Source organism: Alnus glutinosa, chromosome 14 (assembly GCF_958979055.1).
Source record: "Alnus glutinosa chromosome 14, dhAlnGlut1.1, whole genome shotgun sequence".
Lineage (NCBI taxonomy): Eukaryota > Viridiplantae > Streptophyta > Magnoliopsida > Fagales > Betulaceae > Alnus > Alnus glutinosa.
Window position 1 is genome coordinate 19,387,904 of NC_084899.1, and position 72,089 is coordinate 19,459,992.

Sequence of the window (72,089 nt, forward strand, 5' to 3'; positions counted from 1 at the left end):
CGATATTTTTCGCCCTTATTTGCGGAAATTTATCTTGGTATTTTTTGACGATATACTGGTGTATAGCAAGAATAAACAGGAGCATCTGTGGCACTTGGAGCTTACTTTGGATATTCTACGGAAGCACCAATTGTTTGCTAAGAGAAGTAAATGTCGGTTTGGTTGTCCTGAAATTGATTATTTAGGACATATCATTTCTGCTGAAGGGGTAAAAGCCGACTGTGCTAAACTTCGGGCTATGGTTGAGTGGCCTATTCCTAAAACTCTGAAAGCTCTACGGGGTTTTTTGGGTTTAACCGGTTACTATCGCAAGTTTATCAGAGGATATGGAGCTATTGCTGCGGTTTTAACGAATTTACTTAAGAAGAATGCCTTTAAGTGGACAGAGGAGCATACAAGGGCTTTTGAGGAGCTGAAACAAGCAGTCACTCATCCACCTGTATTGGCCTTACCGGATTTTAATTTGCCCTTTGACATAGAATGTGATGCTTCGGGTAAAGGCATTGGTGCAGTCCTTATGCAATGTCAAAGACCAATTGCTTTTTTCAGCCAAGGACTGAAGGGTCGATTTCTTTCTATGTCGACTTATGAGAAAGAATTGGTGGCACTAGTTTCAGCTGTGAAAAAATGGCGGCCTTATCTTTTGGGTCATCCATTTAAAATAAAGACAGATCATCAAAGTCTTAAGTTCATTCTAGAACAGAAAATTGGAACTCCAATGCAGCAGAGATGGGTATCTAAACTTCTGGGCTATGATTTTATTGTGGAGTATAAGAAGGGTCAGGACAACAAAGTGGCTGATGCACTTTCTCGCAGAGATGAGGATGAATTTTTGGAGGTATCTCTCTCTGTCATTTCTTATCCTACTCTAGATTGGCTATCAGATTTGAAGAATAGCTATACCCTAGACTCCCAGTTATTGACATTGCTTCAACAGGTTCAGAATGGTACTTCAACAGATAATAGATATTCTATCAAGAATGATTTACTGTTGTATAAACAGAGATTGTATGTCAGTCAACCATTTCGAAAATCTATTATGCAGTATGTACATGCTAGTCCTATTGCTGGTCATGCTGGTTATGATAAGACAATTCATAGAGCTAGAAGAGATTTCTTTTGGCCGGGTATGAAAGCTGATTTAAGGGCTTTTGTGAGGGAGTGTGATGTATGTCAGAGGGTAAAAGCAGAGAGTGTTTCTCCTGCTGGGTTGTTACAGCCTTTACCAGTACCAGAGAGACCATGGTACAGTATTTCTATGGATTTTATTGAAGGTCTTCCTCTTTCAAAAGGGCATTCAGTGATCTGGGTTATTGTTGATAGACTCACTAAATATGCTCATTTTTTGTCACTAGCTCATCCTTATACAGCTACATCTTTAGCTCAGCTATTTGTTCAGCAAGTTTTTAAGTTGCATGGACTCCCTAACTCTATTATTTCTGATAGAGATACAGCTTTTACTAGTAAGTTTTGGACAGAGTTGTTCAGAATACAAGGGGTTTTTTTAGCTTTCAGTACTGCTTACCATCCACAGTCAGATGGCCAGTCTGAAGCCGTGAATAAATGTGTGGAGAATTATTTACGGTGTATGGTGCATGATAAACCCAGTGAATGGACTCAGTGGTTACCTCTAGCTGAGTATTGCTATAATACTTCATTTCATCATTCAAGCAAAGTCACTCCTTTTCAAGCAATGTACGGTTACTTACCTCCTCGCCTGCTTTCTTATATTCCGGGTACCACTAAGCTAGCTGTTCTGGAGGATCAGCTCAAACCCCGTGATGAGCTTCTGCGAATATTGAAACAAAATTTGCAGTTAAGCCAGAATCGTATGAAAAAATATGCTGACTTGAAGAGAACAGATAGGAATTTTGAAGTGGGTACATGGGTTTACCTGCGGTTGCAGCCATATCGACAGATGTCGGTTGCTTTTCGTCGTTCTTTGAAGATCTCGCCACGGTTTTACGGCCCTTTTCGGATTTTGCAGAAAGTCGGGAAAGTAGCCTACCGTTTAGATCTTCCAACGGGTTCCTTGGTTCACCCGGTTTTTCATGTATCCCAGTTGAAGGAGAAGTTGGGTGTGTCAGCTGTTCCGATTCCTACCCTGCCTCCGGTTGATCGTTTTGGAGTGTTTCGGCCTGAGCCGAAAGAGGTTCTGGATCGGCGTTCTCGGAAGTACCATAATCGGGCAGTGGTTGACCTGTTGATCCGTTGGCACGGTCAGACAGCTACTGAAGCTACGTGGGAGCCCTTCCATCGTTTAAAGGCCGATTTTCCACACCTTGTGGGCAAGGTGTTTTGAATCGGGGGGAGTATTGTCACCAATCAAGGAGGCTGCTAAGGATAGAAGGGGAAAGGATTCAAACCTAGTAGAACGTTGGGAAAGCAGCGTTGGGAAAGAAGTTCTGGAAGTTGTGAAGCCACGTGTTTCTGGAGTGGAAGGCTGAGAGTTGGTGCGGGCCAGTTGGAAGGATAAGGGGAGTACGTGTCAAGTATAAGCAGTTGAGTTGGTTTTGCTTAATAAGAGTTAGACAGTTGGACTTTCAGTTGTAATAACAGTAGTCTGTTGGGCTTATTGTAGTATAAAAGGCCCGTTTCAATTGTAATAAGGCATTGAAGAAGAATTTGATAGTTTGTAGCTAATCATAGAAGGAGGCCCGATCTACCTCGAAACAGATCAGCTTTGTATCTTTCATTCCATATTCAATACAATTCCATATTATCCACAAAATTCACTCTATCTTTCATTACAAAATTACTACAATATCCTTGAGACGTACAGGTGTGTAACATATACACCATCAGTACGGCAATACAGTCATAGGCATAGGTTAGAAGATCTGTCAAATAGTATTTTTGTTTTCTTTAGATCTTCGTGGAAGTGTTTGAGCAAAGATGGCTAGAGGTAAGCCTAAATCCTGTTTTATTTCTTTCCGTTGCGCATGTTAGTTTAAGCATAATATGTTTATATGTTCTAACATGTGGTGTCAGAGCCACCTCTATGCTATTTTGCTTAGCAATAAGTTTTTGTTGAATCCATAATTTCTGCGAACATAGTCTGTTTTTTATTGTTCACGTTCGGTTGTTAAATCATAGTTTTGTGAACATATTTTTGTTCAATCCAGTAGATGTTTTGTGAATACAATTAAATTTGTTGTTCACATACGTTTGAAAACCCATAAATTTGATATGGCTATTTTATTTTTATTTTTTTAATTATCATTATTCTGTGTATTGTGATATACTGCCTATTTTTGTGTTGTCGTAATCTTGATATGGGTATTTTCATAAGGGGTGGCGGCAAGGGTTCCATTTTTTAGGGTTTTCAACCCATCTGGAACATTACGGGTCGGGTTGCTTAGTGACCGGGTAGGGTTTCGACCCATTAAGGTTTCTAGGTTGGGTATGTTTTCGATTTGGGTATTAATTTTAAAGTGCGGATCGAGTTGCTAAGTGGGCCAACTCATTCGGGTCAGCCCAATCCAGAGACCTAAAAGGCCCTATTCAATTTTTTTTTTTAAAAAAATAATAATAATTTGGACTGACCCGATTTGGGCCAGCACTATACAGAAACCCAGAAGCCCAACTCGATCTGGTTTTTACTTTTCGGACCCGATCCAATTAAGTGGGTTGACCCAATTGGACCAACCCAATACAGCAACCAATTTCAGATTGAAATTTACTGTTTAAATTGGCATTGTCGAATTTAAAATAAAGTTACTTCATAACATTAAAGTATTTATTTTATTTTCTTGGTTATTGCAGCTATTTATATTACTCTACTTTTTGTAGTTTTATATTCCAATACTTTAAGGTAATATTTTTTCTAACTGAAAAAAAAAAAATATTAATATGTTTTTTCACTTGGGGTGTTAAAAATTTGGTGCTCGGTGTGGACAAACCACCTACTCTCGTGGAATTAAGTTCGCCACGTGAGATTATTAAGCATGAACGGTGGGAGTGATTTAATCACCTAAGTTAGATGTTCATGAAATCTCATGTTACTAAAGTCATCAGGGATTTATTCTTGAATGTTTTAGGGCCAAAGTTTTATAAAGGTTGTTTATAAACATTTAGTAAGTTCAAATAAAAAACTTGGCCAACACCCTAATAGAAAAAGCTTTAAAGATAAACCTTTTACAGTTTCTAAAGTGTTTCTAATCTCATTATGGGAATGAAGGATATCATAACTTAGCTTAAGTACCTAAAGATTGAGATTTGAGTTATTATTGGTCTATTTCATTTTTGAATTTTCTCTTCTAAATATGTAATTTTATCTTGGGGCATACATAAGAATAAATGATTAGTAAAGTAACTTCTGACCATGTATGTTCAAGAATATGAGAAAATCCATAAAGTGTTCACATGGTTACTCATGTTAAAGGAAGATCAATAAATGCAATCATGTCCAACAGTTAAATTATGAGAATAAGATGCCAATAAAGTATTATGGTAATCAAGACACCTATTTTTCTTGCAATAAGGAAAATTAATGGCATATAAAGAAAGATTGCATAAATATAATCTCATGTATCTAGTATGTCGTGAATATCTTTTAGTGACTCATTCAAATATGTTGTGGATTGATTATGGTTTAACAATCCACATTGTCAACAAATGCAGAACACGTGTTTTTTTTTTTATAATTGGAGGTTGCTGGGATCTATAAGTTATTTTTAAAATTCAGTTATATTTTTTTACCTCAAAAATGATTTATATTCCATAATCTTTTAGAAATTTATTTTCTAGTTTGGTTTATTAAAAATTTCAATTTTATTTTAAACTTGAAATTTTTCTTATTTTGGGTGGAATATTGGTTGAGGGTCTATTTAAAGTCTATTTAAAATTGACCTACATCCAAACTTTTGAAAAAAAATTATTTATGCATATTGATGTTGACATAAAGTGGAGTCTTTATGAATTTAAAAATGCTATTGTTATGACATTAGAGATTGGAATATATCTCCATACAGAAAAATAAAAGTCAGTAAATAATAATTTACTGACTTTAGTACTTGTATGGACTAGATAAGGGAAATCATACCAACAAGACCACTAAAGGTGCCCAAGAGAGCCTTTTGAGATTCTTGAGATCATTTACATTGAAAGGTATTGACATTTTCATACTCATTGCCTAAATAGTCAGAGATATTTTTATATGTTTCAGTGATGACCATATAAAGTTTATATATCTCTAAGTTCTAAAGCTGAGGTATTGAATGCTTTCAATACCTATAAGGAAGAAGAAACATTCAATACCTATACGGAAGAAGAAGAGAAAGAACATGAAGATCATAAGATCTGATATAGGCAAAGAGTATTATGGTAGGTACACACAAAAAGTGAAATGATTAGTAATACTAATCTGCTATTACCCTTACAGAGTAAAGCTTTGAAGACCGTTGTGTATATGTTAAACAAGATTCCATTTAAGGTTGTCCTTAAGATACCTTTTTATGAAATTGATGGAAGCCAAGTTTAAATTATTTACACATATGGGGTTGCCTTGCTAAAGAGGAGATTTATAATCCTCGCCTAAGAAAATTAGATTCAAGGACAACCAACAGATTTTTTATAGGCTATTCAGTAAACTCGAAGGGTTTTAGGTTTTATTATCCTTCATATAATCTTAAAGTTGTTGATTATAAAAAATTTTAAAGGATGTTGAACCTAGTGGGAGTGTTTATCCTCAAAGATTTTACTTAGAGGAAACACGAGAGTTGACTGAAGCTCATTCATATGAAGGCTGTTTGATTGTACTTATGGAAAATCAAATTGATTACCCTGAGCTACAATCAATTTTAGAGTTGTCAACTCATGAATAATAGGTTCAATTTGAATCTGCTTAGACTTTGCAAAATGCAGAGGAAGTAGAATTAAAAAAATCCTATAAAATAAAGAGATTAACAATTCTTAGCGATCATGTTGTATACCTCCTAGAGTCTGATGTTGACATTGGACATAAAGATGATCCAAAATTATTTTCACATGCTATGAGTGGAGGAAACTCCACATTGTGGTTCAATGCCATGAAGTAAGAGATAAATTCATGGCTCAAAAGTCAAGCTAGACTCCTAGCCAATGGCTTTACTCATAAGGAAGACATTGATTATCATGAAACATTCTCTCCAGTGTCTAAGAATGGTTTATCAAGATAATCATAGCATTAGTAGCTCATTTTGACCTAAAGCTACATCAAATGGATGTGAGAACAACTTTCCTGAATGACAGTCAGAAAGCTTGCAAATTAAAGAATTCTATTTATAGGCTGTGACATATCTCTCATCGGTGATATACTTTTTACAAGGTTATTACTTCATTGTTTATTGAAAACCTTGTTAATTAGTATATATACCTTAAGGTTAGTGGGAGTAAAGTAATCTTTCTAGTTCTATATGTAGATATTATTTTTTGCAAGTAGTGATTTAGGTTTGCTGCATGAAGTTCATTTCACAAAACTTTGAAATTAAAGATTTGGGTGAAACCTCTTATGTCTTTTGACATAGAGATTCATAGAGACATAAATAACATTAACATTTTCTCAAAAGGCCTCCATTGAAAAAGTTTTGGGAAGATTTAGAATGAAGGATTTTGCACTTTCAGTAGCAATTAAGAGGGACCAATTCAATAAAGATTAATGTCCCAAAATGTATTGGAATAAGGGCGAATGAAAAGTTTTTTTTTGTAAGCATCTGCATTATGCAATCTAATGCAAGCATATGCATTTGACCATATGATATAAATACTCTTAAACAGGAAAGATATAATTGAGCATAAATTCCCGAAACTACTTAATTAATTACCACATTAATTAACCACCACGCGATGGAACATTACTTCCAGGGTAGAATCACCAAACGAAGTGTAATCTCACTTCCTATATACCTAATTCCTAACCTTGAAAAACTATCCGTTTTAAAATCATTAGCAGCATATATCTATTTTTTTTAAAAGAAATTAAAAAAAATAAAATTACTTTTACTTTCCTATTTAATAACATTTCACAAAAACTTTACTTAATTTTTCCTTAAACCATTAAAAATATTATTTTTTTTTTTACATTTTACCTTTTTTTTTTTTTTTTTTTTTTTTTTTTTTTTTTTTCATTTTAAGAGAGGTGAGAGAAATGCTTAAATGCTTAATATAGCCCATCTACTAAACGAGGTAAATTATAAAATTTATTGAACTTTACTCTTCTATAAAAACCATTAGTTACCACATATGAGCGGGCGTGTTAAAGTATCTCATATCGCTAAAATTTCTTTCACTTAGACATTTTATAAGTCATTGTGTCTCATTCTATCAAGACGTCTTTTAAAAATATCAATTGGTCATATACTTTTCAAATATACCATTAGAAATGCATAACTTTTAAGGGCTATTGGGTGAGTGTTGATCAATGCCCCTCGCTTTTATTTCATCGAAAGGATCAAGTGCTTGCTATGGCTATGCGACAGGAACACCGTCGGAACTACTCCAGCCCTCCCAAGATTTCGCAATCCTGATGGGTCCTATGGAAAAACAGCCAGCACAAGTCATTCCCAAATGTGTCTGTATTAGAAATATTAATAGTTCAAACATTGGTATAACTGGAATTCATAACTAATTGGCTGAGTAAATTTGGCTTATTTTATTTGGTTGAAATGCCCCAAAAGCATTTTCAACGATAGGTGTTAAGCAATCAATCTTTCTGTACTGCTTTTGAGATAAAATGATATTCTCCCATCTGGTTATTCTTTGTAAGAATGGTTTTTTTGGGTGCTGATTTCATTGTTTACAAAAGCTTATTTGTGACTCTGATTTTGCATAAATTAATTGTATTGCATGTGCCATTGGCTTCTAATACTATTTTTTTTAGACATGTTTACATATGTACATCTATCGGTATGAACAGTAGCATGTAAGAGTTGCTCTTTCCATTTCTTGAGGTGCTCAAGTGCATAATTATGTGGCATCATGGTGACATGGACACATGAGAAATGCGTCATTCAACCTGTGTGAATATTCTTGTGCTGCTAGAACCATGTCCCCATATATTTGATTCTAAAAGTTAGATTTTTGCAGATGACTGCACAAACAATAGTGGTATAATATGAAATCAACTCAATACATCTTGTTAGCTAGATCATTCTAGTTAAGTTTTGGCCAGTCTTTCATTCTGTTCTTGAACTGTTTGGAATTCTCCGTATGTTCTCTTATGGAATAAGATTCATTGTTGATTGGATCTTTGTTTTTCTTTTTTTCTTTTTTTTTTTTTTTGTGTTTTGGGGGGAGGGGTTGTATACTTGTGTGTGTGTGTGTGTTGGGTTCCTTCTTCCTCCCTCACCATCCTCTCCCCCATTTATTGATGCATAGGGATATGCTTATTTCTCCTAACACTATCTTAACATCTAAATCTACATAAAAGAATTTTCATTTGAGTTATTCAGGTACGTTCAAGTTGACTCTGCAGTTCACGGAGGATTACCCAAACAAACCACCGACAGTGCGATTTGTTTCTCGAATGTTTCATCCAAATAGTAAGTTGGATGAGGCACTTACACATTGAATCTTAACCAACTATGTCTCCTGACTTGAATTTTCTTTTGTGTTTGGTCAGTTTATGCCGATGGAAGTATTTGTCTGGATATTTTACAAAATCAGTGGAGTCCTATATATGATGTGGCAGCTATACTCACGTCTATCCAGGTACAATATAATATTTTATTATTTTATTTGTAGTGTTGCTGACTGTTTTGTATGAATAAGCAAAGCAGATGCATATATTGCATACATTGTGATATTTAATTTGATTTAGAAGATGTGTTTTGGTAGTCAGCTTCTACAGCTTAGTTGAGCAAGACAGACTTGTTGGTTTTACGCTTTTCAACATGTGTACAGACACAGACATGTATATGGACATACATAAGTGCATTGATTTAGTTTTGAAGTTTAGAACCGTGTTCAAACAACCCCTCCTAGGATTCTCCTTGGGCAGGACCAGCGCCAGGTACTTTACCTTGCTGCACAGAATTGCTTGCTTCCGTCCTTGATTGATATCAGTTTAAATGTACTGGCAAAGTGAATAGCATATCGTTGTGTCCAAGTAACTGAATAAGAAGGAATATGAAGATGATTTTAGTGAAATAGAGTTATATTATTCCTTCGTCTGCACCTCCAGTAAATTTTCCAGCTGTAGGCATTGCAAATAAGTATATCATCCCATTTCCATGCCATATACTTTGCACAATTTTTAAGTACCCAGCTGTGCATTGAACTATTATTCCAACATTTTAACCCGATCAGCCATTAATTTTCATCCTTTCACCGTGGGACTCTATTGTAAATTGAAGGGGCATTTTTTTTGGTTCCCGACCAAAACAGCAGTTTTTATTGTTAACCCTTTTTTTTAATAAGTTGTTTTTCATGATCTTTTGGCAATTATCATCTTTTTCTACAGATACTCTGCTTTTTGTTGACATAGTACAGCTTTCATTGAATCTATCTTAGTGATTTATATTCGTCTCTCACCTCACCTATTTTGGTTCTGGGAAATTTGAATCTGCCCCATTGATATTATCTGTAAATGCTGCTGATTATCCTAATATGTAATGATGCCAATTCTGAGGCTAGGAAATACAAGATATACCAATGCCATAATCTAACTAATTGCCATGGATATACTGGAATTAGGCCCTTAGGATCTTTAGAAATGTAATTATTGTTAGAAATAATCAACATATTATTTAATCTAACATGCGCAGCGGAAAACGAATAAACAGGATTCAGACTTACCTCTAGCCATGTTTGCTCAAGCGTCTCCACGATCCATCTGAAGAACAAGAAAGATTATTTGAGGGATCTTCTAACCTATGCCTATTGCTTGATGGCTGTACTGATAGTGTACACAGGCACTCTATTTATAGGCTAGGTTAGGGACCCTCAAAATGGTAAACACCGTATTTGTTTCCTTCCATCAAGGAAACAATATCGTTAATTGATTTTAAAATCAATTAACCGATTCCATATTTACGGTAATCTAAATTAATAGAAATAACCATAATACCGATTCCATATTTACGGTAATCTAAATTAATGGAAATATCCATAATGCCGTATATGTTTATTGAAAAAATAATAAACATAGTAAATACCGTAAATGTGATATAAATGCCACAACAAAAAAGGAATAATATATTACATTCTCCCACTTGGACTTTATAACACATGACCATATGGTATTAGGTTCTTTAGTTTTGGCCAATCTTTTATGGAATCCTCCAACTCAGTTAAGAAATGTTTCACACGAATCATGGCGGTAAAACCATTATAAAATTAGGTCGTCCCTTCCATGTATCACGATGTAAAACACTCCTTACATGAGTACCTTATGGATAATCAAGCTTTATGAATGAACTTCCTATAAGTCATTCGGGTCCAACTTTATTTATCCTCATGGATAAAATAACAAATGTGCACAAAAAATCTTTATTACAATAACTTTATGTCTATAGACCAAAAAGAGACAAACCAAGTGAAAATGAATTAATGAGTCTCATATATTCCGCATGACTTTATTCTTTCTTTACCGGTAAACTTTAAGTCATGGGATCCGCAATCATTAATTCAGTACTTATATGCTCAATAGACCCTTTATGTCTCTTAATGTTATCTCTCGTACTGAGATACTTAATGTCGATTTATTTCTGCTTCTACTCTTTATTCTTATAAAAGAAGATTATAGTAGAATTACCGCAGAGTATCTTTATGGTCTAACTGTAAAATCGACAAGATTGAGACTTTCAACAAATGTCTCAACCATCATGCCTGTATACCAAATTTATAGCACGCTAGACTTTTAGCTTTCTTGGTAGACGTAGCAACTATAGTCTGCAAACTGCATCTCTAGGATATTTCCTTCAATAAAAAGATATATACCTTAGAGTAGACTTTCTACTATCTACACAATCAGCAAACTCAAATCTGAACAACTAACCACCTTCAAATGGAAAGTGTATCCTTAGGTTAAGTTGTTCTTCTTGGTTCCTTGCATATACTGCAAGGCTTTATTTGCAGCACTTTATTGACTCAATATACTTATTGTCAGTCATATGGTTATGTATAATGGAGACGCTTAAAACTTTTCATCTGCCCTTATTCCAATACCTTTTGGGACATTAATCTGTATTTAATTAGTCCCTCTTAATTGCTACTGAAGGTACATAATCCTTCATTTTAAATCTTCCCAAAACTTTTTCAATGTAGGCCTTCCGAGACAATGTTAATATTCTTTATGTCTCTGTGAATCTCTATGCCAAAAGACATAAGAGGTTTCACCCAAATCCTTCATTTCAAAGTTTTGTGAAATGAACCTTATGTAGCAAACCTAAATCACCACTTGCAAAAACAATATCTACATATAGGATTAGAAAGATTACTGTACTCCCACTGACCTTAAGGTATACATACTAATTAACAAGGTTTTCAGTAAACAATAAAACAAATACCTTGTAAAAAGTATATCACCGGTGAGAGATCTATCACAGCCCATAAATAGAATTCTTTAATTTGCAAGTATTCTGACTGTTATTTTATAAAACGTTTGGGTTGTGTCATGTAAACCTCATCTTTAAGATCCTCATTCATAAATGTTGTTTTCGCATCAATTTGATGCAGCTCTAGATCAAAATGAGCTACTAATGCTATGATTATCTTGATGAACCATTCTTAGACACTGGAGAGAATGTTTCACGATAATCAATGCCTTCCTTATGAGTAAAACCATTGGCTACGAGTCTAGCTCGACCCTTCAGCCATGGACTTAACTCTCACTTCATGGCACTGAATCTCAATGTGGAGTTTTCTACACTCATAGCATGTGAAAACAAATTTGGATCATCTTTATGTCCAATGTTAATATCAGACTCTGGGAGATATACAACATGATCACTAAGAATTGTTGATCTCCTTATTCTATAGGATTTTCTTAATTCTACTTCCTCTACATTTTTGCAATGGGAGAATAGACTTTTGAACCTGTTCTGTATGAGTTGGTTGTTCTAGAAATGATTGTGGCTCAGGATAATCAATCTGATTTTCCCTGAATACAATCAATCATCCTCTATGAGAAGGAGATTTGGCCAACTCTAGTGCTTCCTCAAATTCCAATTTGTGTGAATGAGCACTCCCACTAGGTTCTGCATCCTCTAGAAATTTTACAATCAACAACTCTATGATCATATGAAGGATAATTAAACATTATAACCCCTTAAAGTTTACTAGATAGCTTATAAAGATCCGCTGGTTGTCCTTGAATCTAATTTTCTAAGGTGAGGATTATAAATCCTCTCTTTAGCAAGGCAACCCCATATGTGTAAATAATGTAAACAAGCTTCCATCTATTTCAAATTTTAAAAGGTGTCATAAAGACAACCTTAGATGAAATCCTGTTTAACATATACACAACGGTCTTCAAAGCTTTACTCTATAAGGGTAATAGCAGATTAGTATTACTAATCATTTCCCCTTGGTGTGTACCTACCTTAATACTCTATGCCTATATTAGATCTAATGATCTTCACATTGTTTCTCTTCTTCTTCCTTATAGATATTGAAAGCATTCAATACCCCAGCTTTAATATTTAGAAGATAGAGATACATAAACTTTATATGGTCATCACTAAAAGAGATCAAAATATCTCTGACCATTTAGGCAATGAGTATGAAAAGGTCAACACATTTCAATGTACATGATCTCAAGAATCTCAAAATGCTCTCTTTGGCACCTCTAGTGGTCTTGTTGGTATGCTTTCCCTTATGCAGCCCACACAAGAACCAAAGTCAGTAAATTACCGACTTTTATTTACTGTATGCAGATATATTTCAATCTCCAAAGCCATAACCAGAGCATTTTAAATTCTCAAAGACTCTACTTTACGTCAACATCACTATGCAGAAATAAACAAATAATTTTGTTTAAAAAATTGGGACGTAGGTCAATTTTAAATAGACTTTAAATAAACCCCAACCAATATTCCACCAAAGATAAGAAAAACTTTAAGTTTAAAATAAAATTGAAATTTTTAACAAGCCAAACTAAAAAATAAATTTCTAAAAATTATGGAATATAAATCATTTTTGAGGTCAAAATTATAACTGAATTTTAAAATTAACCTATAGATCCCAACAAGCTCAAATTATAAACACGTGTTATCCATTTTAAAAAGGACTCTGCATTTGTGTTGACAATGTGGATTGTTAAACCATAATCAATCCACAATATATTTGATTGAGTCACTAAAAGAGATTCACGACATACTAGATATGGAGATTATCTTTATTTTAAGTCATTTCTTATACTTCATGCAATCTTTCTTTATATGCCCTTAATTTTCCTTATTTCATGAGAAATATGTATCTTGATTGCCATAATACTTTATTGGCACCTTATTCTCATGCTTTAAGTGTTGGACATGATTGCATTTATTGGTCCTTCCTTTGACATGAATAATCATGTGAACACTTTATAAATTCTCTCATATCCTTGAACACACATGGTTAGAAGTTTATTTACTAACCATTTATCCTTACGTGTGTTAAAAGATAAAATTCTACACTTAGAAGAGAGAATAAAATTGAAATAGACCAACAATGACCCAAAAATCTCAATCTTTAGGGACTTAAGCTAATCTATAATATCCTTCATTCCCATAATGGGATTATAAACACTTCAGAAACTGTAAAAGGTTTGTCTTTAAAGCTTTTTCTATTAGGGTGCTGGCCAAGTTTTGTTTGAACTTACTAAATGTTCATAAACAACCTTTATAAAACTTTGGCTCTAAAACATTCAGGAATAAATCTCTAATGACTTTAGTGACATGAGATTTCATGAACATCTAATTTAAGTGATTAAATCACTCCCACCGTTCATGCTTAATAATCTCACGTGGCGTACTTAATTCCGCGGGATTAGGTGGTTTGTCCACACGGAGTACCAAAATTTTTAACACCCCAAATGAAAAAGCATATCAATCATTTTTCCAGTCAGAAAAATATTATCATAATGTATTGGAATATAAAACCACCAAAAGGTAGAGTAACAGGAATAGCTGCAATAACCCAAAATTAAAATAAATACTTTAATGCTATGAAGTAACTTTATTTTAAATTAGCCAATGCCAATTTAAATAGTAAATTTCAACCTACCTTTGAGCAAAGGTTGCATCACGCATGAAATTTACTCTTTATTGATAAGACTAATAAATTTAAATATTAATAAATAAAATTCTTCGTACCTTTGGGCAACCGAAAGAAATTTTACTTTTAATACTAAATTTGTTATCTCATTCTAATTAAGTCATAAAAATAAAAACTTCCCTTTGGGGATAGGTAATTAAATTTATGAGTTAATTACAATACGATGTTAATTTTTCTATATGAAGTTCATGTGTACGATCCTTATGCAATTATTACAAAATTAGGATGCTTTGGCTCTCCCAAAATCATAATAATCACGCTGTAATTCATGAACATCTAATAAATCTTTATGAGGTTCATGCGTGTGATCCTGATGTAATTATCATACAAAAATGGGATGCTTTGGCTCTCCCATAATTATTATGATAATTACGTGTGTGTAATCTTGATGCAATTGTCATTCAAAATTGGGATGCTGTGGCTCTCCCAAAATTATCATGATAATTGCTACTTCATTAACATCTAACAACTTTATAGATGCCCCCTTAATGGCCTTAGGAATATAACAAACCAATACTTAAATGGGGTAAACAGCATTTTCCAAGGTGCAAGCAGATGAGCTCCCAGGAAAGTGAGGGGGGTCACACCGGACACACTTAAATCCCAAGACTTTCCTTGCCAGAACTTTCCCCGACATTGCATTCTTAGATATTACTGTAAACACACCAGTATATATGGTATTGTTAATTATTCTTAGGTCTAGGCATCAAACAATTTATATTTAAACAATATAAATTTAAAATATATATTCCTCAATACATGTATTAAATAAACAATAATTTTAATACACAGTACTGTAAATAATAAAGGGAATAAAACTTTAATATGAGGACATAATAAAACACATGGCCTAATGGTTTAGTAAGTGGCCAAGGCTCTTTACACCTGGTGAACCCAGGTTCTAAACACCATAAGGCCTAAATTCCCCTTTTAAAAAGAACTTCATGGGTTACTGAAAAGGGTTGTTGTATTGGGCTGACCCAATTGGGTTAACCCACTTAATTTGGGTTGGGTATCTGTATTGGGCTACTATATTGGGTTGGGCTTTTGGGTCACAAGACTCCAAATGGGCTACTGTATTTGGCAATTAGGTCAACCCACTTAATCAAGTCAGGCCTCTGGGTCTATGTATAGTGCTGGCCCAAACTAGGTCAGCCCACTTAAATGGCCCAAAACTGCATGGGTTTTTTAAAAAAACCCTACCCGAAAATATATCAAACCCAAAAACTTTAATGGGTCGAAACCCTACCCAGTCACCAACCAACCCGACCCGTAATGTTCCAGATGGGTTGAAAACCCTAAAAATGGAACCCTAGCCGCCACCCCTTTATGAAAATACCCATATCAAGATTACAACAACTCAAAATTAGGCAGTATATCACAATACACAGAATAGTGATAAAACAAAAAATAGTTATATCAAATTTATGGGTTTTCACAAACAGTACGTGAACAACAAATATTCACAAAATAATCGCTAATGCGTTTCTATCATGTCACAAAAGACGAAATATTGCTCAAACAATATTGACAACAGAAGTGAACAATACCAAATAGAATATACTTGATTCAATATTGATAACCAATAAAAAAAAAAAATTACTTGATTCAATATTGATAACGCATAGTAAAATTATACGCTAAGCAAAATAGCACAGAGGCTGGCTCTGATACCACATGTTAGAAATAATCAACATATTATTTAATCTAACATGCGCAGCGGAAAACGAATAAACAGGATTCAGACTTACCTCTAGCCATGTTTGCTCAAGCGTCTCCACGATCCATCTGAAGAACAAGAAAGATTATTTGAGGGATCTTCTAACCTATGCCTATTGCTTGATGGCTGTACTGATGGTGTACACAGGCACTCTATTTATAGGCTAGGTTAGGGACCCTCAAAATGGTAAACACCGTATTTGTTTCCTTCCATCAAGGAAACAATATCGTTAATTGATTTTAAAATCAATTAACCGATTCCATATTTACGGTAATCTAAATTAATAGAAATAACCATAATACCGATTCCATATTTACGGTAATCTAAATTAATGGAAATATCCATAATGCCGTATATGTTTATTGAAAAAATAATAAACATAGTAAATACCGTAAATGTGATATAAATGCCACAACCAAAAATGAATAATATATTACAATTATTTCTTTTTAAGAAACCACTATCTTCACAAAAATGAACGAATATGTTCTGGTTAAGAGTAAACAAGGACTTTGGTTAAACTCTGGCAAGAAGTAAAAATTAAAGCATTTTGAAGTCTTAAATTAAACTAGTTTTTTGGCGGAGCCGCGGAGACAAGATTAGAGAGCACATTGTGCAGTACTATAGTAGTTTGTATACTGAACAACTTAATTGGCGGCCTAAGTTGGATGTCCTTTCTTTCAACTCCATTGGTGAGGTAGAGGCTAATTGGTTAGAAAGAGCATTTAAGGAAGGTGAGGTTTTTGAGGTGGTGAAAGCTTTGAACAGTGATAAGGCCCTAGGCTCTGACAGTTTTTCTATGGCGTTCTTCCAAGCATGCTAGGATGTTCTAAAAGATCGAACTCTTAGAATGCATTCATTGGGGGTAAGCAAATTCTAGATTCAGTTCTAATTAGGGTCAAATCTTGGGAGCCGGATGTGATTTGTAATCAGATATTGAAAAGGCTTATGATCACGTGAATTGGAGCTTTTTGTTGTATTTGTTGAGGTGTGGTTTTGGGGAGAAATTGTGTTAGTGGATAGCTCATTGAATTTCTTTGGTACATTTCTTTGTCTTGGTGACCATGGTTAAAAGATTCAGTTTCAGGATTAGAGCTACATAAAGGAAAGGACCTCTATGATGGACTTGTTCCACCAGTTGTGACCATGGTTGCAATTATGCGATCCAATTCCATTCTTACACTAGGCAAACCGAAAATGGAACCCCTCACGTTAATCCTTTGTTGCATAGACACTTGCATGAACGTAGGCCTAAATTTTATATATGGCAAAGCATGATGTCCTTTTAGAGGTCCAAGATATTGTTGGCCCATTAGTAGTTGTTCATAATGTCATTGCTTGTTCTTTCTTTTATTCTTCAGTAATGAATGCTTTGGCTAGTTTCATGTTACAGATTGGTGAACACATCATTCAGGGTCTCAATTTGAAACCTGAATTAATATTTAAGTAATGTGAGACTTAGCACCCATGAGCATATCTTATAAACCACCCACACTCTTTATAGACTACTCATCTTTTCAATATGGGACCAGGGTGTTAGAGTTTTTATGTTGTCCCCTTTTCCTTGGAACTGTTTTGCACTAGTATTAGTTTAAGAAAATATGTAAAATTGTGGAATAGTTAGAAATATAGCATTGCTTGTACCTATATCTTGTGCTGCAAGCACATCAATGATAGATATAGACATAATCGAGTTTTAGATGCCAGTCACTGCTGCATTTCATCTTTTTTTGCATGACCACTTTACTACATATGGAAATGATTTCATATTTCTTGTTGAAATATTAAACTGATCATTAGAAAGTCATTTAATGAAGCTGCTGCCAACTACATGAGATAGGGAACTGTTTAGGTATTGAGCACCAACTATATGATAGAATTCTAAAAGATGTCATTCTCTTATTGCAGTCACTGCTGTGTGACCCCAACCCCAACTCTCCTGCAAATTCGGAAGCGGCTCGGATGTTTAGCGAGAACAAGCGCGAGTACAACCGTAGAGTGAGGGAAATTGTGGAGCAGAGCTGGACAGCAGACTAACTCCATGGGCCTCTGATAGGGCACCCTTGAGTCTGTTTGAAATGACGTTGCCGGTCAAAAAAATTTGTGCAAACTCAACTTTTCTCTTGTATTATTCACATGTGTTCCTATCACAATTGTTAGGCCTGTTTTATTTTATTTAAATATGAATTGATGCATTGTGTGTTGTTGTTGTGCTTATGTAAAATAGAATTTATTTATCACTTTACATTGAATTGTTATGAACTTTTTTCAACGTAAAAGTGGCTCTGGACTGATTTCAGTATGGATATCCAATAAAAATTCCCATAACATATGTGGGGAAGTAGAGTAAACAAATAAATTACACTCATGTAGCTCTTAAAAGTGATTGTTGAGGCATCGACTCTTTTAAGATCCATTATCCTTTTTTAGGGTCCGTCCGTCGCTGGGGGATGAATTAGCTTGTTGCTTCATTTTGTTGGCTGCACGCTTGCATCTGTGTTTTCCTTGTTGATTGAACTTCAGCTCTTTTAGGTTTGAACAATATAATCAGGATTTGTTTTGTTTAAATTTTGGGTCGGTGAATAAATCCGAAGTAGTCTAGTGCTGTTGGCTTAGGTGATGCTACGGTGCAAGCAGATCTATGGAATCCTCCTTCCAGATAACCTTTTACAAAATTTGGTTTTACGTAGAACCAAGCGCAGGCCTTAACAGTGTTAAAAGAATGAGATAATTGAGTTGAGTCATACAGAAGGTACTAAGATTAAAATTGACACTGTTCATTTCTGAGCTCGTGAGCTTTTGAAGCTTATTTTAGTATAGTCCTTTTGAAAAGTTCTTCGCAGTGACATTACCTATGCGCAACATAGTTGGACTGCTTCTGCGTACTGATCAAAGTTGACATGCATTCCTGTTTCATCTCTTGCCTAGATTATTGTTGTCCCTATTAGTAATGTCAACCCCTAGCCTGGATTCACTACCTTTTCCCATAATTAAGCGGCTCTATTTTTTTTAAAAAAAAAAATAAATTTGGACAGCTTAAAAGAGTGGCAGCGGGGTTCATCTATTTTCAATAGCGTAGGATGTTGAGCCTATCTACCTAGAACAGGTGGATCTCATAGCTTGTCTTTTTTTAATTTGCTTGAATTTCAAAAAAATTAGGACAACCTAATTTTAGGAAGTCCAATACGTAACTTACGATTTAGATCAATTGTGTCAAGATTGTAGTGAAGTGTCTCTTTCTTTTCTTTTCTTCTAAAAGGAAAATACTAAATTTCTCTCTCTCTCTGGTCTCTTCTTTTCTCTCTCATCCAGAAACTCTCCAACAAGTGCATGTGTTCGCCGAAGGGAGGCTTTTGCCTCCCCTCCCGGCGCTGGTCTTTTTTTGCCTTTGCCGGCTCTGAGTTGTGTTTCTACTTGTGTTTTTTTAACAGTTTATCTTTGTAATTTTTAGACATTATGAGGATCTGTTTGATGGCTTGGAAGCTAGATCTGCTTCTCTTTCTTTGTGTTAGGATGTGCTTTATTGTTAAGATAGGCTTAATATCTACTCCTTGTAATGTTTGTTTATTATATGGGTAGCTATTGTTTTTGTATAGTATTGATCTTTGTCATAGTCTACCGTTGGTAGCTGCTTTAGGTCAGGATTTTCCTGATTTAGTGGGTGGAGATTCTTCATCTCTAGTCACTGTGATGGCCTTCGGGCAGTGAGATTTCGCCTTCGGGCATTGTATTAGCCTTCTGTGATTCTGTGTTTGTGTTGGCTTTTGGCCAAGTGTAATCTCCTCTGGGGCTCATTTTCATTAATGAAGGTTCCTTTTCTTGTGTTCAAAAAAAGATTGTAGTGAAACGATATTCCCGATTCAAAGACTTTAATTCTAGTAATTACCAAATGGTCCAAATTTTTGGAAAATGTGTATAGCGTATAGTAATTTATGGATAAAATTTAAGATAATATAGTGGTTGTAATCATTTTTTAAGACTCATATATCGGCGGTGGGAACTTAAAAATAAAATAGTATTTTGCTTCTTTTTTTTTCATAAAATAAAATAAAAATAGAAGAAATAGGGTTACAGCTACGAGGGGTCTCTTCTTTCCTTGGAAGTGTTCCTTAGGGTTTTGCACATGAAGGCTAGCTAGCTTTTGAGATAGATTTTCATGAAGAGGCGCTAGTCGCCCCCCAAGCGAAAATGTGATTTCACTCCTGACTGTAACATGGTAACCATTGATCTAAAAAATGTAAAGACTGTTGGATATTGATTTGGTTAAACCTTTAACCTTTAAGATCTTAAAATATTCAATCTCCTAGCAAATCTTTATAGCTGCAAAACGCTTCAATACATTTTGCAGAATTTAAGCACTCTCACAAGGAGATAAAATTGTATTTTAGATAACATGTCGACAACTTAGGGATGAAGGTATCATCAAAACACTAATACTACAGATTGGAAATTACCCACAAGTGTAATGAACATTGTTTACTAAATATATGCATACTTATTATGTTCACAAAAGGGTGGTACAAATACAACATTTATTTTGCATAGGGCAAAAGAGGATCTGCAGGTAGAGATTTATCTTGTTTTCCTGTCAAACAGGATAGAAGCCAATAGAGCAAACCTGCAGAGAAGCAGAAAAACCAAGCATTGTTGTAGATGACACCAAAACTGTCCGTAATTTAAGATAAAATTCCATCCTTTCCAAGAAACCTGGAATCACAGGCAAAATCTCAACGACCAAGGCTGCCATTGCTGCCAAATTGTAGCCTCCTGAGTAATAGCAAGGCCCGTAAGGACTCAACGAGTACAAGTCCTTGATACTCAAATTTGTGCGATGGATCTGGGAGCAGTAATCAGTTAGAATTACGCCCCCAATTGGACCCAACTATGCAGAGTATCTTAGTAACTAGGTCATCACTTTGTAGATGAATTGGAATGAATTAGGGTTTTTTTTTTTTTTTTTTCTGTTTTTCTTTAGCTTTCTATTCGTGCAGCTGATTAGATACTTTTGTATAAAATATAAGTTTCAAAGTGTTAATGAAAGACGATATAAATTCTCCTCAGATAAACTTTTACTTCTTCTTCTTCTCTGTTTTTCTTCTTCTTTCTTTTCTGTTTCGTCTTCCGCTTCACTTCAAATTCTGTCAGCAGGAAGTGAGCACAATGAGTATTGGAGCAGAGTACTTTTCAAGCTCTCTGATCCCCTCCATTTCTTTGCAAACAATGGTCGTCAGTTGGGCTAGCCAGAAGGCAATCAAACAAGCGAATTCAAGAGAAGTGCCATGCCAGGGTAAAAACTGACAGGGAAATCTCAATCCGATACCAACCACAACCAACCAACGCTCTTAGTAGAATAGGGAGAGCGTATAGGGTTATGGAAGGATGAGATAAAAGACCGACAATAATTCAAGTTATATTATAAAGAAAATCAAGCACATGAAATTTTCTTGACAAAAAAGTAAACATCGATGCATAAGATTTTGAGACTTAAACCGGATTGATTCATACAAGTCTTAAATCTGTTTGAATCTTTGGATCTAATTGGCACAAGAAAAGTAATGCTAGAAATTACATCTTTATTCTACAGCTATATCACAATATTTTCAACTATTTTTATTTCACAATTATCTCGTATAAGTCTCCCATTAATAAATGAGATCATACTATTTATATTATTAAAAAATAATAATTTAAAATAGAAATAAGAAATCTAATGGTAACTTGTAGTTGTAGCAGTAGGATGACAAGCGGGTATTTTGACAAGCAGGTAAAAGCACGGCATACTATAGCTCATTTACAACTTGTTTACACAAGTCACATACGTACATGTACAAGTTGTAAAAAGTTACAGTTCTAGCATTTTCTCATCTAGATTGTGATACATGCACTACAAGTGCACAACTCTAAAGCACGTTGGGATGGAGCCACACATGTAAGTCCCCCTATTGTGCCTTGAAGTTGTACACCTGTAGTGCACTTGTTGTAATTCTAACATTTTCCCATTCACAAAATGATGATACATGATGGTTTGCGTCAATTAGAATGCTTTTTCTTGCTATTTTGGAAATTATAGCCGAATACATGTACCTTGGTAATTTTTTAATCTATTCTTGGATTGTGTTAAATTGTGTTTTTAAAATTTTCCTTTATTTTAGTTATTTCTGTTTATATTCATCTAAAAAAAAACATATTCTCTTCTGTTTCTAAGTCTTTTCTACAGATTTTAGATTCTGGACTTGTGATTGAGTGCACAATTCATATATGCTCGAGCGCAACTAGGATCAAGCGCAATAGGTCGTCGATCTCAGAATTTAAACATCATTACATACGATCCAGAGATCAGGATATGGACTCAATCTCAACGAAGTAATTAACTGGGCCTGAATTCTGGGTCAATACAAATGGGCCAGGTTTTGCAGTCCATTTATCTTTCTCCCTTTCTAAAGATAAACCCTTTTTTCTATCCGTCGATCCGGTCAAAATCATCCCCGGCCACCTCCCCCCAAACTTAAAATAGAAGAAATGATTAGACTGATTACAAATAGAATAATATATTAAAAAGACACAAAACCCTCCCCCAAAACTTCAATTTGAAGAGATTATTAGAGTGATTTAAAGTTTGGAGGACGATTAGAAAGAGAATGATATATTAAAAAAGACACAAAAAAGAAAAAAGAAAAAGAAATGTTATGGGCCTAAATGTTAGAGTATATTAGGAGATTTGATTACTGGTTTAGCAGTAAATACAGGGTTCTTGTGTTTGATTACTGAATGATTCTTACAATTAATTAACTTGGTAGGTGAAGTTTTGATCAAATGGATGGTTCCTATGAGGTGAGCAGGTGATCAATTTTGACAATTTCCTTCTTTCAATAATTGATTTTGAAAGAAATTCCAAAAATATATTGATTAACTGAATGGTTCTTATAAAGTCGGTAGGTGAAAAAGAACATATCTTATTCTGATCAATTCAGTGGTTCTGACGTGTGGGACAAGTGAAAAGATTCAATACCATCTTCGTTTGATAACCTTTTTTTATATTTCATTGTAGGCAAAAAGCAAAAGCATGCATTAACAAACAATTCTAAACACAAAATATATACTTACAAAACAATCTAAACAATTTTTACTTTTAACGTTACTTCACAGCCAAAAAGTAAAAAGCACGTACCATCTAAGAAGTATTAACAAACAAGCACATCGATCGATCAAAACTCAGTTACGCACACTACAAAAAAAATGAGATTTTTGGACGGTTTTTTTTATAGACGGTTTTTAAAACCGTCTATAAAAAAAATATTATGGACGTTTTTTTTCAAACCGTTTGAAAAAAAAAAAAAAAAAAACGGACGGTTTATTAAAACCGTCCTTAAAATACAGACGGTTTTATTGTAATTATATAATTACATACGGTTTTATAGAACCGTCTATAATTATATTGACGGTTTTTTAAAACCGTCTATAAATAGAAAGACGATTTTAGAAAAACTGTCTGGAATTTTCTAATTCCGGACGATTTTTCTAAAACCGTCTAGACCTAATTCTAAAAGTGGAAAAAAGCCCCTAGCTTGTCGCCCCAGATCCAGAAGCTCCATACTCTCTCTCTCTCACACGCCCAGCCGGCTGCCCTCTTCCTCCCCTTCTCTCTCTCTCTCTCTCTCTCTCTCTCTCTCTCTCTCTCTCTAGCTCGCGCATATCCGATCCGTCCAGCCCCTCTCTTGGAAGTCGACCCGGCTGGCCCTGGCCTTCATCATCTTCTCTGGCGCCCTCTCTTTGGAAGTCGATCCCGGCTGGCCCTTCATCGTCTTCTCCGGCGACGCCCCGACGCGTCTCAGCTAGCCCGGGAGCCAAACCCCCGTTTTCCCGACGTACGCCGGCGGACACCCGGTTTAAAGGTTTTTAAAAAAAAATTCCTCGCTTTTTGCAATTATTTTTTTACCTTTTAAATTTGTAATTAGGTTATGATTTACATATAACTTAGCTTGTTTTGTTTTTCTTTTTCTTTTTTCTTTTTTTTCCAATTCATTTTTTGGGCGTGAAATTTATGAGATTCATGCTTACTTTTTGTAGTATTTTAACCATACGTTATGTTTGATTACTAAGTATTTGGTGCTTATATGTATTTCTACGGCCCGTCAATGTATAAAACTTTGTAGAAAGTATATCACTATCATATGCTGTCAAAATTACAAGGTATTATCTATTCTTTTATTATTTGCTTACTCCTGAACACACATGGTCAGAAGTTCATTCACTGACCATTTATCCTTATGTGTGTTATAGGATATCTTAAAAGGAGTGTACTCAGTTGGGAGTGAGTTCAAGATGAAATGAACTAAGAATGAATCAGAAATATCAACCTCTAGGGACTTCAATTGAGCTGCCATGTCCCTCATTTCCATAATGTGCTCTCGCACACTTCTGGATCTGTCAAAGGGTTTACTTGAGAGTTTCTTCATTAGGGTGCTTGCCAATGCCTTATCGGAACTTACAAATTGTTCCTCAACGGCCCGCATGAACTCTGTTGCCCTTTTGTGTTCAGGGATAGAACCCCTAATGCCCTTAGTTACGTGAGACTTCATAAACATGAGACTTAGGCGATTAGATCGCTCCCACCTCTCATGCTTCGTAACTTCTAATGGCGTACTAGTATCCGTGAGGGCAGGTGGTTCGTCCTCACGAAGATCCAAATTAAGTTCTAAGCACCCCAAATAGAAAAGTAAATTTTCTTTCCACTCAAAAAAATTGTTCCCATTAAGCATTGGAACAGTACTTTCTAGAATAGCAGTAGTAGAAATAGCTGCAATAATCAAGGAAAAAATTTTAATGCTATGAAACTTTATTTTAAATTAACCAATGCTAATTTAATAGTAAATAGTAAATTTCAACCTACCCGTGGGCAAAGGTTGCATCACGCATGAAATTTACCCTTTATTAATAAGACTAATAAATTTAAACATTAATAAATAAAATTCTCCGTACCTGTGGGCCTAAGAGAAATTTTATTTTTAACATTAAATTTATTATCTTATTCTAATTAAGTCATAAAAATAAAAACTTCCATGTGGGGATTAGTAATTAAATTTATGAATTAATTACATAATCGATGTTAATTTTTCTATATGAAGTTCATGTGTATAACCTTGATGTAATTATTATTCTAAAATTGGGATGCTGTGGCTCTCCCAAAATATTATAATAATTACTACTTCATTAACATTTATTAACTGTATAGATGCTCACAAAAGTCCCAAGAATATAACAAACCAATACCTAAATGTGGTAAACAGTAATTTTTCAAGGTGCAACGAGGTGAGTTCCCAAGAAAGTGAGGGGGGTCACAATGGACACACTTAAATCCCAAGACTTTCCTTAGCCAGAACTTTTCTAGACATTGCATTCTTGGATATTATTGTAAACACGCCAGCATGTATGGTATTGTTAATTATTCTTAGGTCTAGGCATCAAATCAATTATATTTAAACAATATAATTAAAAAATTAATTATATTCCTAAGTTCAAGTATTAAATAAGCAATAATTTTAATATTGAATAATGTAAAAAATAAGACAAATGAAATTGTAATCGGAAGACATAATAAACCTTATGACCCAATGGTCTTAGTAGTCTTAAACCCTTTAGAGAGACCAAGTTCTAAACTCCACACCACATAAGCAATTTCTTTTATTTTTAATTCTGGATGGGCTGCTAGAAATTGGGCTATTGGATAGTAAAAAACTGATAGGTCACTTGGGCTTTTGGGTCAGCCACTTAAAGACCCAATTTTTTTTTTTTTTTTTTAAACTGGTTTGGGCTTGGGTTGAAATAAACCCATACCCAGTAGCCCAACAAACCGGAAACCTTAAGACCCAACCCAAAACCCGAATTTTCCTCTGCAAGTGCATCGCCCGATCTTCTTCTCCTTTTTTTTTTTTTTTTTTTTTACTGGACTCCAGCCGTCGGCTTGATGCCGCCTTATGCAGCAGCCACAATGAGCTGCTGCTTGGCAACAACGGCGAGCCAGTGAGTCGCCGTTTTCACAGGAACCAGGCAGCCCGTAAGGGTCGCCAGTTCCGATGACGGTAGAGAACGGCCTCTTCCTTATTGTACAACGTCGGCCACAAAGAGGGCCGGCGCCTACGGCGGAAATCACTTAATGACCAGGACTTAGGAGATCGGCCAGTGGAGAGCAGTGGGTTTCGGTTTAGTGCAGCAGATTTCTCAATGGCAAAACTGTAAATAAAAATACCCATATCTAAAGTTTTTCATGCTTTTACAATGTTCATATTTTACGGTGTGCAATTATCCAAAGAATTTCACAAAAATGGTGTAGTTTTCATACTTTACTTAAACATTTTATGCACATATGTAAAACTACAAAACAGTACATGAAATTATCAATAAACAGATGCTCAAAAATTTTTTCACAATTCAACCAATGATGAATTACCAAAACTGAAAGCTGAACAAATTGGCATAGAGGTTGGCTATGATACCACATGAAAGCTGAACATATAAAAATAAAATGCTAATAAATTAAATAAACAGCGGAATTATAAATACCTCCAGCCATATCTTTGTTCAAGCGTGATGAAGAACAAAGAACGAAGAAATTTTCTGCAATACTGAGAATTCTGAAAAAACAAAATTTAGAGAGTTCTTCTGGCCTATGCCTATGAGTGTGCCGATAGATGGATACATATGGCTCTTTATATAGGTAGGCTAGGGACCCTCGTTATTAATTAGACGGCTGATTATTCTCCTCCCATCAAGGAGAATAAATCAGAATATTAATATAAAAAACCATTTTAAACCGTTATGATTTTATATAACTTAATGTGGAATAAATCATATTTAATCTTTATATTAAATAATTACCGTTATGATAATTATTTAAATTTCAACCGTTACAATAAATTAAATAATTACCGTTATGATAATTATTTAAATTTCAACCGTTACAACGAATTAAATGTGTCTGAGGGACACATATGTAATTTCTTACAAGGCAAGCTAAAATGGGAGTTGTGAAAATTAGAAGATTCTTATTTCTTGATTGATCTGGTCTTTATGACACTGGTGGTTAAATTAAAGTTCTGGACCTTTTTTATTTCAACATGTAAAATTCGTTAGGATAGCCATTTTGCTGCTATAAGATGTATAGATATGCACCAAGACACTGGTTGGAATTTGTGCAGCAAACCATGATAGCCCTTTTCGATCTGTAGAATACTTATAAACTATCCATGTATTTGTGAGCAAATTTATGTGCAGAAAACTCCAAAGTAATTAATAACCTTTCATATCATGAAAGAAAATGATGATTTATATCCAACTTCACGTATCATTCAAAATAAATTTGTATGTACATTTAAACAAGTAGAACCAACCAAACTGAGAGGCCATTTTAGTTACAACTTATACAAAACATATGCCTTTTTTCAATCATGTTCACTATTGCTAGTGAATATTATTGTTTACTCACCAAAACTTTTTTACTATAGTAATGAGGTTTTTGGAGTATATTTTTGTGTATTTTCACTAAATTCTCTCACAGAAAATAGCGAAAAAATAAACTATTTTAATAAAGTTGTTAGGAATGCTCTGATCTTCCCCCACGACAGTGAAAAATTCACCTCACATGTGTCATGTGAAATGTTTTGTATTTTGGTAGAGAGAAGTGATAAATTTAAAACTTAATTGTATGTAAATGTATTTATAAAAAAAAAAAAAAAAAAATTGTGTATATCATTTCTCTTCAGTCTGTGCTCTTGTCTCATTGATTTAAAAAAATTAATATTAATGGACGTGATAAATATGTGTAAAGCTTAGTATTATTAATTAAAGAAATATCTGCAGCGTAATGGTAAAATGGAGGGAATACTAAACGTGGGTCCCTCTACGTACAACATTCGTGAAATTGTACTTCTAACTTCCATGTTGTCGTCGTCATCAATTAATTGCATTGTTCTTAACATGGACACATTTCTTCACTTGATTAAGGGGGTCGATTGTTTGCTTTATGGGTTTCGTATTCGGAATTCTTTGTAATACACAAACTTCCCTCGCACCTAGGCTTCAATCTCGCCTTGTATAATTAGAATATGAAAGCCCCTTCTATACGGTCATGGCAGAAAATAAGAGTTTTTTGCCCACTAATAAACACTCAACACGTCAGTTTAGTACACCAAAGCACCATAAGGTGAAAATACCTAATCACACCAAATTCATACACCAAACCCGCTGACTCCATCACTGCCTAACCAACCCAACCCGCCACCAATGGGCCGGCTGGCGGATTCGAAGTCGGAGTCGACTTGGGCCAATGGTGAGTGACAGCCCGACTGACGGTGAGTGACGCCCGGACAAAAGGGTTGGCCCGAAGGCCACCCCTAGGTTTGGGCCAACCCTAGACCCCGGGGGTGGCCACGCGGCCACCCCCCAGTGGCCAGGGGCGGCCATTGGGCTAGCCCTAGAACGCCACCCCCAATCTTGGAGATGACCGCGCAGCCGCCCCATGGACCGGGGGTGGCCATCGGGCCAGCCCTAGATGGATCTAGGGTTGGCCCGAAGGCCACCCCTAGACCCTAGGGATGGCCGCGCGGCTGCCCCATGGACCAGAGGTAGCCGTGCGGCCACCCCCAGTGGCCGGGGGTGGCCGCGCAAGAAGTGGATGGACTACCCACCTCGTTCGGCTTAGTTGCGTCATCTGTGGAGTTGCTGATCTCGAGTGTCCGGCGTGGAGTTGCCGATCTTGGGTGTCTGGCGTGGCCGCGTGGGGCAGTTGCTCTGTGGTTGGAAGGATTTTTTATTTTTGTTTAGGGTGAAAGAAGGAGGAATGATCCGGTGTTTTGCCAACATTTATATTTTTTTGTGTTTTTTTTGTTCTATGCTGATATGTCAACCTCTTATTGGTGGGCAGAAAGGCCTTGGTTTTTGCCACCACCGAATAGAAGTTATACTCTTAGAATATACAACAATTTGATATTATTTCAAAATATATTATTTTGTATTCTCTTTACCTATCATGATTTTCTTGTAAATGTATATTTTTGTTTTGAAACATAATATTCTGTATTATTGTCAAGAATCAAGAAATGACTTCAAGGAAAGGGTCTAGGGAATATAAATCTCCTTAAAAAGTTGAGTACCAATGAAACTAGGAGGGGACCCAAGCCACCCAGTATCTAAAAGGTGAGGAACAGCTTCTTGTACATGCAAAGAGAATGAGAATTGTAAATAGTTAATATTTGTATTGTAATTAATCATCTAAAAATAAGAGCAAATTAAATGTAACGAAAGTTTTTTGTGTTTATTTTCTTTATGATTATTGTCTTTACTTTCCAATTTGACTATGAAATTCTTTATGACCGTCTTTTATTAATATTTTGTTTTGTGATATTAATTAACGGTAAACATGGTGAATATATTGACGTGACATATATAGATATACCATCAAATAAAATAAAATAAAATTCTAACCATTAAAAAACAAGTAAAATGGAGAGACTTGTATCTTCTGGTACAAATAAGCTTGGACAAAATTTATGATTCAAGTTCAGATAAGAACTGAGATGGCATAGATATGATATATCATGCATTATGATAGGAACCCCAATTCTCTCCCAACTTTACTTACATAAGCACATTGCTCTACTTTGTTCTTTGCTCGCATTAATTATATATGTTGGATTGTTAGGTCATGGCCCATGGGTGTTGAACCTGAAAATTATTTTAATTTATTGTGTAAATTACAAAATTTAACTTTCTAACATAAAATTTAAAAATATTTTAAAAAAATAAAATAAAATAAAATTTATTTTTTTAAAAAATAGAATATTATACAACTTTTTATTGAGAAAAAAAAAAAAAAAAAAAACAACACATTGATATACATCTTTATGCTTGATCTTTTCTCTTCTTATCCTTTCGAAGTTATGGAGGGGCCCTCAAGGCACAAATTGACAAGCAGCTAGCCACGTTTTATAACATTGTTTACTTGTCACTTACCCAAGCAAAAGCTGATCATCATAAACAACAGCAACAGAAAAGGAATCCCCAAGTTTAGCAACTAAGCAAATTAAGTTCATGCAATATTACTCTTTAAAAAATATATATAGCAAAACATCACATATAGGCCGAAACAGCTAATTAACTTGATCATAAAAACAAGTTCAAAATACTTGTAAATTTTTTGGAATAATTAATGGTTTTATTGATATGATTTCTATAAGTTACAAAAATTCACATAAAAGGGAATACACAATCCAAATGCAAAGGTCAAACGTAGTACTAGTATAATTAAAAGATAAATACGACCTAGACGCCTATCACTAATCATTCTTTCTCATCCCTCTCCACAATCCTCACCGGCAACCCACCTTTCATTTTGGAAGTCAATTGCGGAACAAACTCCGGCTCCACACCTTCCTCCAACACCGGCACCACCTTGAACCGCCTGAGAACCCCCGCGAGCACCCTCTTCATCTGCAAGAACGCCATCTCCTTACCCAAGCAAATCCTCGGCCCCGCCTGGAACACCGGATACGTGTACGCGTCCCTCCCCACGAACCTCCAGTGACTATTCTCCGCCTCGTCCTTCTCCAGCCACCGCTCGGGCTTGAACTCCGCCCAGTCAGACCCCCACAGCTTCTCCGATCTCCCCATCGCGTAAGTTATGTACGCCACTCTCATCCCCTTCTTCACCACCGTCCCGTCCGGCAGAACGTCATCGTTCACAGCCTCCTTCGAGCCCGCCGCGACAGGCGGGTACAACCGCATGCTTTCACAAAGAGAAGCGTGAGTGTACGTCATGTCTTTGACTTCGTCAAAGACAGGCGCTTCCGATTTCTCTTTGATTTCCTTGAGAACCTCGGATTCGACATGCGGATTCCTGGAGAGTAGCCAAAGATACCATGTCAATGCCGAGGAGGTAGTGTCACGCCCAGCAAGTATGAAGCTTATTACTATGTCGGTCACGAATTTCTCATCCGAGTGGCCGGAGCTCAAGAACCGTGACAAAAGGTCGACGGAATCGAGCGAGGCCTTCTCTCTAAGCTCGTGCTTCTTTTCTCTTACTATGTTCCTGGAAAATTCTTGAACTTCTGAGACTGCGATTCTCAAACGCTTCTCGGACCCAATATTCAAAAGCTTCTTGATTTTCCAAACGAGTGGGATTAACGCACCGAGCCTCTCGCTACTGATCTTGACGCTTTCTTCAAACGCTTGAGCGAACTTGGTTTGTGGAAGAGAAGGCAACAGGTAGGCGGGGTCGAATCCGAAAGCGATTTTGCATATATTATCGAAGGCAAACCTTTGAAGAATGTCCTGGAAGTCTATGATAGTTCCGGTTGAGGCAGCTGAGGAGAGGATGGGGATGAGGCGGTCGGATATCTCCGTGTCCACGACGGTCTCGACGAATTTGCGGAGAGACTTGGTGTTGAATTCGTGGCTGGCGACTTGCCTTTGGAATTTCCAGGATTCGCCGTCAACGTTGAAGATCCCGTGGCCGAGGAAGTCTTTGAGGGTTCCGTTGAAAAAGCCTCCCTTTCCGTAGTTGTTGAAGTTGGTCTTGAGGATGTGCTGGACGACGGCTGGGTTGGCCGTTAAAACCTGGCGCGTGCCGACGCTACGGTGGAGGACGAAAGTGGCGGAGGGTGAGACTTGGAGGATGTCAGAAAGCCATAGGAGACGGTGGTCTTGGTTAGCAAGCACGGCCAGGAACGAACCGATTATAGGGTAGGATCTTGGGGGGCTGACGGTGGCGGAGGGTGGTGGAGACGATTGCTTTTTGGGTGTTGAAGCTCTTGTAAGGAAGAGGATGGAAAGTAATGGAAGAAGGAGAAGGAAAAAAATGGCTACGAGTTCGAGGAACAGCATAGCTACTATTTGGTCTCAGATCTTTTTGACTTTTGTCTTCTGTCGGATTGCGTGGGAGTGGGTTTTTATAATGTCGAATTAGTGGGCCCTTTTTTTTTTTTTTTTTTGTTTATTGCGCTATTTGACAATTTTGACCCTTATTTTTGGGCATATTTGGTTTCTGTATTTTACACTCGATTGCTTCTTTCTTCGCACGTCACACGGATTATCTCGGTCCTGGTTTGGGATCCTAGTATTAGTTTTTAAGTTTTTATGGCTACCAACACGGTGAAGGGACTGAATTATAAATTTATAATGTAATGACTAGATTATTTTTTATTTTTTATTTTTTCTATATATATATGTTCCTCTTAGAACACTAGTAGCAATTATTTTATATTGGTTCCATTCCCTATATTTAGGGAAAGTTTTATGAAAAACATAAAAAAAATCTTCCTATAGCAAATACCCTATATTTAGATGAGGGGTCGAGAATGAACAATAATTTCTTATATATACATGTCTATTATTCATTCCCTATATATTAATTTAATATAAAAAAATATATATATATTTTATTGATATAAGGAAAAGAGAAGAAGTAGGAAAGAGAGAAAAATAATAAAATAAGAGTAAAAAAATAATATTTAATTGATATAGGAAAATTAATGTAAGGGAATCTATTGTGTGATAATTTTTTATAGGAAAGTAAAAAGTAGTTTTGTTTCTTAAATATAAAAAAAATAGTTGAGAATCTGCTGCTAGTGCTCTTATATATAACAAATACTATTCAAGATAAAAATGAAATATTTTATAGCTATGTCGTCGAGTAGGAATAGAGTTAGCTTCTTTTATTGTTGTTTTTATTGTTTTTTCGTAAAGTTTTAAGCTTAGGCAATTTTTTTTTTTTTTTTTTTTTTTTTTAGGGAAATATTTTGAGGAAAATCTCTTATTTTTCATTAGTTGATGGAGGCAAAAAAATGATGTCCAATTATTTTTGAGTGCTTGGCTGACATGAAAATCATTTGAACACAACCATTATCGGATTATCCATTCATGACAAAGCTCATGACAAATGAGGGATTGCAAAGAGAGGAGAAGGAGAATCAGGCGGTGCCGCATGGTATTTGTTGGGGGTTGCAATGAGGCTGGCGTCGAATGGTAGATGTTTTAGTAGAGTGTGATGCATCAGCATAAAGGGTACTGACTACGAGATAAGTGAAGTAAGAGATTAATTACCGGAATGTGCATTTGATATCACTAAAAAATTGATTTACATTTTTAAAAAACGTAAGCCAGTTTCGTAAATTTTATACAAAGAATTGTGTTGACTTGAAAAATAATTTGTTTTTAAAACTTTTTAGATGATACTTTTTGTTTTTTTATTGTAATATGACATAAATATAAAAATAGTTTTAAATTTTTTTTTGTAAGTGTTTTATGTTTTAAATTTGTTAAAAAAAAATAAAAAGCTTCAAACTATCCCTTTCCCTTTCATTTTACACGCTACATCAAGCTACTGTCAGTGTCGCTCAAATGATTTAATAGGTAAAACGAAAATATATATATCTAAAGAATTATTTAGATATTAGATACTCTTGAACAAGGAGCAATAAATAAATATATCAGCTTGTGGGGTTAGAATTGAAAAACGGCATCATGGCGGTTGGGCTTTTCTTCGGCCCGAAGTTTCTTGCATGTGATCGTGTATTAGACCGAGTCAATACCAATCTTGTATTAATATGGAATCATCCATTTCTTTCTTCAGAGTTTTAGAGCATTTTTAGTAGCTTCATCAAATTAGTTTTTTAGCTATTTTGGTGAGCCAATTTGATGAAAACTCTTAAAAACTACTCCCAGCAACCTCACCATTTTAACCAAAAAAATTTGATGACTGAAATTACTAGTCAAATTAGACCAGGCATTTTCACTCAACAACCGACTCACCAAATTTTGTTTCACCTTTCTCTCTCACATGATTAGCACACTTTTTTCCTTTTTTCTCTCATTTTCTTCTCCCATCTCCCATCTCTCACACGATATTGTCCTTATTTCATGGATATGAATGATTTTTTGTAAAAAGATTATATATAAAAAAAAAAAAATATGAAAAAATTATTATTTAAATGGAATAGTGAATATTGACTAGTTAAAATGATGAGGCTGCTGGGAGAATTTTAATAAAGTGGCTCACCAGAATAGAAAAAAGTAATTTTTAGTTATTTTGGTGAGTAAAATTTGGTGAGACTACTAGAAATGCTTATAAGAGTAATGCTACACGTAAAATTCTCTTACAATATATCTCAGCATGTAATTGTGGAATAATTTTTTAAAACCGAACAGGTTGACCCAAAATTAAAAATAAAATAATAATAAAACAAAATAAAAAAAAAAAAAAAAAAAAACCCACATAAAGGGTACTCATGATAGTGTTTCTTTTTGTCAAATCAATGAAGATCTAATCTAATAAAATAGAATAATTCCTAAAAAGTAAAATCCAACAACCTTTCTTATTTTTTGGTCGAACTCTGATTACTGTAATTGGCCGGTCAAACAATATTAAACTGGATGCCCATATCGTGTATTTTAATTATGCAAGCCAATTCGTCACGTCGCACAAGGTGGTTGGACAACTTTCCTGGTAACATGCATAATCCATGCACCTTCGTCATCAGCGATTAATTCTAAATCTTAAAGAATGTACGCAATTTCCTTCTTCATGCGTAATATGAAGTGTGCGTCAAGCAAACCCAACAGTGGCTTCTCTCTGCCCGTGGAAAGCCATCGCCAAACTCTCTACATGACTACATGCACCGCCTGCCTCTCTATGTCACTTTATAGCTTTTGCCAATATATATATATTATAATGACAACCAGTGGCGGAGATAAAGGGGGACGGGCAAGGGCTTAAATGTATGAAGATTTTTTTTTTTCTTTTATAGATATATATCTGGAAAAAAAAAAATTGCTGATGTTGATGCCCGCCCCCTGCTGATAATAGAAGAAAAAAAAATTACATCGAAAAACCAACCGTCAAAGAAAATTTTATGAAAAAAAAAAAAAAAAACAACAACAACAATCATTAAATGCTCAGGAAGAGGAACAAAACAATTTTGTAAAATAATAAAATAAAATTACATTTATATTTCCATCTTTGAGAAACTTTAGAACTCCTACATAAAAAAAATCATCCATCAAAAGCCAAGAACACAAATCTTTTAAAAAAACATGAATCTTGTTCTTTGGCTTATAGCATCTCTGCCTCCTCGTCGGCAATCTCTCGCACCGTAAGTCCAGGCCCGGCTCTCTCGTCAACCTCTTTGCCTCTCCTTTCGAAAATCTCTCGCACCATAAGCTTTCATTTTTGTAAGAGGAAGAAAGAAGAGGAACAAAAAGAGAGATAAGAAGAAGAGACTAGCAGGTGGACGTTGGGGTTGGAGTTTGAGTGTTCGAATAGTCTAGCATCGAGCAGTGCATGAAGTGGACTAAAGTAATGGAAACAGTAGAAAGCTGACAAAGAATAAGGATCTGGAGGCTTAAGGCGATACAATCATTTCAAAATGGTATTAGTTTTATTAAATTGTATTTTTTTTCCAGCAACTTTTCAATGTCATTTGTGGCTGTGTTAAGAGTCGCACTTTATTTATTTATTTTATAAAATAGTATTATATTATTTTTGTCAATAAAACTTAAATTATCAAATTAATATTAAAGACGTAATTACGTAAAAGGGTTATTGAAGTGTTATTATTCATAAACATAAACATAAACAGTACATTTTATATTTTTATAAAACAGTATTTTTTTTTTGTCAATAAAAACTTAAATTCCTAAATTAATATTAGGCAAATATAATGATTCTAGTCAGTTATTAATTAAGGGATTACTAATTATTAGGCAGGTCAAAAGTGTTATATTATCTTGTTATGAAACTAAGCTCATAAATCGAGTTCAATTATTCTCTAGGGTAAAATTTTTATTTATAAAATCTATTGGTGTGGTTTGCTGTTTAAGAGCCTTTGTTTCTATTTGGATGTGTTCCAGTTTTTTTTTTTTTTTTTTTTTTTTACTAGAGGGTTATATGTAATATCCCAAATTTTTTTAATAATAATAATATATATAACTTATTAAGTAAGTAACTTACTTAACAAGTTGTTAAAAAAAAAAAAAAAAAAAAAAAAAGAAAAGAAAGAAAGAAAGAAAGAAAGAAAGAAAGAAGAACTTGCACGGCAAGTGTCTTGTCTTTATTAAAATTTTTCTCTTCTTTCTTTCTGCATCTTCTTCCTTCTTCATTTTCTCTTCTTAGGCCTGTGACGCACGGAGAGGGAGAAACAGAGAGGAGCGAGAGACAGAGAGTTTGAGAGATCGGAGAGAGAGTTTGAGAGAGGGAGAGTCAGAGTTTGAGAGAGGGAGAGTGAGAGATCGGGAGAGGGAGCCAGAGATGGAGTCGACCCGGAACCCAGGGAACCCGATCCTCCGTGGGTGGTGGCCATGACCGAAATCCGGCGAGGCAGGGAGCGGTTTCTGGCGAGCCCGTGACCCGTGTGTGCGCATAACCGGAAGACCCATCAAACTGGTGCAGCCCGTGACCCGAGAGAGAGAAAACCCGGAAAGGTTTCGGTGAGCCGTGAGCCAGGGAGGTCCGATCCTCCATGTTCGGTGGTCAGAGGGAAATCCGGCGGACCAATGGCGGTTTCCAACGAAACCGTAACCCCGAACCCATCCAGCCATGACCCAGTGACCGAGAACCCGTGAAGCCGACCTTCAGTGGCGATGTCCGGCGCGTTTTCCGGCGGGATAGGTGTTTCTCCGGCCGAACCTTCGAAGACCCACGACCCGTGCAACCTGTGCAACCTGCAACCCAGAATCCCGCAAACCCGTGACCCGCTGAACCCGAGAGGAAACCCGGTTCTCCATGGGTGTCTTCCGGCGGTTTGGAGGCGTGAATTCCGGCGATTTTTCGGTAGTTTTCTGAGAAAATTCTTAATGTAATTTTCCAATTTCTTGAGTAAATTAGCTCACTGTTAGATTGATATTTTGGTTGTTATTTTTAGTTGTTAAATCTGGATTTTTTTTTGGTTATGGTTTGAGCTATTCGGTCACTGTGTTGGGTGAAGGTTCTGATTTTGTGTGTGTGTATTCCGATGGTGAGGTTTTGAAGCTTGGTGTCTCTGTGTTGTGTGGTGATTTGTGGAATATTGGCTGAGTGTAACTTTTGGATAGATTTAGTTATTGATGTATAGGTATTAAGATCAAACTCTGTTCGGGGTTGAAATAAGAGATGAGTTTTCTTGTGAGTGTTTTAAGGCATGTTCTGGAGATTCGAGGAATTATAAATAATGTTAGTGATTGTTTGTTAATGATCATTTGAGTATGGGATTTCAGTGAGTATTGAGATTTTGAAGATATGTAGAGTATTTTTATAAAAAGGTGTAGGATATTTTGGTTAAATGTTAATCCTCGGATAGAAATTTTGGTCATATATATATATAAGATAAATTAATTTAAGTTTTAGAACTGAATTTCAAAACGCTCCGCTAAATCCATCCTTGTGTTTTATCTAGGTAAAAGGTCGATTCTGAGGCTAATGGAAAGTCCAGGTAAGGGGATACAACACCGAAAAACCCCAACAAGATTTTATTATAAATCTTTTGAAAAAGTGTTGGGGAATTTTACAAAGCGTTGCTCATGCGATTTTTAATGCCAAGCTTTATTACTCATATGATATTGTTTAAGAATTTTGAGCATAAATCACAGTTTTGGTTAAGAGCATTTTTAAGAATTATTATTTATGCATAATTATAGTTAAGACTAAGAGCATTTTAAAATTATGAATTATGCATACTCACAGATATGATTAAGAGCATATTTTAAAATTATGAATTATGCATACTCACAGATATGATTAAGAGCATATTTTAAAGTTATGATTTATGCATAATTACAGTCATAATTAAGAGCATTTCAAAGTTGTGAAATATGCAATGATGAAAAAAAGAGCATTTGAAAGTTATGACTATAGAGCATTCCAAAATAAATGACTCTATTTATGAATACAGTTTTGAAAGAAAAGAGAATCTAAAGTTAAATTCTGCACATGACTACAGTTATAAAAGCGGCTCTTACAGTTTTGAAATAAAGTTTACAGATAAAGCAGAGCCTACAGTATTACAGAAAACGTTCATGTGCAGTAATTGTTTAACCTTGAGGCACTACTACAGTTAGAATTGGTACCCATAGGGTAGCATGGCAAGCATACCGTAAGTCGGTGTGTGCTACCATCCGAGGTTGGCCTTCACCTAGGAAAGATCCCCAACCCGGCGACTCTTCTCTGTGACGACAGGCTGAGTCTATAGGTCCTTTGGACAAAGCCAACGTGCGCCGCTCACGGGAATTGGCGGTGTAGAGTCTATAAGAGGTTAAACCACAGAGAAATGACTAAGGAGAAAACAGATAAAAAGAAATTACTAGATCATAATAAACTATCATTCTCATAATAAACTGTCATTCTTATATCATTATTCATATTCTTCAAATTCTATTTAATTGTTCATATGCTATGCCACCTGTCCTAAAACAATACATTTCATTTTATGAATCATGCTTTAATATGTGTTTTCTTATAAAACATAAACAGCCTAGCATAACACTTCTCAGACAATTTTCATAACTTTAATCTCGAAACTTATATGCACACTAAAAATCACATATCATAATTATACTGCTAAACATCATCATAATTTTTAATATACTTAAAAATACTCAAATCACCCAAAATAAATTAAGATCAACATACAATTGGTTTAGGTTATAAATCAATTTACATTATGCAATTCATCATAGGTGAAATTAATTCTTATCAGTGAGTAGAATAAATCTGTCATTATGCATGACTAAAGATTTTGGCATAAAGGTTTATAACATGTTTTATTCCCCTGGTGTTGTATTTTCCTTACTGAGTTGTCGAACTCACCCCTTTTCCTCCACCCCTTTCCAGATGACAGCAGTAAGACGAAGTCCTTTCCTTGTAAGGGCATAGACCTCGCTGAGAGCGATAGTTCGCGATGAACCGGCCAAACCCTAATATTGTATAGTATGTTTTGTTCTTTTTGGAGTTCATGACCTTGTAAAGAATTAGTAATAGAAAGGTTTAATAAAATAGGAGTTTTATATTTATATGTTGTAAATGCACGCTTCCATTTATATGATTTTAGTACTCAAACTCACGTTTCCCTTATATCCCAAAACGGGGGCGTGACATTATAACTCTGTTTTGGTGGTTTATAGAGAATTAATTCATCCAAAAAAAAAAAAAAAAAAATCTTTCATCTTTATTACTTAATAAATTGTAATTTTTATTTTTGTTCAAACTTCCATACTCGAATTCAATTTATTTATTTATTCTTTTGACATCAATGTAATTATAAATAATTTTATTAACTCTTATTTTTTTAATATAGTTTTTTATTTATTTATTATTTTGATAAGAATAGCATTGCCATTTTTTTTTTATAAGGTTTTCTTTCTACTTTGGGATTAGGCCAACTGGCCAAGTGACAAGTTTCAGTAGAATTCTTGTCACTCTCAGGTACATTTTCAGCTATGAAGATTGTTAAAACAAGACTTCGTAACAAAATGGAGGATGAGTTTCTTGAAGATAATTTAGTTGCCTACATTAAAAGAGAAATTTCTGAAAGCTTCAATTTAGATTTGATACTTGATGATTTTGTTTCTCTAAGGGCACATAGGATACAATTTTAGGCACCTTGTATTTTGTATATATATATATATATATATATATATATATATATATTATTATTATTAGTGTCTATATGTTAACTGATATATCAATTTGGCGTATATTTATGAAGTTTGATAGATATATTTTTTGTGATACATATATTATGTTATAATTTATATTTTGAATTGTAATTACCATACTTTTATATATTATAATAAAAGTATAGTATATAAAAAGAATAAAAAAAAATATTTATCATTATATTTTATTATTTTAATTTCGCCCCTACAAAAACTGATTCCTGACTCCGCCACTGATGATAAGGTATTACTTATATCGCAAAAGTATAAATGATTTTGTGATTGGAGCTTCTCCTCCTGCAACCTTGTTATCGTGGCTAGGGCCGGCTAGCTATGATATACTCTATCTTAAAATGCAGCAAATATAGGACAAGCATGAAAATGCAGCAAACATGCTAGTAGTTTTTTTTTTTATTTTTTTGATGAATTAAAACCTTCACTGATCAAACATTCACTACAAAAAACTTGGTATTTAGTCACATACAGTTAGCCACGTATATGAGGGTCATCCACATTGGTAACTGCTAGCCACGTGCAGTTAGCCACGTGGGTCCCGCGTGGTTGAACTGGATGTTACTAAATGTGCAGTTAGCAACGTGTATTTTATACACATGGTCACTTAGCAACGTGTATTGTATACACATAGTTATTTAGCCACGTGGCTAAATGTATTTAATTTTTTATTTTGTAATTTTTAAAAAGAAACAAAAAATAAGATATTTTTGCCACGTAACCCACGTCGCTAACCGCTTAATATTTTTTGAAAAAAAAAAAAGAAGAAGAACAACAACTGTTGTTCTTCTTCTTCTTTTCTTTTCTTTTTTTTTTTTTTTTCCCCAGTTTTTTCTTTGTAGCCCTCGCCGGAAATTTTTTTCCTTTTTTTTTTTTCCCTCACAGGAAACTTCTTCAAGGCCGGCAAAATCTTCCCCTTCCTTCCCCCATCAAATCCATTCAAAAAAATCACCCAAATCCTCCGTCGACCGCATTACCAAAAAACACCAACAAAACACCAAAAAAATACCAACAATCACAAAAATCATCAACAAAAACAAAACAATTTATGTTCCCCTTCCTCCCCCATGAAATTCAACTCAAAATTAACATCCGGCTAACAAAGAGTTCTAAGAGAGTTCAAAAAGGAAGAAAAAGTGGAAGATCGGACCCGATCTTCCATGGGTTACCAGTGAGATCGGGTTTGGAGTGGAGCTCGACGCCTAAATCTCCGTCACCAACAACACAAATGACCTTTTCCGGGTAGCGACTGAGTCGTGCGGCCAGTGGGTGAGGCGTCACCTTCTGAAAAAAAAATTAAAAAATAAAAAAATAAAAAATCAATATTGGGAGAGAGAAAGAGAGATATGTAAGAACAAAAAAAAAAAAAAGAAAAAAGAAAAAAGAAGGGCAACATGTGATATCGCTGTTCACGTTGAGAGAGAGAGAGAGAGGGATAGTTAAAAGTAAGACACGGCTTTCAATGAAGGAAAAGAAAACTTAAAATTTAAAAAATAAAATAAAAAGGGAAGAAAACTTCTCCCGCTTACATTCTTTCCTTCCAAATAACAAATAGCAACGTGTATTATTTTTCATGCGGTCAATTGGCAACGTGACTTATAAAATACGTAGTTAAAATTTTAAATTTAAAAAAATATATAATAATAAAAAAATATATATAATTCTTAAAAAAGTTTAAAAAAATATGAATATTTTAGCCACGTGTAATTAATACACGTGGCTAATTGACTTTTTCATATTTTCTGTTACATTTTGCCACGTGTATTTATTACAGGTGACTAACTAGTCACATGGCTACAATAGCCGTTACTATAGCCACGTGGCTAATTGCATGTTATATTGCATACAACATCTCTCTCCAGCAAAACACTGGGTGCAAAGTCCATAAAAGGAACAAGACACCGTACTTCCTGCCTAACAGAACAGAGGACAAACCATTACAACAAATACAGAAAGAAAGTTACAATTTCCACAAATGAACAAGGTGATCATTGATGCGTGTCTTCTTGAAATTCTCTTTAGCCATGATTCTGGATCTTACTTCCCACTTAATTTGTTTCACAAATACCTCTTCTATTCTGGGAAGATTGCCAGACACAAGTCATTTCTCAACTTCCACAGATGATAAACCGAGGCACCCAAACAGAGTCTGCATAAATTCACTCACAAGCTCCTAACGTACCAGTGAGCTTCGCTACACTCCAGCTCACCACTTCTTCCAATTCAATAGCAGGATTAACCACCTTGCAGTATACCAAAATAGCCCTCCAAACACGCCTGCTAAAGCTGAAGCTGCATTGAAAAAATAAATGTTTTTTTAGAAGGATAGGCTGTGATATAGTTCTTAAAATGCAGCAAATATAGAACAAGCATGAAAAGTTGTTTGCTTTTTTCTTTTTGTGGGATCTGAAAAAATTGGTTGATATCTTTAACTTAAAACAAGAAGGCTGAAAGATTGTTTGCTATTTTTTTTATTTTTTATTTTTTAAATTTTGTTCTTGCATGATACTGGTAGAGTGCTTCAATCGATGGGATAGACAGGGCAACTGAATTAAAGTTATTACCGGTGATTATGAGAAGAATGAAACATTTGAGGTTTAACTTGCTGTGGGATTATCTTGGATTGTTTAATTAGTTTTTTGGTTGTTTGTATCTCTTTGAGGATGATGGCAAAAAAACAAAATATGGACCTTTGATCTTTTGTTTTATTTTTATTATTATTTTTTTTTTTGTGTTAATGTATTGTGTTTTGAAAGATATGTATTACTTGAAAGTTGATGCTCAAGTAATGGAGTTAATTTGTTGTTTAATGGGAGTTGATTTTTTTTTTTTTAGTGTCCATACATTTTGCGTAAAAATGTAAAGAAAATATGCATGTTGTAATACGCCTCAATGGATACCTTTGTCCGCTAATTTGAAGTTGTATAACAGTGTACGTATGCAGTGAGCATTTGGCTAGTAACGAACCGTGAACAAAAAATAAAAAAAATACACCAACCCATAAACTTGAAATAAGACAACATTCCATAATAAAGATCAAACTATCATCGTTACCAAAATAATTCAAATTTTTAGCTCCACAAAAAAATCTTCTCCCACCATAAAAAATTTTGCGCCTTTAAAGTTTATTTTGCAACTAACACTTTTTAGCAAAATATAGCCGCTATGAGCCCTGCAAAAAAGCTCTTTCAATGGTCAATATATGAAGCCATGCAAGCATCAAATAGTAATTATTTATAATAAACTAAATGACAAATTATATTAGCACATTAAATATGACTAAAATTGTAACATGCGGCAAACATTTTGAGCCCACAATATACAGCCAAAACTCATTTCCAACCTTATGAATCAGAATTACCCCTTGTCACTAAGGATGCCCAATCAACCAGGCTCTTACCATCAAGAAAACTATAGTTGTTATTCCATAATTTAGTTAAAAAAAATGCTCTAGATGACTATAAGTGACATGGAAAATTCCTTAGACATACAAGAAATACTTGACTTTAATTATCTGAAAAAAAAAAAAAAAAACCTGACTAGTGTGAGCCGTGTGTGTGTGTGAGAGTGATGGTTTGGCAATTATCATCGAGCTTCAATCTCGCCCTGTATTAGAATATACAATGACTTTTTCAGTTTTTCGACCTATATTATTTTGTATTCTCTTTACCTATCATGATTTCTGATGTGTATTTCTTTTTTTTTTCCTGATCTTTTCTCTTTCTCCTTTCGGCGTAAAGGAGAGGCATCAAGGCACAAACTTACGTTGACAAGCAGCTAGAGCTAGCCACGTTTTATAACATTGTTTACTTGTCACTTACCCAAGCAGAAGCAGAGCATCATAAACAACAGCAACGGAAAAGGAATCCCCAAGTTTAGCAATTCCTACCCAGGAATTAAAAGCAAAATAAAATTATATACATAAAAGATAAAACCCATTTTTTAACTTTCAAAAAATATATATAGCACAACATCACATACATAGGCCGTGTCGGTGCAGTTTTTTGATAGGTGATGTGTCATTTCACAATTCGTTTGATTTCTTATTTTCTTGAAATCTGTAAAATGAAAATTGCATTGGAAAATACCGAGAATCCCGCTCCGATGCCTAAGTTAGTAGGCAATTTGAAAGAGAATGTTCTAAGTAATTTTGAAGAGCCAAAATGTGTATAATACTTGAATAACATTTATATTTATAGAGATTTTGGTGTAGTCAAGTGCTTCCCTAAATCCTGTTAAAGGCAATGTGAGCTCGAATACATGGATCTTTCGGGATTCTCAACAGTATGATTCGGGCGTATGAATTTCTCGAGATCTGTTATCTCTTTGGTGCGACTTCAATTGCACTTCTAAAACAAAATATTTGAGATTTGTATCCCTTGAATCTCGGATGGTTTTGAGATATCCGCGATCTCAACTACCTGAGTTATCCGCAATCTCAGATGGCGCAATATGTTCAGATCGGTTGGCCCATTTGGGAGGACCAACTGGACTCAAATGGTTCAGTTGAGCCAAATACCTGAGGAACCGATATTTTTCCTAACAGGCCGGCCAAAACATCTAATTAACTTGATCATAAAAATAAGTTCAAAATTAATACTTGTAATTTTTTGGGAATAATTAATCGTTTTATTGAAAAGTTCACATAAAATGCAATACACAATCCAAATCCAAAGGTCAAACCTAGTACTAGAATAATTAAAAGATAAATATGACCTAGACACCTACCATTAATCAGTTTTTCTCATCCCTCTCCACAATCCTCACCGGCAACCCACCTTTCATTCTGGAAGTCATTTGCGGAACAAACTCCGGCTCCACACCTTCCTCCAACGCCGGCAACACCTTGAACCGCCTGAGAACCCCCGCGAGCACCCTCTTCATCTGCAAGAACGCCATCTCCTTCCCCAAGCAAATCCTCGGCCCCGCCTGGAACACCGGATACGTGTACGCGTCCCTCCCCACGAACCTCCAGTGACTATTCTCCGCCTCGTCCTTCTCCAGCCACCGCTCGGGCTTGAACTCCGCCCAGTCAGACCCCCACAGCGTCTCCAATCTCCCCATCGCGTACGGTATGTACGTCACTCTCATCCCCTTCTTCACCACCGTCCCGTCTGGCAGAACGTCATCGTTCACGGCCTCCTTCGTGTCCAGCGCGACAGGCGGGTACAACCTCATGCTTTCACACAGAGAAGCCTGAGTGTACATCATGTCTTTGACTTCGTCAAAGACAGGCGCTTCGGATTTCTCTTTGATTTCCTTGAGAACCTCGGATTCGACATGCGGATTCTTGGAGAGTAGCCACAGATACCATGTCAATGCCGAGGAGGTAGTGTCACGCCCAGCAAGTATAAAGCTTATTACTATGTCGGTCACGAATTTCTCATCCGAGTGGCCGGAGCTCAAGAACCGTGACAAAAGGTCGACGGAATCGAGCGAGGCCTTCTGTCTGAGCTCGTGATTCTTTTCTCTTATTATTTTCCTGGAAAATTCTTGAACTTCTGAGACTGCGATTCTCAGACGCTTCTCGGACCCAATATTCAAAAGCTTCTTGATTTTCCAAACGAGCGGAATTAACGCACCGAGCCTCTCGCTACTGATCTTGACGCTTTCGTCAAACGCTTGAGCGAACTTGGTTTGTGGAAGAGAAGGCAACAGGTAGGCGGGGTCGAATCCGAAAGCGATTTTGCATATATTATCGAAGGCAAACCTTTGAAGAATGTCCTGGAAGTCTAGGACAGTTCCGGTTGCGGCAGCTGAGGAGAGGATGGGGACGAGGCGGTCGGAGATCTCGGTGTCCACGACGGTCTCGACGAATTTGCGGAGAGACTTGGTGTTGAATTCGTGGCTGGCGACTTGTCTTTGGAATTTCCAGGATTCGCCGTCCACGTTTAAGATCCCGTGGCCGAGGAAGTCTTTGAGGGTTCCGTTGAAAAAGTCTCCCTTGCCGTAGTTGTGGAAGTTGGTCTTGAGGATGTGCTGGACGACGGCTGGGTTGGCAGTTAACACCTGGCGCGTGCCGACGCTGCGATGGAGGACGTAGGTGGCTGAGGGTGAGACTTGGAGGATGTCTGAAAGCCATTGGAGACGTCGGTCTTGGTTAGCAAGCACGGCCAGGAACGAACCGATTATAGGGTAGGATCTTGGGGGGCTGACGGTGGCGGAGGGTAGTGGAGATGATTGCCTTTTGGGTGTTGAAGCTCTGGTAAGGAAGAGGATGGAAAGTAAGGGAAGAAGGAGAAGGAAAAAAGCGGCTAGGAGTTCGGGGAACAGCATAGCTACGATTTGGACAGGTCTTTTCTCAGATCTATTTGACTTTTGTGTTCTGTCGGATGGTTAATGGATTGCGTGGGAGTGGTTTTTATAATTGACCCTTATTTTTGGGCATAATTGTGTACATGCCTATTTTACCCTTGACTACTTCTTTCTTTGCACGTCACCCGGTACGTCACGGATTATCTTTGTTTTTGTTTTTTTTTTTTTTTTTTAAATAAAGATTCCCATAAATCATTAAGATAAAACTTACTTAGCAAGTACAATAAACTGGATGTAAAAAAGACATTCCTCCGTCCACAATTCATCTAAAGAATGCAAAATAGCACATTTGGGTAAGGTATGTGCTGCAGATTTTACAATTCGGCTAGCATAGTTTATTTCCAACTGATGCACACTTTGAGCCAGCACTTTTGTATCTTCTACCAAATGACCATAGGAGCTCTAGTTAGGTGAGGCTTGGTTAATTGCCGAGACTACATCCATAGAATCCCCCTCCAACACCACCAACTGAAACCCACAATCCACACATAATTTCACTGCAAACCAAGCTGCTATAGCTTCAGCAGCCGTGGGGTCATCTACCAATGGAAGAAATTTTGCTAATGCTGCTTTCACCTCTCCTGTTTCATTCCTTACCACTACTCCAATGCCCATTTTCTTCGTTTGAATATGCAAAGCCGCATCCCAATTTACTTTGAGCCATCCATCCCTTGGGGCCCGCCACCGAGAAGAGGTTTTTTCCACTGCCAACTTTTCTGGGAGGGCCTCCTGTTGGGTCTCTGTACAAATAGCAGCCAAGGACTGAGCCTTCAAGATGACCTGGCCGGGCGGAGTGAACTTCCCTTGGAACACGAAGTCGTTTCTTTGAAGCCATATTGTACGCAATGTTAGAAATATTCAACATATTACTTAAACTAACATGCGCAGCGGAAAACAAATAAGACAGGATTCAGGCTTACCTCTAGCCATATTTGCTCAAGCTTTTCCACAATCCATCTGAAGAACAAGAAAAGATTATTTGAGGGATCTTCTAACCTATGCCTATTGCTTGATGGCTGTACTGATGGTGTACACAGGCACTCTATTTATAGGCTAGGTTAGGGACCCTCAAATGGTAAACACCGTATTGTTTCCTTCCATCAAGGAAACAATATTGTTAATTGATTTTTAAAATCAATTAACCGATTCCATATTTACGGTAATCTAAATTAATAGAAATAATCATAATACCGTATATGTTTATTAAAAAATAATAAACATAGCAAACACCGTAAATGTGATATAAAGGCCACATAAGGGAATAATATCTTACATTCTCCCACTTGGCCTTTATGACACATGACCTTATGGTATTAGGTTCTTTAGTTTGGCCAATCACTTATGGGATCCTCCCACTCAGATAAGAAATGTTTCATACGAATCATGGCGGTAAAACCATTGTAAAATTAGGTCGTCCCTTCCATGTATCACAATGTAAAACACTCCTTACATGAGTACCTTATGGTTAATCAAGCTTTATGAATGAACTTCCTATAAGTCATTCGGGTCAAACTTTATTTATCCTCATGGATAAAATAACAAATGTGCACAAAAAATCTTTATTATAATAACTTTATGTCTATAGACCAAAAAGAGACAAACCAAGCGAAAATGAATTAATGAGTCTCATATATTCCGCATGACTTTATTCTTTCTTTACCGGTAAACTTTAAGTCATGGGATCCGCAATCATTAATTCAGTACTTATATGCTCAATAGACCTTTTATGTCTCTTAATGTTATCTCTCGTACTGAGATACTTGATGTCGATTTACTTCTGCTTCTACTCTTTATTCTTATAAAAGAAGATTATAGTAGAATTACCGTAGAGTATCTTTATGGTCTAACTGTAAAATCGACAAGATTGAGACTTTCAACAAATGTCTCAACCATCATGCCTGTGTACTAAATTTATAGCACGCTAGACTTTTAGCTTTCTTGGTAGATGTAGCAACTATAGTCTGCATATTGCATCTCTAGGATATATCCTTCAATAAAAAGATATATACCCTAAAGTGGACTTTCTACTATCTACACAATCAGCAAAACTCAAATCTGAACAACTAACCACCTTCAAATGGAAAGTGTATTCTTAGGTTAAGTTGTACTTCTTGGTTCCTTGCATATACCGCAAGACTTTATTTGCAGCACTTTATTGACTCAATATATTTATTGTCAGTCATATGGTTATGTATAATGCAGACGCTTAAGAAACTTTTCATCTGCCCTTATTCCAATACTTTTTTTTTGGAACATTAATCTGTATTTAATTGGTCCCTCTTGATTGCTACTGAAGGTGCATAATCATTCATTCTAAATCTTCCCAAAACTTTTTCAATGTAGGCCTTTCGAGACAATGTTAATATTCTTTATGTCTCTGTGAATCTCTATGTCAAAAGACATAAGAGGTTTTACCCAAATCCTTCATTTCAAAGTTTTGTGAACTTTATGTAGCAAACTTAAATCACCACTTGCAAAAATAATATCTACATATAGGACTAGAAAGATTACTGTACTCCCACTGACCTTAAGGTATATATACTAATCAACAAGGTTTTCTATAAACAATAACCTTGTAAAAGGTATATTACCATTGAGAGATCTATCACAGCCCATAAATAGAATTCTTTAATTTGCAAGCTTTCTGACTGTTATTTATAAAACCTTTTGATTGTTTCATGTAAACTTCGTCTTTAAGATCCCCATTCAGAAAAGTCGTTTTCGCATCCATTTGATGTAGCTCTAGATCAAAAAATGAGCTACTAATGCTATGATCATCTTGATGAACCATCCTTAGACACTGGAGAGAATGTTTCACGATAATTAATGCCTTCCTTATGAGTAAAACCATTGGCTACGAGTCTAGCTAGATTGTTGAGCAATGGATTTAACTCTTACTTCATGGCACTGAATCTCAATGTGGAGTTTTCTCCACTCATAGCATGTGAAAACAAACTTGGATCATCTTTATGTCCAATGTCAACATCAGACTCTGGGAGATATACAACATGATCACTAAGAATTGTTGATCTCCTTATTCTATAGGATTTTCTTAATTCTACTTCCTCTGCATTTTTGCAATGGGAGAATAGACTTTTGAACCTGTTCTGTATGAGTTGGTTGTTCTAGAAATGATTGTGGCTCAGGATAATCAATCTGATTTTCCCTGAATACAATCAATCATCCTCTATAAGGAGGAGATTTGGCCAACTCTAGTGCTTCCTCAAATTCCAATTTATGTGAATGAGCACTCCCACTAGGTTCTGCATCCTCTACAAATTTTATAATCAACAACTCTAGGCTTTCGTGAAGGATAATAAAAACCCCTTAAAGTTTACTAAATAGATTATAAAAAATCCGCTGGTTGTCCTTGAATCTAATTTCCTTAGGCGAGGATTATAAATCCTCTCTTTAGCAAGGCAACCCCATATGTGTAAATAATTTAAACTAAGCTTCCATCTATTTCATACTTTAAAAGGTGTCTTATGGACAACCTTAGATGGAATACTGTTTAACATATATACAACGGTCTTCAAAGCTTTACTCTATAAGGGTAATAGCAGATTAGTATTACTAATCATTTCCCTATGTGTGTACCTACCTTAATACTCTATGCCTATATTAGATCTTATGATCTTCAAATTGTTTCTCCTCTTCTTCCTTATAGGTATTAAAAACATTCAATACCCCAGCTTTAATATTTAGAAGATAGAGATACATAAACTTTATATGGTCATCACTAAAAGAGATAAAAATATCTCTGACCATTTAGGCAATGAGTATGGAAATGTTAACACCTTTCAATGTACATGATCTCAAAAATTTTAAAAGAATCTCTTTGGCACCTCTAATGGTCTTGTTGGTATGCTTTCCCTTATGCAGTCCACACAAGTACCAAAGTCAGTAAATTACCGACTTTTATTTTCTGTATAGAGATATATTTCAATCTTCAAAGCCATAACAAGAGCATTTTTAAATTCTCAAAGACTCTACTTTACGTCAACATCACTATGCAGAAATAAACAAATAATTTTGTTTCAAAAATTGGGACGTAGGTCAATTTTAAATAGACTTTAAATAAACCCCAACCAATATTCCACCAAAAATAAGAAAAATTTCAAGTTTAAAATAAAATTGAAATTTTTAATAAGCCAAACTAGAAAATAGATTTCAAAAAGATTATGGAATATAAATCATTTTTGAGGTCAAAATTATAACTGAATTTTAAAATTAACCTATAGATCCCAACAAGCTCAAATTATAAACACGTGTTATCCATTTTAAAAATGACTCTGCATTTGTGTTGACAATGTGGATTGTTAAACCATAATCAATCCACAATAAATTTGATTGAGTCACTAAAAGAGATTCACGACACACTAGATATGGAGATTATCTTTATTTTAAGTCATTTCTTATATTTCATGCAATCTTTCTTTATATGCCCTTAATTTTCCTTATTGCATGAGAAATAGGTATCTTGATTACCATAATACTTTATTGGCACTTTATTCTCATGCTTTAAGTGTTGGACATGATTGCATTTATTGGTCCTTCCCTTGACATGAGTAATCATGTGAACACTTTATGAATTCTCTCATATCCTTGAACACACATGGTTAGAAGTTTATTTACTAACCATTTATCCTTACGTGTGTTACAAGATAAAATTTTACACTTGGAAGAGAAAATTCAAAAATAAAATGACCAATAATGACTTAAAAAATCTCAATCTTTAGGGACTTAAGCTAAACTACAATATCTTTCATTCCCACAATGGAATTAGAAACACTCAAATGAAAAAGTATATTAATCTTTTTCCAGTCAGAAAAATATTACCATAAAGTATTGAAATATAAAACTACCAAAGTAGAGTATTATGAACAGCTGCAATAACCAAGAAAATAAACACTTTAATGCTATGAATTAACATTATTTTAAATTAGCCAATGCCAATTTAAATAGTAAATTTCAACCTACCTGTGGGCAAAGGTTGCATCACGCATGAAATTTACTCTTTATTAATAAGACTAAGACAAATTTAAATATTAAAAAAAAATAAAATTCTCCGTACCTGTGGGCAACCGAAAGAAATTTTACTTTTAATACTAAATTTGTTATCTTATTCTAATTAAGTCATAAAAATAAAAACTTCCATACGGGGATAAGTAATTAAATTTATGAATTAATTACAAGACAATGTTAACTTTATTTTAAATTAGCCAATGCCAATTTAAATAGTAAATTTCAACCTACCTGTGGGCAAAGGTTGCATCATGCATGAAATTTACTCTTTATCAATAAGACTAATAAATTTAAATATTGAAAAATAAAATTCTCTGTACCTGTGGGCAACCGAGAGAAATTTTACTTTCAATACCAAATTTGTTATCTTATTCTAATTAAGTCATAAAAATAAAAACTTCCCTGTGGGGATATGTAATTAAATTTATGAATTAATTACAAGACGATGTTAATTTTTCTATATGAAGTTCACGTGTACGATCTTTATGCAATTATTATAAAATCGAGATGTTGTGTCTCTCCCAAAATCATAATAATCACTCTGCAGTTTATGAACATCTAATAAAATTCTTTATGATGTTCTTATGTGTAATCCTGATGTAATTATCATTAAAAACCGGGATGCTGTGGCTCCCCAAAATCATAATGATAATTACGTGTGTGTAATCTTGATGCAATTGTCATTCAAAATTGGGATGCTGTGGCTCTCCCAAAATTATCATGATAATTGCTACTTCATTAACATCTAACAACTTTATAGATGCCCCCTTAATAGCCTCAGGAATATAACAAACTAATACTTAAATGGGGTAAACAGCATTTTCCAAGGTGCAAGCAGATGAGCTCCCAGGAAAGTGAGGGGGGTCACACCGGACACACTTAAATCCCAAGACTTTCCTTGCCAGAACTTTCCCCGACATTGCATTCTTAGATATTACTGTAAACACACCAGTATATATGGTATTGTTAATTATTCTTAGGTCTAGGCATCAAGCAATTTATATTTAAACAATATAAATTCAACAATTAAAAATATATTCCTCAATTCATGTATTAAATAAACAATAATTTTAATACACAGTACTGTAAATAATAAAGGGAATAAAACCTTAATTTGAAAGCATAAAACCAGGCTTAGCTCAATGGTTTGAAGCTTGTCACTTTATGGACATGAAGGTCCCAAGTTCAAACCCCAAATGAGCCAAATCTTTTATTTTATTTAAATGCTACTGTAATGGGCTACTATATTGGGTTGGGTTTCTGGGTCACAATACTCCAAATGGGCTACTGTATTTGGGCAATTGGGTCAACCCACTTAATCGGGTCAGGCCTCTAGGTCTATGTATAGTGCTGGCCCAAACTAGGTCAGCCCACTTAAATGGCCCAAAACTACATGGGTTTTAAAAAACCCTACCCGAAAAATATATCCAACCCAGAAACTTTAATGGGTCGAAACCCTACCCAGTCACCAACCAACCCGACCCGTAATGTTCCAGATGGGTTGAAAACCCTAAAAATAGAACCCTAGCCGCCACCCCTTTATGAAAATACCCATATCAAGATTACAATAACTCAAAATTAGGCAGTATATCACAATACACAGAATAGTGATAAAACAAAAAATAGTTTTATCAAATTTATGGGTTTTCACAAACAGTACGTGAACAACAAATATTCACAAAATAATCGCTAATGCGTTTCTATCATGTCACAAAAGACGAAATATTGCTCAAACAATATTGACAAACAGAAGTGAACAATATCAAATAGAATATACTTGATTCAATATTGATAACCAATAAAAAATACTTGATTCAATATTGATAACGCATAGTAAAATTATACGCTAAGCAAAATAGCACAGAGGATGGCTCTGATACCACATGTTAGAAACATATTGCTTTGATACCACATGTTAGAAATATTCAACATATTACTTAAACTAACATGCGCAGCAGAAAACAAATAAGACAGGATTCAGGCTTACCTCTAGCCATATTTGCTCAAGCTTTTCCACGATCCATCTGAAGAACAAGAAAAGATTATTTGAGGGATCTTCTAACCTATGCCTATTGCTTGATGGCTGTACTGATGGTGTACACAGGCACTCTATTTATAGGCTAGGTTAGGGACCCTCAAATGGTAAACACCGTATTGTTTCCTTCCATCAAGGAAACAATATTGTTAATTGATTTTTAAAATCAATTAACCGATTCCATATTTACGGTAATCTAAATTAATAGAAATAATCATAATACCGTATATGTTTATTAAAAAATAATAAACATAGCAAACACCGTAAATGTGATATAAAGGCCACATAAGGGAATAATATCTTACACGCAACACCAACATAGCTTCTGTAAACGCATCTCTGTCCGTCCTCACCTTGAGCGATTGGATGAGTTGCATCATTTCGCACTCAACAAGGACCGTATTCTGCAGCCTGCGTCCTCTTTCTTGCCAAACTGCTACAGAAGCAGGGCAACTCCATAATGCATGAAAAGCTGATTCTACCTCTGTAAGGCAGAATGGACAAAAAGGGTCGTGAACTTCCACCTCCACATGGCCTGCTTTTGGCCCAGTTTCCATAAGAAATTTTTCAACATTGGCGAAAACTTCCACCTCCACATGGCCTTCCAGAAATGTTGGATATCACCCGCGTTTGAAGCCTCCTTTGTGTCCTGGACCCTTCTGTCCATTTCAAGATGATAGACACTTCTCACTGTAAAGCACCCATTCTTCAACCATGGCCAGACCAATTTGTCCTCTTTACTCTTGGGGCTTGGCACCGCACTACATACCTTCGCTGCCTCTGTTGGGGAGAAGAGTGCATTGATTAAATTATAGTTCCACGAACCTGTTTCTGGATCCAGCAATTCAGCCACCTTTGCATCATGAGACAGGAGCTGGACTGGGAGTGAACAAGATGATCTGTGGAAGATGGAAGCAACTTATCTCCCCAAATTCGTACCTGTTGTCCATTGCCAATCCTCCACATCAACCCTTTCTCCAATAGAGATCTAGCATTAATCAAGCTACGCCAGGTAAAGGAAGGTTTTACTCCTATTTTGGCCTGCAGAAAAGAGTCCTTAGGGAAGTACTTCCCTTTTAGAACTTGGGCCAGCAAAGAGTGGGGTTGCTAGAGCAGCCTCCAACCTTGTTTTGCAAGGATTGCTAAGTTAAAGGCCTCCAAATCCAGAAAGCCAAGGCCACCCCTCTGTTTAGAGAGTCCCAACCTCGATCAATTCATCCAATGCACCCCTTTTGCATTCGGGTTGCTCCCCCACCAGAACCGGTTTCATGAGGGAATGGATTTGCGAGCACAATGACTTAGGGAGCTGGAAGACGCTCATGTAATATGCCGGGATAGCTTGAACCACAGCTTTGAGGAGAATCTCTTTGCCCGCCTGCGACAGAAATTTATCTTTCCAATCTTCAACCTTCTTTCTTACCCTGGACACAATTCCAGCGAAAATTCTCGTCTTGGATCGACCCACCATAGCCGGGAGGCCTAAATATTTCTCATAGGAGGCTGAGACATGAATTCCAGTTGAGTCCTGGATGAACTCCTTAAAAGCTCGTCTCGTATTTCTGCTGTAATAGATGGAGGTTTTCTCACTTTTCAATTTCTGTCCAGATGCCAATTCGTACCTCTGCAAAATATTGAGTACAGCCCCCCACTCATTGAAATTCACCCGACAAAATAAAAGACCGTCATCCGCAAAGAAGAGATGACTAAGTTTTACGCCCCTTGCTGAGATTGGAACCCCTTTGAAATGGCGAAATGATCTCATCCATCACCAGTTTTAGTCTATTGGGAATGGCCTTTGCAATGATCTTATACAAGACGTTACAAAGACTAATTGGCCCGAAATCACTCACCGAATCTGCATTAGACTTTTTAGGAATTAAAGCTAGGTGAGTGAGATTTAAGGAGGAGTCAAATATACCATTATTCAAGAACTGTAAGGCCGCTTCTCCAATCTCCCCCACCCCCCAGCGACTCCCAGTGATGTTAAAAGAAACACACTCCGAATCCATCTGGACCAGGGGCTGTTAATGGCTGCATTTGGAGCAAAGCCGCTTTTTACCTCCTCCAACTGGAACAGGCGCACAAGTGCTTCATTCATAGTTGGAGTCACTTTAACAGAAACAGTTGCCAGAACCTCACCAACTCCCTGCACCCCAAAAGAGGAGAAAATATTTGGAAATGTTGCATGAAAATTCTATCAATGTCTTCAGGTGAAGACCACTGGTCCCCTGTTGAGTCCCGAATGACAGCAATAAAATTTGTCCTGCGACGGTGAGAAGCCCAAGCATGGAAATAGCGTGTATTCCGATCCTGTCCCCCTGCTTGAACCAAATTCTTTTAGCTCTTTGCTTCCATTTGATATCCTCCATGTTGAGAAAACATAAGAAGATGGAATCAGATCATATTTATTTTATATATATATATATATATATATATATATATATATCTTGGATATTTTTGTAATTTTGATATAATTCCAATAAGAGCATATGTATTTTCACTAAACTAAATAATAGAAATAGTTATTACATTACACCTTCCCTTTTTTTTAGTAATAATTATTTATTTTTTAATGAAATAACCAATTCGTTCCGCGTTTATGGCTAAGAACACAGTGGCATCAAGAATTCATTTTAAAGGGGTTGAATTAGTATAACTTTTCAAGCGATTCACTTTTAAAGAAGCATCTGTAAAGAATTGTTGTTGCTTATTACAGATGCTTCTTGAACCTCTCGATCTGCTAAAGCAAGCAGATGCTCATCTTAATATGACCCAAGGAGTTCTGGAAGGGGTGGGTACCTAATCTCGTAGGTGATATTGTTGTGCAGTCTAATTTAAACAAAGAGTAGAGACCTTAAAAAAAATAAAAATAAAAATAAAAAGGAAAAAAAGAAAGAGAAAGAGAAAGAAATAAGAAGAAGAAGAAGAAAAAGAAATATTTGTATATATATTCAAGACTATTAGCAATGAGTAAATCATACAGCGATTTTAAGGTATGAAGACTCGTCAAGCACAACTGAATAAATTAACAATAGATGTGACAAAATATATTGTAAGTTATATTTATATTTTTTAAGCGATAATTAAATTTTATTGTATTATTTATTTATTGTGTTAGTTATATTTTTTTAATTAATTTTTTATGCACTTTAGATTTTTTTTTTTTTTAAAAAAAAAAAAAAATTATTGACCCCCTTAAACCAAAATCCTGGCTCCGCCACTGTCCCTTACGAAGAGGAATACCTATTCCTCTAAAAAATGAAAGGAATAACTATTCTAATGGTAATAGACTAGATTTTCCAGAAAGAACTATTCTTATTCTTTAATTTTCTTTCAATATTTGTTCTTTAAAAAAAAAAAAAACAAAAAACAAAAAACGAAACTTCAACCCCCCTTAATAGTGGCTGGCCGACCACCCCATTAGGTGGTCGCACCACCCTTGGCGCAGGCCACCCATGGCTATTTCATGGGTGGCCAACCACCCTATAGTTTTCAATATATATATAATTTAGAATTTAAGTTTTTTTTAAAAAAAATTTTGATTGTATTCCAATTAAAGTATATGAGTTGTTATCAAACTAAGGATTAAGAATAACCATTTCATTCCACTACCTTCTATTTTTAAAAATAGCTATTTATTTTTTTAATGAAATAGTCATTTCCCAAATCAAATGAGGGCTTTAAACTTTATTATTTGATGGAATTGAGATTTAGTGCAATACTTACAGCATTGTGTCGGATACCATTCATTTTAAATGAACAAGGATGCCTCGGCATAATATGCCATGGAGGCAATTAGGCAGGTAAAACACAAACTTCTTGGGTTCAAAAGTAAAGATAATACATGAGGCCGAAACAATAGCAGTTGCTTGGGGCATGCATTACATAATGAATATGAACATGATGGAGGGAACAAGCTAATTATGGCGCTAAAAATGATCCAAGACCTTCGTGAATATCCATAACGCAGTGTGCCCTTCCAACCAAGAATGCATAATGCAGCTGTAGACTTTTTAGGACCAGTGGCCTCTAAAATAGAGATGGTGGCCGAAATTTTTGAGAAAAATTTCCATTTACTGTCCTCAGGCTGTACAGGGACATTGAACTCATTAACAGCATTGATTGCTAAAATCCAAATAAAAATGATTAAATTCCAATGTACCTATTAAACTAGCTACATTACAAAATACATAATGCAAGTGTAATTACCGTCGCCAATAAAAGGCCGGCCGCCTCATTACAACCGGCATAAGTATTGCCACTACCATGACTCTTTTGGTCATTATACAGACAACTGCATTTCTCTGAAAGAGGTGATCGAAAAGTATATAGCTGATGGCAAGTTGAAGCGTTTCGTGGAGAGACGTGAGAGCTCTTTGGACAAACGCCCTGCGTATAAGTTTGCCGGGAACCAGGGATCGTCCGGGCGCGATGCGCGCCCAGGAAAGCAGCAGTACTATCGGGAAAGAAAACCGCCTTAACAGCCCCTCAGGGATGTCCGGGCGGAGAAGTCGCCTCAGCGTGAGCGGAGCAGAAGCCGCGGGAGGCCACAGGATTCGGGGTGTTTCCCCGAAATCCAGACTATAGCTGGGGGCTTTGGAGGTGGAGGCGAGACTTATTCGGCTCGCAAGTCTTATGCGAAGGAAATGCGATAGGTGTCCATTTATGCGGTCGCGAGGCCGGAAAAAGTAGCGAGGCGCGAGAAGTTAACCATCACCTTCTCGGATGAAGATTACGAGGGGGTATACTTACCCCGTTCGGATGCTCTGGTGGTAACCATGGTTATAGGAAATCACAAGATTCATCGGGTCTTGGTGGATAATGGTAGTTCAGCGGACATCTTATATAAATCGGCCTTCGACTTGATGAAAATAAGTAAGGATAAGCTCTCTGCTTTCAGATTTCCTCTGGTGGGGTTCGCAGGAGAACAAGTGATGCCACTGGGGTCGATCGAGCTTCAAGTTACGGTGGGTAGTCCCCCAACACAGAAGACAATTCCGATAAGATTTCTTATTGTCGATCAACCCTCCGCTTACAACGCTATATTCGGGAGGATAGCTCAGGCTGAGTTGAAAGCGGTCACATCGATACCCCATCTTAAAATGAAATTTCCAACGGATGACGGAGTAGGAGAAGTCCGAGGGGAGCAAAAGGCAGCCCGCAAGTGTTACAATGTTTCCCTGGGGGGTCCCTCTCACCAAGCACACCCTAGTCAGGAGACAGGTCCTGTGGCTAAATAGCAGCTACAGGCAGGGAGTCCGACCGGAGACCTTGAGGATGTGGAGGTCGGACCCCAAGGTAGGAAACTCCGAGTAGGCGCACAGCTTCCAGCAGACGAAAAAGGAAGGTTGGTGAAATTTTTGCGGGACCACCTTGATGTCTTTGCTTGGGAGCATGATGAGATGCCAGGAATAGACCCCTCGATTATTGAGCACCGGCTGAATGTTGACCGGAACTGCAGACCAGTGAAGCAGCGGAGGAGGTCTTTTGCCCCAGAGCGCAATCAGGCAATCGCAGACGAAGTGCAAAAGTTGATTAAAGCTAAATTTATCCGGGAAGTCGACTATCCGGAATGGCTGGCCAATGTAGTGTTGGTAAAGAAAGCCAATGGGAAGTGGAGGATGTGTGTAGACTTCACCGATCTCAATAAAGCTTGCCCGAAGGACAGCTTTCCTCTCCCCAGGATAGACCAGCTCGTTGACTCGACGGCCGGTCACGAGGTGTTAAGCTTTATGGATGCATTTTCCGGCTACAATAAAATACGCATGGCGGAGTCCGACCAGGAGAAGACGTCGTTCACGACTGATCGAGGGCTGTATTGTTATACGGTAATGCCCTTCGGATTAAAAAATGCTGGTGCTACATACCAAAGACTGGTGAACAAAATGTTCCAAACGCAAATCGGGCGGAATATGGAGGTTTACGTTGACGACATGCTTGTCAAGAGCCTGACTACTGGAGGACATATTGTCGATTTGGCGGAAGCATTTGAAAATCTGAGGAGGTACCAAATGAAGCTGAACCCGCAGAAGTGTGCTTTCGGGGTCGACTCCGGAAAGTTCTTGGGGTTTATGGTGTCGCATAGGGGAATCGAAGCGAATCCCGATAAAGTCAAGGCTATTTTGGAAATGCCATCCCCCCGGACAATGAAGCAACTGCAACGATTGACGGGAAGGTTAGCCGCTTTGAGTCGCTTTGTTTCCCGGTCGTCGGACAAGTGCTTGCCCTTCTTTAGAGTGTTAAAGAAGGCTTTTTGTTGGACGGAAGAATGTGAGAGGGCCTTTGCGGAGTTGAAGACTTATTTAGCCAACCCGCCACTCTTAAGTCGCCCAATGGCGGGGGAGATCCTCTATTTGTATCTTGCGGTGTCCCGAACCGGAGTCAGCTCAGTATTAGTAAGGGAGGAATCAGGCAAGCAGAGGCCAGTGTACTTTACTAGTAAGGTGTTACACGGGGCAGAAGAACGATATCCTCGTATCGAGAAGTTGGCGTATGCTCTAGTGATCTCAGCGCGAAGGTTAAGACCCTACTTTCAGGCCCACGCAGTATGGGTCCTCACAGAATACCCCCTTTGGAAGGTGCTGCAGAAACCAGATTTATCAGGAAGGCTAGTCAATTGGGCAATCGAGTTAGGAGAGTTTGATATCGAGTACCATCCCCGGACAGCAACAAAAGCACAGGCCTTGGCTGATTTCGTAGTGGAGATGGGTGAAGGTCCGGAGGAGGAAGGGTCGTCGATAACACCCACGTGGGTTGCCTATGTTGATGGTTCCTCAGCAGGGCAAGAGTATGTGTTGCTTAACACCTAAGGTTCAATTTACAATTTAGTTTCTTGTCCCTGAGGCAGGAAAGATTGGTTGAGATTTACAATATGATATACAAGAGCTATTGGTTATATGCGCCACTTAACTCAAATCTGTAAGAGATAAATTGAGTGTTCCATAAAATGCATATAGCACGACCACAAGAATTCTAGATTTTGTTGATGGAATTTGGTTGTTAACGGGGAGCTGATTTGAGGATTGTTGTCTTGATGTTAAGCATTGAAACGATTAGTGCGTTGTTTGAATTTGAGTAGGGAGTTTGGAAATGTTCAAGGCTGATGCACATGTATCATGTACAGATTTGGGGTATTTTGGTGGTTGAGGTTTGTGAATGGTTGTAGGATGATTTTGTAAGATTGTTGTTCTTTTGGGGTCATGTCAATGATGATATTCTCTTAGGGTTTGTTGTGAAATTTGTGGTTTGAAGATATTGTTGGCGATATTGATGGATATGTGTTTTAATGTTAAGAATTTATGTTAATAGGAAAGTGTTATTGCCTATGGGTTTTGATTATTGATGTTGATAACCTATGATTGACGCTTGGTGATAAGTGCTTGATGTTGGAATGGAATGTGATTAGGAAGGGTATTTTGATAAATTCCAGATCTGGTTTGTGTTCCTAGATTGGGGATAATTGTGTTAATTGATGGTTAATGCTACATTATGTAGATGGTAGAATGTTTGGTTGAATTGGGTTTAGTTTTGCAAGAAATTTAGTAGATGAATATGGCTTATGATTAGTGGAATTTTAATGGTTTGATGTGAAGGAAAATCTTGCCATATTTGAAGTTATGTTTTAGGATTTTACTTGGATTTGTGTGTTAGGTTAATGGAGAATGTAGTTGGAGGAATGCATGTGTCTATGTAGTTTTAATAGAACATCTATGTATGTGCTCCAAGCGCTAGTAAATGAATATACAAATAGATATTACACAATATGTGATTGTAACCTAATCTAAAATTATAACACCCCAAAAAAAAAATTTAGCATTTCTATATGAGAACCCAAAGAAAATTGTTCTAATATTAAGTAGTAATATAAAAGATTAAAAGGGTTTTTGTTTAATAATTAGGTGTTTTATAAGATTTCTGTATTACTGAATAGGTTTAAAAAAAAAAAAAAAGAAAAAAAGAAAAATTGTGTGTCAAAGAAACTACATGTGGCCTAAACGTGTCTCAAATTCTCTCTTCTCTTTGACACCTTTTGAACATGCATTATTGTTTTAGACACGTACACCCTCCTCTCTTTTCTTCTTCCTCCTTTTCTTTCACTCGACGGAAACAAGAGTGAGAGGAGAGATAGAGATCTTTTGAGAGTGAGAGATGAGATTGAGAGGGAGGCAAAGAGAGTGATCGAGAGAGAGATCGGGAGAGTGAGAGATGAAACCGAGAGAGAGGGAGAGCTGGAGTCCCGGAGAGAGATCCAGTGGCGATCGACGCCGGTAGAGATCGAAGGAGAGGAAGATCGGACCCGATCTTCCGGTGGATGTCGCCGGTGAGGCAAAGGGACCCGATTTCCGGCAAGCCCGTGACCCGTAGCCGCCAGACCCGAGAGAGAGAGAACCCAAGCGGTTCGTGAACCCGTGAGGACCCGATCCTCCATGGGTCACCGGAGGCGCGATTCCGGCGATTCCAGTGGCGATTCCGGTGAACCCGTAACCCAAGGACCCGAGGAAGAGAACCGGAGGTGACCCGATTCAGGAAGACCCGAGAACCCGCGAGACCCAACCCGATCCTTCATCCGGTGATTTTTTTTTTCCCGGCAGAATCAATGGCGAATTTCGGTGGATTTGCTGAGAAAATCCTTGGGGTAATTTCTTGAAAACCCGTTTGATTATTTTAGGTAAAGATTATGGTTGATAATTAGGTTTGGTTGGATGATGGTTAATGATTTTTGGGGGTTCTCTATTGATTGGTTAAAAATTCAGTATTGATAAGTGATGGGGTATTTTTTTTTTGTAGTTGATCAGTTGTGTGGGTATTTTTCCTATTTGGCTGAATTTGGGTTCTTTGAGGTTGCGGTGATGATGAGTTATTTGGGGTTTTGATTTCCGGGATTGATTTTGTTGGGTTTTGTGGTGTTTGGCTAGCAAACCGAATGGGTATAATGAATTACTATTTAAATTTTGAGGTTTGGACTATGGGTTAATCTATGGAGTTCGGTTTGAGGAATGGGTGTCTTGATTTCTATGCATGACCGAATAAACATAGTGAATGGAGGCTGAAACTGTTGAGTTTGGCGTTTTTTTTCAGTGTTAATCCTTGGATTTAATTCGTATGGTTAAAACTTGGAGTTTGATCTTGTGTTTTGCTATTTTTGGACATAGAATTAATTATGTGTGTGATGTTCTCTGTTGGTGAAGGTTTTGGATGGCTGAGCCGTGTGTGTGTGTGTGGGTGTAGGTGTGACCGCCACAGTGATATGAGGGGTAGGGTTTCCTTATTGGATCGGTGTGATTGATAGTACGTGTTAGAGGAATCCTATGTTTTGGGGTTATTATGATATAATATGTTTTAGATTATGTTAAATCCTATAGTTTGGTTAATGTGATTATGTGGAAGTGGTAATTGGTAATTGATTTTATGGTTGGGAATTTAATGAGTTCTGTTTAATATTGGTTGGTTTGGGTTACGGAGTTCTGGACTATGGATTTGATGGTTTAAGAAAGTTCATTTTTGGGGATTTCTGTGAATAGGCCGAATGATTTCTTGCTTATTTTATGTTGAAATTACTGATTATTGAGGATTTAGTTCACTAAGGTAGTGGCGTTGGTTAAATTATTCTGAATTTCAATAGAAGTCATGAATTAATGATTTCAGATATCTGCGGTAAATTTGAGTAGAGATTTTATATTAATAGGAAGTATTTGAAGAATTATGATTTCATGCTATGTAGGATATTTATATAGGATACCCTTAATTTAAGTTTTAGGCTTCAAATTTCAGAATGTTCTTCTAAGATTTATCTTTCAATTTATTTAGGTAGAAGTTCGACCTCGAAGTTGATGGTAAATCCAGGTAAAGGGACACAACTTTAAAACTCGGTGAAATTTTTAAATAAAATCTTTTCAAGAGTAAAACGTCGAGAATTTTCAAAGGACTCTTTCACTTTAATATTACTTGTTATTTTTTTTTTCTTCAATTATAATGATTCTTTTATGAAATGTAATTGAACTTCCTTATGATTATATGATAGCTCTCAAGAATGAAATAATGAATATGTTACCTGTGAATTCCATGGATGAATGAAGCTAATAATTATATGTTACATGTGCACCATATGAATGAAGAGGATGATGTAATTATGATTTTCAAAAATGATACATGTGCACCATGAGAATGAGGATGATGATGACTCTCAAAATATATGTGTTACATGTGCACTATATGAACAAGATGATGAAATTATGTTGAATATTTGTTTTATGTGCATCACACAAAGTTTTGTCCCACGGTACCATAATGCTGTGATCCGGATCTTATGATGATGATGATGATGATGGGTAGCGGGGCAACCACACCAAAAGTGTGGGGCTATCGGCCGGGGGGTTCTCACCTAGGGAGCTTCCTAACCCGGCAGCTCTCCCATGTGACGACAGGATGAGCCATGGATCCTTCGGGATCGGTCCTTTGGACGAGCCCAACGTGCACCGCTCATGGTAAAAATGCGGAAGTGGTCCAGTGGTAGACAAAACTTACACACTATGAATGATGATTGCATATGCATATTTATTATTGATGCTGATGTTTCTATATGTGAACTCTGAAAATTCTAAGTTTCTAAACTAAACTTTTTATACCACCTTGTACTATGTTGTGTTACTTACTGAGTTATCAAACTCACCCCTTACCCCTTCAACCTTTTCAGGATGTAATAATCAGAGTCACCTTCTGGTAATGGCATAGACCTGGCTAAGAGCAATAGATGGTATCTTGGGGAACTGATGTAACCTTTGTAATGTATAATATGTTTCCCTATTGGAAATTTATGACTTTGTGAAAAGCTACTCTTTTATAGATATATATAAATAGATGGATAAATCTATAACTATTAGAGGTATGCTTTATGTAAATTATTTTTTATTACTTTTTTTTAGGCTCAAGTTTGCGTTTCCCTTATTTACCAAAATGGGGGCGTGACAAAAATGAGTTGTTAATTGATATGTCACATAAGATTAAGTACTAAGTATAATAGTTAAAATGAGGATGTCATAAAATGGTAAATTGTTCAAATAACCTTAAGAGAACAAACACAAAATGATAATATTATAGAAATGCCTAAATAAGTTCTAAAGTCAATTAGTATTGTAATTTTATGAATAATGTGTCTATATGTGTATTGTGAAATATGTAGGTGTGTTATGAGACTAGGTATTAGCTTAATAAGCATTTCATACATAGATGTCCATAAACATATATGTATATGGACCGAATGCACTTTGTTAACTTAAGGGGATAAACAAGCTATAAGGATTAACAATAATTAGTAGGCAAATAAAATAGTAAATACATCTTACTGTTAATAACAAATAAACATGGATATAGAACCACGATTAACCTAGCAATAGTCTAAAGTATCTAACTAGCTTTAGAAGCGAGTAATGCGACGTGTGAGAACGCGGGTAGTTTTAGTGTCATAGTCCCATAGCATAGTCTAATGTTATTAGTATTTGCAGGGTCATGTCATAATTGGAGACTTCAATGGGTTTCCAATGTTGAGTTCGAGTTGTGAGTCTAATGACGCCAAGTGATATTTTACTCACTGAGAAACTATTATTTTTTTGTATATTAAAATTGCAAAATATATGTGTTTTAGAAATCCGAACCAACTGTATGTTGAATATATCTGTTTTGGTTGATTTTGAGTAGTTTCAATTATGTTCAAATAATATCAATGATGTTACGAAATGATGTATGAATGAAATGTGTTGAAATAATTTAAAGTGTTTGAATGTGAGTTGCGGTTGAGATTTAAATTATGCAAAGTAGAATGATAAAATTACATGTTGATTGGTCTATCGTATTTGAAGAAAGCATGATTTGCAAAGAATATGAGTATACAGTTTGAATTGTAAAGCATAAAGCATGAGCATAAGAATAAAAGGGAGGGTAAACCTCAAAAGAATGAAAGAAAGGGTAAGCATCATAAGAATGAAAGGGAATGAAAGTCTCACAAGGAATGAAAGGACAATCATGAGCATGCATATCATTGTTTAAATTGTGTAATGTTTTCATGATATAAAATATTGTAGTTTTCAAGCTAGACGTATTTGTATGCCTAAGAGTTTTACTGGCAAAGAACTTATGTATACTTCTATCGTTTAGATGCATGATTTAAGAACATTGAGTTTTGAGGTGCAAGGGTATTGTCATTGTTCGATATGAGTAATACAGTGTTATGGGAGTAGGTAGATGAATTGTCGTGACACATCAGTAAGAAGTGCTTGGATATCAGAGTTTTACTCTAGTAACCGCATGGACAACTATGTGCCATAGACATGAAGTTGTAATGCCCTAGGATTCGGTGTTAACCATATTTGAAAAATGATAGTAAACTCGTACTAAAGAGCAAGATGGCATGTTTTAAGATTGGTGTACTTGGTTGTGATGCTATTGGTTGTGGTACCAGTGTGACTTGGGAGTAGGTAGATGGAGTGTCGTGGTACAAAAGTAAGAAGTGCTTGGATATCAGAGTTTTACTCTAGTAACCGCATGGACAACTATGTGCCATAGACATGAAGTTGTAATGCCCTGAGGTACGGTGATATCACAGTTAGTAACATTAGCTCTATGTGCATTTAAGCTACCAACATAAAAGTATTATTGTAGGTAGGTGTATACATAGTTGCTTCCAAGCTTTTGAAACTTCTACGTATGAGTCCAACTACATAGTATGTTTTAAATATTTTCTGATAGTCAGTATTCGCTATATCAGCTATGGGGATTTTCAAACAAAATTTTATAATTGGTAGTTGTTATAGTGTACGCGAGACTAAAAAGAAAAGTTGGTTCATTGCGAAAATTCAGTTAGTTCAATATCACTGAGGTCTCGGTATTATGTACTGAGGTGGTGAACTCATCATTTCACCTATACGGATGTGGCGAACCCCCACAACAGTATAGATGATGTTCCTTTGGCTGCAGGTACTCCGGTCGTAGTTGATGTCGTCGTAGAAGTGTGCTTGAGATATTATGACTGAAGCTTGCCGCGACGGTTGTAATTGTCGGACCCCAAGTGTCCACTGTTTTATAGGTTTGGATTTATGGCTCGTGTCACCTGTGACACTTGTATTGTTGAGTCATTTCTGTTATGTATTTATATTGAGGAAAGACTTAAATAAATAGATATTAAATGGCTCTTGTTGTTATTAATTTATGATAGATGTTTAATATGTGATTTCCGCTATTAGGTTTATGTTTTCCGTTGCATAGTAGTTAGATGTTGTACTCTGATTTACCAGGTACATATTATGGGGTATATACCATATGTTGGCTTTGCGACACGTAGTCGTGCCATTGTGATGACCCTTTATGTTTTAAAAATGTTTTATAAAAAAAAAAAAAAAAAAAAAAAAAAAAAAGGTTGTTACACTTGGGGACACAAAAAACTCCATTAGCAATAGCGAGGGATGAGAAAAAACCATCCCCCACCCTAAAAAGGCGAGGGGGGGAGGCGTGGAAACCTCCCCCCGCCCTAGGAAACAAACCTCTCAAGCGTTGCTCTCTCTAGGGCCGGCGTTGAGAGGTTTACAACAGGTGCTGTTTTTCTCTTTCCTACTTTTAATAAAAGTAAATGTAAAAAATATATTATCTCTCTCTTACTTAATCTTCTCTCTCCTACTTTAATTAAAGTAAAAGTTAAAATATATATATATATATATTTTACTGATAAAGGGAAAAATAAAGGGAAACTGTGTGGAGTTTTTTTTTTTTTTTTTTTTTTTTTAAAAAAAAAGTGCTTTTGTTCCCTACCTATAGGGAAAATTGTTAGGAAGCTGCTAGAAATGCTCTTAGGGTGTTTTCCATTCATTCATTGGCAACGTTTGGCAAAGACGTTGCCATGATAGGATAATGCTTATATTTTCTTTTCTTTTCTTTTTTCAACTTTTTCACATTTTTCAATAACAATCAATATCAAAACATTTACATTTTTTTTTTCTACTTTTTACATCACATTAATAATTTTTTATTATTATTTAAATACCAAAATTCACTACAATACAAAACTTTTTCACTTTTCTACACAAAACTTTTTACTTTATATCACATCTACTACTTTTTACTAACTCCAAAAAATAACAACTCACTACTGAGGACATGTAAAGGGCATTGCCAAATGACATTGTGCGAGCGGTGTAGAGCTGCATGCAGTCAATTGATTGCGTACTTGGAACGTTATTGAGCAACCAAGTACAGTGTGCGTGAAAGCAACTACCTTAAAATTTTCATTAAATTTAACTCTAAATTTTTTTTAAACTAGCTACTTTTCAACTTCACTAAAATAAATATTATTTTTTATTAATAAAACTAACTACCAGAATTTAATTTCTCTTCTCAACTACAATTTTAATTCCAACAGTAATTGGGCATAAGAAGAAAATAATATATAAAAAAATTAATTTTTTACTTTTTAAGCTCTTTACATTTAAAGAGAATTAAATATAACATTGGCTTTAGACGGCTTTAAAGCATCTCTAGTAGACTTGTTAATTTAGCCAAAATAGTCAAATCTGACTATTATTATCATTTTTTCTTCTCCAGCAGAATAGCTAGTTTAGCTATTTTTATTAACACATGAATAGTAAATAGGTAATGTTACCTATTTATTGTTCATCTATTTACGTTTTTTAATTAATATTTTATCCCTCTCCCTCAATCGATCTCTCTATGTTCTCTCTTCCCTACGTGAACACGACAAACAATAGTAGACCGGGGAGGGATGGACAGGGACAGATAGGAATTAGAGAGGGAGATTGAGAGTGAGAAAGAAAGAGAGATCGAGTGAGAGAAAGAGACAGGAGAGAGAGAGATCAGAAAGAGAGGGAGATTGCCGGAGAAGCAGAGAACTGGAGGACTTGTGACCTAGAGGAGCCGATCGACGATGGGCCGTCGCCGTGAACCCAGCAGGGGTGATTTTCGACAAACCAAGTGCGAAGTCCGGCCAATTTCCGGTAAAAAACAGTGGAGTTGGGGGAGACTGGAGAGTGAGAGAGAAATGATAAAAAAAAGAAAAAAAAAAAGAAGAGAGATTAAAAAACAATATTTAAAAAAATAGAGAGTGAACTGTTGGAGTATGTTTAGAAAAATAAGTAGCTAAAGAAGATATTTGTACTTTTTTAGTAACTATTTTAACTTCTGAGATGCTCTTAGCCATTGCCATTATAGACAGCTCACTAGAAAATGCTCTTTGGCTTTAGCTACTGCCACTGTGTCACAGCGTGTAGGCTCATGTCATCACACAAAAAGCCCCACAAAATAGACCATAAATGTCTGTGGTCTAGAGACGGCTACACCTGCGTGTTGGGGTCTAGACCAACTGCCGTTTATTGGCTCATGTAGCAAGTATGCCAAGTACACAAGACATCAACACACGCACACGCTTGTCGATAACGACACGGTCGTATAACTGCTTTGTTCGTAGCTTAAATAGAGTAGTAATATATTATCTAAAGACAAAAAGAAATACATAATTATTGTTGTTCTCAGCTAGATTCGACGGTCAGATCGATGGATTCGTCCGGAGGCATCGGCCACGCGCTGGCCCGCGCTTCCGCCGACAACAACTGCGTAGTTGTGGCGATGAGCAGGTCACGGGGTTCAGTGGCAGACCTAGAGCAGAACCCCAGGTTCTTCTTGCAAGAACCGGATGTTTTCCCCAACACGAGCGTACAACACGTGCTCTCCTGTGTTCTGGACAAGTACGGTCGGATAGATGTTCTTGCAAACAACGCTGGAGTTGGGTGTATAGCGAGAAATGATAACTGGCCCCCCTCCCCCTCTTTTCAATAAAAAATATAATTTTATTTAAAAAAGAAAAACAAAACAATCAAAAAGTACACTTTAGTGAATAAAATTGTATTTTTTATTGAAAAGAGGGGGAGAGGTTAAAGGTCCCCCTCTATCATTTCTCGTGTATAGGTCCCTTTGCTGAGATCCCTCTCTCTCTGCTATCCAACACGCTTTCAATACCAATGTGTTTGGTAATACAATTTTTCATAAAAAAAAAAAAAAAAAAAAAAAAAAAAAAAAAAAAAAAAATTAACTTACATCCAAACTTTTGTCACGTATGCAATTTCATATTACATACAGCGTTTCCTCAGAATTTGTGTAACCTTTAAATTGGTAAAGAAAATTTCCTCATTATACATGTTAGCATTAGGCAGTCAGAAAATTTGGTTTTTTCTGTAGTGATTCCATTCAACTTTAATAAATAATGTGTTTTTTTTGGATATCTCAAAAAAAAAGAAAAAAAAAAATTAAAACCATTGAACTTCCTATATTACTTTGAAAATTGAACCTATTTCTAATTTGGACAAAGTTTTCTTAGCGCTTCAAAGGGCATTTTAGAAATACTTTTGTTTCATTAAAATACATGCCATTTATAAGCTTTCATTTATCGTAAAATAAAGGAAATATAATTTATTCATTTTGAAGATGCAGAAATTGCTAATTTTACCAAGCAATAAAGAAAGGTCACCTACAAATATATACCGTACGTCTAAAGCTTTTGTGATTCATCTGTTATATTGGTCGATCACCAATTTGCGTTGATAATTTTTTTATGGACATATTTTTCTTACAATCACATTGATGTAGAGACAGAATCAGGAGGGTCGGGGGGGACAATGCTCCTGATTTTGAGACTGAGTAATGCTTTACAGCACTTTCCTAACTTCTATCTTTCAAAGTTTATACGGCGTGGTTAGTCATAACATTTGATGTATAAAAAATGGGTGTTTTTGGTATGGGAGCCCACGCTACATAGGCTTTGGAAAATAAAAGTAATTTATAATATTACATATTGATATTTATACATAGTTTTAGATGAAATGAGAGAAATCCATATGATCAGTACCGCCTCTAAATTTTTGTAAGAATTTGATAACCGATGCTCATGCGGATACGACTACAATACTGTTCTGCATGGATTAGGATCTCGGACAATCTAAACAACATACTACGGTCAGAAAATTCATATTAAATTCATCTGCTCATATAAATTTTGGTCTGCCGTTGTGCATATGAATTCTGAACTTTGTTGTCACATCACTTTATTTATATACTCTTCTTGTAGGATTTGTTTATATGTGTACCTAAGAAGTATGGTATAGATTCATGCATTGTATAGTGGATTAAGTTATGGAGCAAACAAAGAAAATTGTACCACCAGTGATGGGCTTGAACTCCAAATTTCTTCTTTCAAAGGATTTCTTTCTTTTTTGGTGGGCGAAATGATACAACTTCCTACAAAAGCACCTAAAAAGATTAATATAAGGAGATTTTTTTAAATAGTAAATAAAAGGACCAATGCATGTAGAGAATAGTGCTCAACGAGGCCACAAAAAATAGAGGCAAAAAAGTGTGAGCCCTGAGCCGCTCATTTGAGTCCCACTATCGATCTTCTTCTTCTTTATTTATTTTTTTATTTTTTTTTATTTTTTTTTTGACATGGCATTACAAATCACAAACGAGAAGGATTAAAACAGAAGGTCCCAAGAGGTAACTCAATCGGTTGGGAATAATGCTTTACAAAACAGAGGTCATTAGTTTAAATCTTACATCCCTTCTTATGCGGACATGTTAAAAAAAAATTAAAAAAAAAATCGGGGTAGACTATCCGATAATAAATCTAAAAAAAAATAAAAAATAGACAATACCAAAATTAAAAACAAAAACTAAAAAATGAGTTCATAAATAATTCTAAAGGAGAACTTCACTTATAATTAGGGGCGGAGCTACCTTATGGCTTAGGGGGGCTTGACTCCCCCCCCCCCCCCCCCCCCCCTCCAAGGAGTCCCATATTTTCTCTAAAAAAAATTAAAAAATTATATTTTACCCTTAAATTTTTCCTATTTTTAGTTTTGCCCCCCAATTTTTTTTTTTCAATTTCACCTCCCTCCAAAATCCTAAATGCTGGCTCTGCCCCTGCTTATAACCCTTGATATTTCATTACTCTTGAAAAAAAGGTACCCAAACTTTAAAAAGTGTTCATTAAGGGTATCCATCTTTCAATTTTTTTTTTAATTTCAACCCTTCATTAGAATTTTCTGTTAAATTCTGTCAAAATTTTCAAAATGCCTATCTTCTTTTTTTTTTAGAAAAAAAAAATTGCTAAGATTTGAGCATTGATTAGAATTTAACATAATTTGTAAAAATACACATGCCTGAATCTTTGAAAATTTATATAATGTTTTTTTTTTTAAAAAAAAAGTAAACACATGGGTATTTTAAAATTTTTGTTAAGATTCAATGAAAAATTTTAACGAATAGTTAAAATTAAAATAATTAAAAGATGAATATTTTAAATTGACATTTTTTAAAAATTTAAATATTTTTTAAAAAGTAATGAAACATTCAGAGTTATATATATATATATATATAAGTCCCATTATCTCAAGAGCTTCACGTATTCGCATCGCCCTGACCGTCATTTAATAAATTACATGAAAAAGTTTGAGTCGGCACACACGACCACAAGCATATAACATTACCTTTCTTGGAAGGATAAGATTTAAGTACAAAAAAAGTGGTACCTAACAAACTTTTATGTACTTGTTTTCTCTCTCGACCGAATCTTATTATTAAATTGATCATCTCAGAGAGTGATTAGGGATTGTAGAATTAGAGGATAGGATCAATTACATATCCCAAAATTTTGGTCAAATAACTTCTGTTAAAGCCTAATCCCAAACTTAATCAAATGAGAGTTATGACAAAATACTTGCAACGAAGTTTTTCTCTTAATTGGATTGAAGAAAAACTGTCCAAATACATATGGAAAAATTTCACTTATAACTTTTGGTCTTTCATTACTTTTGCAATTAATTATTTAAATTTTAAAAAATGTCAATTTAAGACATCTATCTTTTAATTTGTTTCAATTTCAACATTTCATTAGAATTTTCCGTTAAATCCGATTAAAATTTTCAAAATATCTGTGTTTTTTTCTAAAAAAAAAAAAAAAAAAAAAAAAAAAAAAACTAGGTATAAGTGTTTTTGAAAATTCCATTAAATTCTTACCAACAC

The 72,089-nt window shown here is 35.8% G+C and overlaps 4 protein-coding genes across 4 annotated transcripts; 2 read left to right on the plus strand and 2 right to left on the minus strand.

Annotated features, from left to right (window-relative positions):
• The first annotated feature begins 7,399 nt into the window (after positions 1-7,399).
• LOC133856778 (ubiquitin-conjugating enzyme E2 2-like) lies at positions 7,400-18,234 on the plus strand. The gene is made up of 4 exons (XM_062291827.1): positions 7,400-7,549; positions 8,408-8,519; positions 8,600-8,688; positions 17,864-18,234. The coding sequence occupies exons 1-4, from the start codon at positions 7,400-7,402 to the stop codon at positions 17,990-17,992; spliced, it is 480 nt and encodes a 159-aa protein (XP_062147811.1). The 3' UTR covers positions 17,993-18,234.
• Positions 18,235-30,132: 11,898 nt separating this feature from the next.
• LOC133856513 (cytochrome P450 94A2-like) lies at positions 30,133-31,873 on the minus strand. Its single transcript, XM_062291564.1, has one exon. The coding sequence runs from the start codon at positions 31,829-31,831 to the stop codon at positions 30,290-30,292; it is 1,542 nt and encodes a 513-aa protein (XP_062147548.1). The 5' UTR covers positions 31,832-31,873; the 3' UTR covers positions 30,133-30,289.
• Positions 31,874-44,359: 12,486 nt separating this feature from the next.
• On the minus strand, positions 44,360-45,958 carry LOC133857579 (cytochrome P450 94A2-like). The gene has a single exon (XM_062292846.1). It carries the CDS (start codon positions 45,917-45,919, stop codon positions 44,378-44,380), a length of 1,542 nt encoding a protein of 513 aa, XP_062148830.1. The 5' UTR covers positions 45,920-45,958; the 3' UTR covers positions 44,360-44,377.
• An 11,838-nt stretch (positions 45,959-57,796) lies between these two features.
• LOC133856779 (uncharacterized) lies at positions 57,797-58,258 on the plus strand. Its single transcript, XM_062291828.1, has one exon. It carries the CDS (start codon positions 57,797-57,799, stop codon positions 58,256-58,258), a length of 462 nt encoding a protein of 153 aa, XP_062147812.1.
• Positions 58,259-72,089: the final 13,831 nt, after the last annotated feature.

What these genes read in the sequence shown, in the direction of transcription:
- LOC133857579 (XM_062292846.1), bottom strand. Translation starts at nt 45,919, where the DNA reads ATGCTGTTCCCCGAACTCCTAGCCGCTTTTTTCCTTCTCCTTCTTCCC.
- LOC133856778 (XM_062291827.1), top strand. Translation starts at nt 7,400, where the DNA reads ATGCCCCTCGCTTTTATTTCATCGAAAGGATCAAGTGCTTGCTATGGC. An exon ending in TCGAATGTTTCATCCAAATA is followed by an intron (nt 8,520 to 8,599) that starts GTAAGTTGGATG and finishes GTGTTTGGTCAG; the next exon opens with TTTATGCCGATGGAAGTATT. An exon ending in CTATACTCACGTCTATCCAG is followed by an intron (nt 8,689 to 17,863) that starts GTACAATATAAT and finishes CTCTTATTGCAG; the next exon opens with TCACTGCTGTGTGACCCCAA.
- LOC133856513 (XM_062291564.1), bottom strand. Translation starts at nt 31,831, where the DNA reads ATGCTGTTCCTCGAACTCGTAGCCATTTTTTTCCTTCTCCTTCTTCCA.
- LOC133856779 (XM_062291828.1), top strand. Translation starts at nt 57,797, where the DNA reads ATGGTTATAGGAAATCACAAGATTCATCGGGTCTTGGTGGATAATGGT.